The 71,540-nt window shown below is 49.0% G+C and overlaps 1 protein-coding gene across 3 annotated transcripts; it reads right to left on the reverse strand.

Moving 5' to 3' along the window:
• Positions 1-17,451: 17,451 nt before the first annotated feature.
• On the reverse strand, positions 17,452-60,127 carry JDP2 (Jun dimerization protein 2). 3 transcript variants are annotated; one of them, XM_043920846.1, is made up of 4 exons: positions 59,958-60,127; positions 48,714-48,937; positions 25,892-25,996; positions 17,452-18,445 (listed from the first exon to the last, which is right to left on the reverse strand). In XM_043920846.1, the coding sequence occupies exons 2-4, from the start codon at positions 48,912-48,914 to the stop codon at positions 18,260-18,262; spliced, it is 492 nt and encodes a 163-aa protein (XP_043776781.1). In that variant the 5' UTR covers positions 48,915-48,937; positions 59,958-60,127; the 3' UTR covers positions 17,452-18,259. The 3 variants fall into 3 exon arrangements, with proteins under 3 accessions (XP_043776781.1, XP_043776780.1, XP_043776782.1); XM_043920845.1 differs by lacking the exon at positions 59,958-60,127 and adding an exon at positions 58,787-58,920; XM_043920847.1 differs by lacking the exon at positions 59,958-60,127 and adding an exon at positions 58,404-58,427.
• Positions 60,128-71,540: the final 11,413 nt, after the last annotated feature.

The raw sequence follows: 71,540 nt of genomic DNA on the forward strand, positions 1-71,540 counted from the left end.
GTGGCCAAGTGATGTCAACCTTCCGGGCCTTATTTCCTTGCCTATCAAGTGAAAAATAATATTACTTACAAAATCTTAGGTTATTGAGAGACTTAAATGAGATAAGCAAGCACTCAGCACATCTGAGCTAGAATTATTGTTAATGTTAGTCATTCTGTTTTTCTAGCCTCCATTGAACTGGAAGTTCCTTGAAGGCCCAGAATCATATCATATCATACTCAGCTTGTGTGATAAAGCAGCAGTCACTGCAGCTCATGATACTTCTAAGAGCCCCTGAAAGTGTTTTAATGTCTTTTAAGATCAGAAAAGAAAAATGAATATAATGCAGCCTGGGTTATATTTGTTTTTGTATCAAAGGAGCTGTAAACAGAGAATTCTTAATTGTTTTTTTTTTACTGGAGGAAGGGTCCCACAGAGGCAAAGTGCCTTCCACCCAGGAATTTCACAGGGTGGCCCTGAGTGCAAGGGCTTGGAGTAAGACAGGTCAGGTTTGAACCCCAGCTCCACTGCGTAGCTAAGAGAGTGATCTGCAGAAAGGCACTTAACTTTCTTGAGCCCATTTCTTCATGTGAAGAAAGGCTCATCTGATAAATCCTACCTCCTGGGACATCGAATTCTACTCCCCCTTCCTTTTTAGTCACTTGTCACATCTCTAGTTATGTATTCATTGTCTGTCTGTCCCCACTCAGCTGTAAGCCCCACAGAAGCAGGAATCCTGTCTAATTTTATTTACAGTGCTCTTACTGTGTACTGTACATTGTTCTAAAGGCCTTAAATGTATGATATCAGTTATGAAGGGTTTTAGCCCTATTTTACAGATGAAGAAACTGAGGCTCACTGGTTGAGTGGCTTGTCCAAAATCACACAGTAGGAAGCGGCAATGTGTGTGTGAGTGTGTGTGTGTGTGTGTTTAAACCCCTGAACCTATAATCTTATCCATGCCTCTCACTGTGAAATGGAGCTCAGAGCTTGACAGACAAAACAAGGAAAGAAGCAGATACCTAAGGAATGCATGGCCCAGAGGAAGCCACCTCTCAATGCAGTTCGGATAAACTGAAACGAAGATTTGTTCCTGAGTAGGTGGCTGGGAAATTTAGGAGACAGGAAGTCATTAGGAAGAAGTCTTCCTCATAGACAAATGATTTCCATTCATGAAGGGGGGAAAGTTTAGGCAGAGAGAATAATCGGACCACATCAAGCACAAAGTGATTGTCCCCACAGTGATCAGTGGTCAGACACCCTGGGAAGCTGGTCCGCTCAGGTCTCCCTGCAGTAGGGGAACTGACAAGCCCGGAGGCCAAGTGTGGTTTAGGCTCAACCCGAACAGATCAAGTGCTTCTCATCTGTCATTCTACCCCCGCAGCCTGCTCACTTTGTGTGACTCTCACACATACAGAACCCTCTCCAACATTCTTGCCTGGAGAATCCCAAGGACAGAGGAGCCTGGCCCGCTACAGTCCATGGGGTCACAGGACCAAAGTGACTTAGCATGCATACACATGTACAGAGGAACTAGCTTTTTGTAATAATTATTTATATTGTTTTTATCATCTTTATTTTTGTAATTATCTTTTTGATAACAATGATCTTTTCTGATTGCAAAATAACACACATCTTCATCTTAGAAAAATTGAAAAATACAAATACACATACATGCACACAAAATAAGTGAAAGTCAGTGATCATCTCACCATGTGGGAATAACATTGTTTAATGTTTTGTATATTTTCTTCCAATTCTTCTTTATGGCTTATAAATACATATCTATTCTTGCAACACTGAGATCATAAATAATACAGTTGTTTTTATAAACAGCTTGGTAGAATCTTTAAGAAAAACAGTCAACAAAACCATTAGAATTATTGGTCTAAAATTAAACTATATACAATGAAATGTAAATATGAATTTAGAATTCCTTACTTTCTTCTAGATAGCAAAGGCTGTTGTAGTGTGCATAAAACAAGCAACAAGTAGTCAAAAGTGAGACCTTTGGCTCTTATCATGACCCGGCAATTAATGGACTTGACTTTTGCCTCTGCCAATTGGGAGAGGAATCCCAGAAGTAGTTCCATGAAGTAATAGATACATATCAGCTAATCTATTTGTCTTTTCTCCTGGGGATGCACTTAGACTGTATTTCCCAGCCTCTTTTACAGTTATGTGACCATGTGACTGAGCTCTGGCCAAAGCAATGCAGGTGGATATGTGTATTAGTCATCTATTGCTGTATAACAAAGTATCCCCAGACATAGCAATTTTTAAAAACTATTTATTTGCTCTATAAAAAATTATTCCCAAAATTAACAGCTTAAAACAACAAATAATTTTCACCTCAAACAGTTTCTGAGAGTCAGAAACTCAGGAGTGGCTTAACTGGTTGGTTCTGGCTCATGGTCTTTCAAGATTTGACTAGGGCTTCTGCATTCAAGTCACTCACGAGATCACTCATGGGAGTGTTGGCAGGGGGCTTCCGTTCCGCACTAAATACATTTCCACAGAATTGCTTGAGATGGGGCTTCCTCCAGGCTGAGTGAGGGTAGGAAAGAGTGACAGCAGTTGGATTGGAAGCTGCAGTTTTTTTATAACCTAATCTTGAAATTGACCATCACTTCTGAATTCTATCTGTTATAAGTGAGTCACTAATTCCAGCCTGCCCTCAAGGGGAAGAGAATTAAGCTCTACTTCTTGAAGGAAGGAGTATAAAGGAATTTGTGGATATATTTTTCAGTTCGGTCAGTTCAGCCACTCAGTCGTGTCCGACTCTTTGCTACCCCATGGACTGCAGCAGGCCAGGCTTCCCTGTCCACCACCAACTCCTGGATATGTTTTTGAACCACCATAATCTGCTGCACATTCAGGCTTGTGTGGTCCTCCCCTATCTTTCTTTTCTCTATCTGCTAGCTCAGTGGAAAGTGAAAGTCGCTCAGTCGTGTCTGGAGTGGGTAGCCTTTCCTTCTCCAGAGTATCTTCCCAACCCAGGGATGAAACCAGGTCTCCCTCATTGCAGGCGGTAAAGCTGAGCCACAAGGGAAGCCCAAGAATACTGGAGTAAGTAGCTTATCCCTTCTCCAGCAGATCTTCCCGACCCAGGGATCAAACCAGGGTCTCCTGCATTTCAGGCAGATTATTTACCAACTGAGCTATCAGGGAAGCCCTTAGTGGGGAGGGCTTCTCTTCCTAGAGGAAGAGACACAAAAAGAAAGGAAATTGGATCCCTGAGCAGGGTATAGAGAGCTCTGTAGCCATGTGGGCTGAGAAGAAGGGAATTGAGCTCTCCCTTTGTTAAGTCATTGAGATTTAGAGTTTACCTGTTACAGCAGCTAATTAGCACGTAAAATAGATTAGTTTTGTTTTCCTTAGGCTTATGCCTGTGGGTGTATGTTCTATCAGGAAAATCTGCTTTCAAAATAATAAAAAGCCTCAGAGAAATGAGCCCTTTTATTGTGCAGAGAGATTGAGAGAGCCCCGACCCCAGAGAGAAGTAATCACATTCTTTGGAGGAAAAGGGTAAGAGAATTGAAAGGCAGAAAGCCAGAGGACACAGGATCCTGGTGCAGATACAGGGAGCTGAAGCTGAAGCTGGCACTTTAGGGAATCTGTAGTGAGTATAGCAAAACCCTAACAGGAGTGTGAGCACCCGAGCACGCAGTGCCCTACAGTGAGTCCCCATCTTTCTAAAATACAGGGGGAAAAGACAGGAAAGACAGATCCAGAAGAGTGAAGGAGGGGCTTCCCTGGTGGTCCAGGGGCTAAGATGCTGAACTCCCAATGCAGGAGGTCCAGGTTCAATCCCTGGTCATGAAACTAGATCCCACGTGGTGCCTAAGAGCCCACATGCAAACTAAGATTTTGCATCCTACAATGAAGATCTTACATGCTGCCATTAACACCTGGTACAACCAAATAAATAAATAAATATTAAAGAAAAAAGAAGGGCAAAGGAACGTGAATGGCAGCATCCTCATTTGAGAACTATATGCCTCAGAAAGAAACATATGATATGTGTAAACATGTATGTATGAGGATGTTCACTGTGGCCATATTTATAGTAGCAGAGGGAGGAGGCATGGAATGGGGGAGAGGACTAGCCTACATACCCATCAACATGAGAACGGTTGAATAGAGTATGTTCATACATACCATGGTGTGTTGTGAGGGTAAATTTCAGCAGGACTGGAGCTGGCACAGGCTGATTTACTGAAATGAGACGTTCGCGCATGGCACAGACCCCCGGTCAGCTCATTAACTGTACTGATCAATAGTGTTGTTTTGTAACCATGGGTCTGAAGAATTTTGGGGTGGTTTGTACCAACTTGTCAGCAAGGTTTATTTTTATTTTTCTTTGTTTATCACTGTTTGTTGACAGTATTGTGATATTGATGATTTGTACCTGGTTTTGATGAGACCCCTGAAGGTCTCTGCTGTTGGGGCTGGTAAACCAGGAAGAAATATGCCTACGTGACTGGCAGGGTGGAAGAAGCCCTGGGGGGTCCTAGGGGTCTTCCTAGGTCCGAGGTGCTTTGTTATGAACCTGTGACCGAAGAGAGACTTGAAAGCTTTTAATGCTTTTCCTGCAATAAGCTGTAGGTTTGCAAGCACTGTCAATTGGATTCTGTGAATCTTCTTTAATAAACTCTGCCTAATGACCACAGTTAGTGTCCATGAGATGGTAACAACTACAGTTGCCAAGAAAGAGTCAGATCTACATGTACTGCCTGGAAAGAGATCTTAAATGTATGTGAAACAAGCAAGTTGCAAACTAATAGGTAAAACATGATTTGTCTTTATTTTTTGATGTGTGGTGCTAGGTATAAATATCAATATATTTGTAGAAACTTAGGGAAAAAATAAGGAAGTGTGTCATCAATATAAACAATGGTCACCTTATTGGGAATATGTAGAGTAGGGAATGAAATAGGCTTGAATATCTACTTCTAACTTTATGTGATGAAAAAGATGGGATTATAACTTTTTTAAAAAAATTAATAAACTATTTTTTAGAGCAGTTTTAGGATTGAAAAACTGAGCAGAAAGTATAGAGAGTTCATATGTTCCCTTTCCTTTCCCCCAGAGTCCCCTGCCATATGCTTTCCTCCATTATTAATATCCTGTATTCATGTAGTATATTTATTATAATTGGTGAACCAGTATTGATATATTATTCATAGCTAAAGTCCCTAGTTTACATTAGGGCTCACTGTTTGTGTTGTACAGTGCTATGAGGTGTTTTTTTTTTTTGGTCATGTGGTATGGGGTGTGGGATCTTAGTTCCCAGCCAGGGGTCAAACTGGTGTCCCCTGTATTGGAAGTGCAGAATCTTAACCACTGGACTGCCAGGGGAGTCCCAGTTCTTTGAGTTTTGACAAATGTATAATGTCATATATACACCATTAAATATCATACAGAATAATTTCACCACCCTAATCATCCCCTGGGCTCACCTATTCATCTCTCCCCACCCCACCCTCCATGAACCCCTGACAACCACTGACCTTTTTACTGTCTCCTTTGCCTTTTCCAGAATGTCCTATAGCTGAAACTATGTATATGTAGCTTTTTCACACTGGCTTCTTTCAGTTAGTAATATGAACTTAAGGCTCCTCAATGTCTTTTCATGGATTGATTGCTCATTTCTTTTTGTTGCTAAATAATATTCTACTGTCAGGATGTCCCACAGTCTGTTTATTCATTCACCCACTGAAGGACATCTGATTGTGATCAATTTTTGGCAGTTGTGAATAAAGCTGCTTCGACTTTTGGGTGGACATAAGTTTTCAACATATATGGGTAAATATTAAGGAGGGCAATGGCCAGATCATATGGTGAGAGTATGTTTAGCTTTGTAAGAAACCACCCAGACATCTTCTAAGAAGCTGTACGATTTTGCATTCGCACCAGTAGTAAATAAGAGTTCTTTTCGCCACATCCTCACCAGGATTTGGTATGGCCATTGTTTCGGATACTGGTCATTCTAATAGGTGTGTGGTTCTATCTCACTGTTGTCTTAATTTGTGACTCTCTAGTAATATGTGACATGGAACAACTTTTCATATGTTTATCTGCCATCTGTATGTCTTCTTTGATGAGGTGCCAGCTCAGATCTTTTGCCCACTTTTTTGTCCATTTATTTTTATTACTTGGAGGCTAATTACTTTATAATATTGTAGTGGTTTTTGTCATACATTGACATGAATCAGCCATGGATTTACATGTGTTCCCCATCCCGATCCCCCCTCCCACCTCCCTCCCCACCCCATCCCTCTGGGTCTTCCCAGTGCACCAGCCCTGAGCACTTGTCTCATGCATCCAACCTGGGCTGGTGATCTGTTTCATCCTAGATAATATGCATGTTTCGTTGCTGTTCTCTCAAAACATCCCACCCTCGCCTTCTCCCACAGAGTCCAAAAGTCTGTTCTGTACATCTGTGTCTCTTTTTCTGTTTTGCATATAGGGTTATCGTTACCATCTTTCTAAATTCCATATATATGTGTTAGTATACTGTATTGGTCTTTATCTTTCTGGCTTACTTCACTCTGTATAATGGGCTCCAGTTTCATCCATCTCATTAGAACTGATTCAAATGAATTCTTTTTAATGGCTGAGTAATATTCCATGGTGTATATGTACCACAGCTTCCTTATCCATTCGTCTGCTGATGGGCATCTAGGTTGCTTCCATGTCCTGGCTATCATAAACAGTGCTGCGATGAACATTGGGGTGCACGTGTCTCTTTCAGATCTGGTTTCCTCGGTGTGTATGCCCAGAAGTGGGATTGCTGGGTCATTTTGCCCATTTTTTAATTGAGTTGTTTGTTTACTTATTGTTGAGTTTTAGGAATTCTTTGTATATACTGAATACAAGTCCTTTCTCAGATTTGTGTCTTGCAAATATTTTCTCCCAGTCTGTGACTTTTTTATTCTCTTAATTATAGGCTATTTTTCAGGGATAAAGACAATGTGGTATATAGATATAGATGGGATATATGTATATATATACACACCACACGCATATATATAATGGAATACTATTCAGCCATAAAAAGGAATGAAACAGTGCCATTTGCAGCAACATGGACCTAAAGATTATCATACTAAGTGAAGTAAGTCATACTGAGAGAGGCAAATATCATGATATCACTTGCAAGTAGAATGAACTTATACACAAAATAGAAACAGATTCATAGACACAAAAACCAAACTTACGATTACCAAAGGGGAAAGATGGCAGGGAGGGATAAATTGGGAGTTTGGGAGTAATATACACACACGACTATATATAAAATAGATATAAACAACAAGGGCCCAGTGGATAGCATAGGGAACTATATTCAATATTTTGTAATAACCTAGATGGGAAAAGAATCTGAAAAAGAAGATATATGTTTATTCACGGATGTAACTGAATCACTTTGCTGTACCTGAAACTGATACAACACTGTAAATCAACTATACTTTAATAAAAATACATCAATAAAAATTAGAGGCCATTTTTCACTTCTGTGTTTTCCAAGTAAATGTTTAAATAAAGAAGACAACGATGAACAGGAATGACTTAGTTTAGCCTCTCTTGCCTGGTTAGAGGATGAGAACCAAGTCTAGGGAGGAGGAATCCACACCCACATGTTATAATTTTGAACAGTTTTGTATTTCTGTAACTAATTTAAAAAATTCCATTCATTGTTTTTATCTACAGTTTATGAAGAAAGAACCCCTTCCCCATCCCTTTTGCAAGGCCTAGTTAAGGAACTCAGTATGTGGAAGGGGCAGAAACTGGACTGCAGGGCACCTTTGTGGGTCAGCTGCTCCGTGGTGGGGGCGCCCAGTCAGGGATGGAGGGTGAATGAGGGGCTGCCTCTCCTTCCATCTACCGGATGCAGAAAGTGGGGGGTGCACCCAACCAGGTCCCTCCAAGTCAGTTCCCTGAGAAGCTGGATGTTTTACTTGAGTTTATTGCAGGAGACCCACAGCGGTGACCTTGGTGGGACTCATTTCTTCCCTTTGTAATGAGGAAATGGACTCTCTCTAGCTCTGGCTGGAAGCTGCTTAGAAATGCAAAAGTTCAGCTCCTTGAAGGGAAAGCATCTGAGGGAAGTCTCCCCTGTGCCTTCAAATAGGAACAGAGCTTTTTAGAAACCTGGTGTAAAGACGGAGAGTTCAGAGGCTCCGGTCCCTGGGCCCAGAGCAGGTTTCTTCCCAGGCAGTGTTATGCAAATCTCACTTAATAGAAGGGTGAGCTGACTCTTTATTCCCAGAAAAGAAAAACAGGGAAGGAGAATTAATACCCTTCACATTTGGACTATAAATATCACAGTAAATAGGCCTGGAAGGGAAGGAGTTGAGGCCTTTGGGGAGCTTGAATCCGCTGTGAGGCCTACAGCTGGTTAGTCCGCGGTACTTCTCACAGGAAGGACAGGAGGAGCTGGATTGAGGGGCTGGAATGGACACCGATTGGAACGACCTCCCCAAGGACACAGCCACCGCTGCCTGGTAGCCTCTCGGTCACCAAAGAGCAGCAGATGGCTGAGAAGAAAGTGTTCCCTGTCGGCTGACCATCGGGGATCAAAGGCGCCAGGACTGCTGTCAAAGATTTTCTCATTAAAATGAGAACTACCTTTGGGGGAGCAAAATGATGAAACGATCACCAAACCAAGATGCGTGCTCAGCCAAAACGGGTGTTGTTTTCCCTCAGTAGGAAAGAGCGCTGACCCAAGTGTCACCTGACCCAAGGTAGAATCTCCCTACCTATAGCCCTAGACCTGCCCCCGCCACCTTCCCAAAGGACTGAGACCTCCCTAAAGGCAGGAATTCCATCAGGTCCCTATTTGTTTTCCAGCCTGGCTCAATAAAATGTTGCTGGGATTGAATCTGGTGGTGCTAACTGCCTCAGTTTCCTCATCATTAAAATGCAACTTAAAATTATAACAAAAAGCTAGCACGTGGTAAATACTCAATAAACATTAATATCTGTCCTTTGTTCATCGTGGAGTCATACTATCTGCTGCAATTGTGAGGTAATCTCTCTTCTCTCTTTTTTTTTTTCTTGACCACGCTCTGTTGCACACAGGATCTTAATTCCCTGACCAGGGATCAAACCCATGCTGCCTTGCATTGTGAGCCCAGAGTTCTGACCACTGGATCACTAGGGAATTTGGTAATTTCTTTTTCACAGCTACATAATCATACGTCTGTTAAACTTTACAATCATAGTGGTAAAGAACCCACCTGCCAAGGCAGGAGAAATAAGAGACATGGGTTTGATCCCTGGGTCAGGAAGATCCCCTGGAGGAGGGCATGGCAACGCACTCCAGCATTCTTGCCTGGAGAATCCTCATGGACAAAGGAGCCTGGCGGGTTACAGTCCATGGGGTCACAAAGAGTCAGACAAGACTGAAACGACTTAGCGCGCATGCACCCATTGACTCAGAAAACAGTGTATCTAGATACTAAAACTCAAGTTCTGACTGAGACACCAAAGCATAATACTTGGTGATATCTGCACATCACCAAGTGCAGACTTTACACATTTTAAAGAACTGGTTTCAAGGTAGCTGGACCTTTATCCAATTTGTGAATATAAAAGGGGCTTTTAGGCATGGGAAAATGGGGAAAGCATTTGTAGAGCCAGTTCTTGGAGAAAAGAAAATTTGTTGTGCCAAGTCCTCTTCTCCACCAGGTTGCAGGGAGGACTGCTGCCTCCTTTTCCTCAGGCAAACTGAAGAGGGGGCTGCCCTGGAGACCCTTGAGGAAATAGTTGTGTTGGGCCAGGTCTATGTGCCCCAGTGTCTCTGGGCAGGGATGACTGAGATCTTCCTAAGGCCTGGTAGACCGCTTCAGAATTTTGGGGGCAATATATATGTATACTTCACTTAGGAAATGGCAACCTACTCCAGTAATCTTGCCTGGAAAATCCCACGGCCGGAGGAACCTGATAGGCTACAGTCCATGGGGTCGCAAAGAGTCGGACACGACTGGGTGACTTCACTTTCACTTTCACTCACTTGGGAATACTGCTCTAACCTACTGATCAGTGGCTTAGAAAGCTGCTAGTTTTGAGTGCTGCCTGGAGCAAGAAAGTGCTTACAGCAGGGCCAGGCTGCAGCACCAACTACTCTGCCACGGATACCATATCGCCATATATGCTGCCACCATAGCAGCTAAGAGGTACCATGGACCAAAAGGTGCTGGCTGTTGTGAATGCACAACTCAAGCTAAATTAAAATACAGCTTACTGTGTTATCTCCCATGATCTCTTTGAAATGTGTCCAGCAAGGATCATCTTTCCTTGCCCTGGGGTGAAAATTCCAGCAGGCCTGGGGCTTTTCTGCTGATTCTCAGGTAAGAGACAGTCCCGTGCCATTCTAAGTGTCAATTTGTTCTTTAGAAACTCCAAGCTTCATTGGCTCAGGTCTTCTCCCTGCCCACCGGCACAGGCCTGCTTCAGGCTGAGAGCCGGCAGCACCACTGCACCAACCACGGGAGTCCCTTGGAATGGTGTTAATTTTGAAGGTGAAAGTCCCTTCGTCAGGTCCAATTCTTTGTGACCTCATGGACTGTACAGTCCATGGAATTCTCCAGGACAGAATACTGGAGTGAGTAGCCATTCCCTTTTCCAGGGGATCTTCTCAACCCAGGGATCGAACCCAGGTCTCCCACACCGCAGGGGGATTCTTTACCAGCTGAGCCACCAAGGAATCTTGAAGGGGAACTTCCAAATGCCTCAGACCACAAGACCACTAAAAACACCATCCCAAGGGACTCCCATGGTTGGTGCAGTGGTTAAGACTTCACCTTCCAATGCAGGGGGTGTGGGTTCGATCCCTGGTCAGAGAGTTAAGATCCTGCCTGCCTTGTGGCCAAAAAACAAAACATAAAAAGCAGAAGCATTGTTGTAACAAGTTCAATAAAGACTTAAAAATGGTCCACATCCTCAAGAGATGTGAGAATTCCCTTCCCCCCTGTATAGTTACTCTTTAAAGAAGGATTGGGAAAATGTCTGTTGAATATATGTGATGGTAACATAGGGGTTTTCCTCAAGGGGACCCTGCCTATCCTTCAATCAGTGGGCTCTGGGTCTGGGAACTGACTTAGATCTAGAAAGTACATGAGGCTCTTGCGGTCCATGGTACCAGTTAATTGCCCTCATCTGGCCTCTACCACTCTGGAATTCCATAATCCCCACTGACACTAGGGAACTCCAGTTCTATGGCAGCATCTCCTGTTGTCCAGCCTGGCCTGTAGAGGTGGCCAGTTCAGAGCTTCTCCAAGATGCCAGTGGCCCCCTCTCCAGTATGTCATCACTGTCTTGGTGATACTCTGGCCCTCCTGAAAAGCATGGTCAGCTGATGTCTCACATAACAAATCCATCTGACCATGGCAGGTCAATCCATCTGACCATGGCCCCCTCCCAGGACTTTAGGACCTTCTGACGCTTCCTTAATTCTCTGCCAAGGCAAGTTGAGCATCTCTACCTCATTTACTGTAGGTTCATATCATCTATGGGCTCCCCAGGTGGCACTAGTGGTAAAGAACCCACCTGCCAAAGAGGAGACTTAAGAGATGCATGTTCACTCCCTAGGTCGGGAAGATCCCCTGGAGGAGGGCATGGCAACTCACTCCAGTATACTTGCCTGGAGAATCCCCATGGACAGAGGAGCCTGGCGGGCTACAGTCCATAGGGTCGCACACTGTTGGACATGACTGAAGCGACTTAGCACGCATGCACATATCTTGTAAAAGCCTTGAGGAGCCACACCGGTCATGTATTAACAGTACATTCCAACATCAATGCCAGGGCATTGAACCTTGGTCACAGGTGAGTGTTTCCATGTAAAAAAACCATCCCCTTCCCAGATACATTCTGGATCCCTCAAGACCAAATCATTCTTTCTCTCTCTTTTTTAGTGAAACGAGTATTTATTAGGAAGAAAAAAAGAGTACAGTATATGTGGATAGACACGGGCAGCCTCAGAGTGAGAGAGTGGCTGAGTCATGCCCCTGTGGCTGTAAAGACCAGATCATTCTTATATGTCTTCTGCTGATGCCTGGTAATACAGATTAGCCATGCCCTGAAGTTCTTTCAACAGATAAGTGATGTCCTTCTGGAGCAAGGACTGTTTTTCCCCAGCTTGGACTGAACTGAGAGGTGACCCTGATTATCTGCCTGGCAGTAATGAGTGTAGCAGAGGTGGATCTTGAGGGTAAACATCACGCTGCTCTGAGAGCAATCTTTCCATGGTCTCCAAACAAGGGGAGACTGCTTTTAAGGGGCAGGGGACTGCTTTTGCCAGTCCAGAAGGCTCAAGGGATTCTAGAGTTTCAGTCTCATTTATTCAAAGGCCCCATTTCAGGTCTCAAGGTTCTACATTTTTCCCTTTTAGCATCCTGACTTTGAGACTGAAAATTTCTCAAGGATGGACATTGGTTCTTCTTAACGGGTGTGCCACCCTTATGTTAGATTCTGGGCCTGACTCACGGCACAGTATGCCTGAGACAAGTGTCTCCTTAAATACTACCAGAAATGCAGTCTGGTTTTCACAGCGCATGTTGAGTTTATAGTTGCCTAACTCAAACTTTGCATTTTCTTTTTCCAAAGCTTTAAAAATGGTTAACAAAAGGCAACTGACTTGAACTTTCTAACTTATCCCCATACCATCCAGCTGCCCCAGAGATCACTTGCCTTTCTACCTGTATCACATATGACATCTTGACCTACACAAGAGAGTCTGAGGAACTACAATAGGTCAGGGATTCTCCCTACCCCACTGACCGTCACTGCAAATAGACTCGGCTCTGAACATCCCATCCTAAATATCCCTGAGGGTCTGACTTTTAGGACTGCTTCTAGGTGCCAGACGCTGGGGTTGCCTGTGTAGAGACGCCGTCCTTATGGCACTTACACAGAAAACAGCCTCTTTGTGCCACAGAAGGAGGAGGGCTGGCGTTTAGAATCTCCAGCTCTTAGATTCCTATTGTAATAGGCAGAATAATGCCTTCCAAACATGGAACCTTTGAATATGTTATGTCACATGGCAAGGGGAATGTAAGGTTGCAGATGAAATTTAAAGTTGACCTTAAAATAAGAATATCCTGCATTATCCAGGTGGGCCCAATATAGTCACAAGCGTCCTTAAAAGATGGAAGGGAGAGGGACGAAACGTCAGTGTCAGGGTGATTGACAGGAGAAAGACTCAACCAGCCAGTGATGTCTTTTAAGATGGAAGGGGCCACGAGCCCATGGAAGGTGGGCAGCCTCTATCAACTGGAAAAAGCTAGAAAATAGATTTCCCCAGAGCCTGCAAAAAGGATGCATTCTGCTGGCACCTTGCTATTAACCAGGCGAGACCCATTTTGGACTTCTGCCCTTCAGAGCTCTAAGATATCAAAATTTGTGTTAAATCTGTGGCACTTTGTTATAGCAGCAATAGGCATCCAATGCACCTTTAAAAGGTTCCCCCTTTGCTTTAAAGCCACCCTTAAAGGTGGAGTTGCATTTTACTCAGGGATTGGGTTGAAAATTCAGGATGTAACAAGAAAAGTTAGAGTCCAAATTAACCTTGAACATGCCTTCCATGGCTTATTATGTAGAGAACAGGTGGTACCAGGACCCACTGAAGTGGTACAGATCAACAATCCCCAAGGTGCCCTCACCCGGGGGCACCCTCACCACCAGACACACGGCTTATTAACTAGAAGGGCCAGCTAAACAAATCACACGCTTTGTATCAACTTTCTCTCCCTCAAGGCATGCAATTAAAATTTGCATAAATTCAAAGAGCATATGCTGTGACGGCTTTGTAATTTCAGATTTTTTTATTTCCCGAGCTTGCCAAGGAAAGGATGGAAAAACAAAACCTTCTATTGGTGCTGTCTGTGGCTTGTTCTTTTTTTTTTAAACTAGGAAATACACCAAGCATACAGAGAAGTGTGGAAAAGATAACCCACATGTGTGTGCCCATCACCCATCTCTGACAAATGCAAATATTATTCTACATTTGATTCAGATTTTTAAAAGTTAATGAAATTTTACACGTACGGTTGAAACCCAGTGTCCTCTATAGCCTTGCAGACACCATCCCAAACCCCTTCCTCCCCTTACTGATTTTTATATTGATAGCATTCCCATGCATGCTTTTACACCTCTATCACCCAGATCTGTGTGTACCCATAAACAATAAACAGTTACCATATTTGGAAACTTTGCATAAATGGCACACCACATATATTCTTCTGCAACTTGCTTCTCATCCTCCAGTTCAACAGTGTATTTCTGAGGTTTATCCACACTGATGTTTGTAGTTATGATACATCCTTTTTAGTTACCTGCAGAATAATACTCAATTTTATGAAAACACAGTTTATCTGCTCTTCTGTTCATCAGTATTTAGGTTGTTTCCAGCTTCTCTTAAACACAGATGAAGCTTCAGTGAATGTGCTTGTACTTTTCCTTGTGCCTCTATGCTGGAGTTCTTCCAAAAATGTATACTTATAAGGGAAATTGCTAGGTCAAAGGATGGGTTTAGCTTTAGTGCCACCGGTTATTGCCAAATTCCTTTGCACAGTCACACCAATTTCCCACTAGCAGCACAGGTTAGTTCCCTTTGATCTGAATCCTGACCAGCACTACTGGTTACTGCCCATCTGCTAATGGGCCTTATCCTTCTCAGGCTGCCCAGTTGATTCTCACAGCAGCCCTGGGCAGAGGTGGTACACAGCTCATTTATGACCACCGGGCAGGAAGGCACAAGAAAGCCCAGGGAGAGGATGATGAATTCAATATAGCTGGCTGTCAGTGTTCAGGAGCTGAGCAAACTCTCATATCCCAGAGTCCATTGCTATGGGAACTGGATACACGGCCAGAACACTAACCCTGCAGCCACCTTTAGGGAATAAAAGATATTCAAATGATTTGCACCCTGTGGTAATTAACAACTGTTCATGCTAACAGAGAGCAAGAGACTTACCACTTTGTGGAGTTTTGTGTTTCTGAAAACACTTTTACATGCATTCCATATTTGACCATGACAACAACCCTATTAAAAAAAAAAAAGATTATTACTGTTCCCATTTTACAGATAAGAAAATTGAGGCTCGTGGCTAGTCAGTAGAAGACTGGATCGTGAACCTATTAGCCTTTAAAGTGGGTCTTATGTACTTACACTTGGAGATGGGTGTCTGAGAGCTGGGAACCCTCAACCCACGCCATCTCTCCGGCCTCCGCACACAAAACTGAGGTCATAGCACGAACACAGAGTGTCTCCCCAAGGGGGAAGCCCTGTCCAGCTTTTTACACCTGGAGTCAGACTATAGGAACATTCTGGCTCTGCCACTCAAAGGACTGTGACCTTTGGCAAGTGCCTTCTTCTCTGAGCCTCAGTTTTCTCATCTGCAACATGGGGACGATGGCACCTACCTCCTAACAAGGTCATGCAGACTGGCCGCGGTGGCACATCTAACATGCCGGGAGCACAGGAAACACAAGAATGTTAGCTCTTATGAGACAGACGGCTGTGACTTCTGGCTTGCCACTGCAGGAAGCAGGGGTCCTGGTGAGAAGGGTGGGTCTCGGCACAGCGCGTGTCACTGATTCTGGGAAACAGCCCGTCCTCGGAGGCGAAGGATGATACCGGCTGGTAGGTACAGGCTGGCAGCTCCCAGGACAGGACCAGAGGAACCACAGCCAGGGGTGGGCGGTGGTCCTGCCGGAACGGCCACCCAGTCACGTGAGGGGCCTGCAAATCCACGTCTTTGTTTCTCTCGAGGCTTGGCAACTGTCAAAGGATCACAGCCTGGGGACTTACTGTGTGCCACCACAACTGCCAGGGAGCTGACAGGCCCTGCCCGCTTCCCAGGGGAAGCCTGGAGCGGGCTGCCGGGTGGGTAGGGGTGGCACAACAAGTGTGTTGGGTAGAGCGACCTGAGACGAGGAAGTAAGGGACCAAAGGCATTTTAATGACCTGTTCTTGGCTCCTGTCCATCCTGGAAGTCCTCATTCAAGATATGAGAAGCAACCCAAGCTCACTGTTGTCCTTGACATGAAGCCTGACCAGCAGCAACTAGTTATCTAGCCCCGGTGATGGAGGAGAGAGAACACATAAGTAGACAGAAGAGGAGGCTTCAGCTCCTGGTTCTACCTGTTTGCAGCTGCGTAAACATTATTTTTGGGGTTTTTTTTTGGCTACACCATGCAGGATGTGGGACCTCAGTTCCCTGGCCAGGGATCTAACCCACGTCCCCTGCGTTGGAAGCACAGAGTCTTAACCACTGGACCTCCAGGGAAGTCTCAAACATTAATTTTTGTAAGTCTCAGCTTGCACAACTAGTACAATGGAACGGAAACCCCTCTCCCATCTACCTCCTAGAGCTGGAATATCAGACGAGTAACATGCATAAAAGTGCCTTGTGAGCCATCATGTGCCACGTGAATGGCGGCTCTTGCCTACAACATCGAGTCCTTCTTGCTCTTCAGGGCGGGTGTTCAGCTGTGAAGGTGAGGGCGTGGCTGAGACAGCCACACCATTTGCTCACATCACTGGTCCACTCCACGATAGTGGCACAGCCTGGAACTTCATCCAGCCCTCCCAGAAACTAGCCCTGTAATCATGGCCTCCTAGACCTCCTGTTCTAATCAGGTGAGACAGTCCCTCATGGGGGCAATCCCACAATTAGCTGGCTGCAGCGGGAGAGTCACGGGCCTTGGGAAGCAAAGTCCAAGCATCAGCTCTGCTCCTCACTAGCTGGGTGACCTTGGATGAGTCACATACCCACTCTGAGCCTCAGTTATTTATAAAATGAAGGGTAATGATGCCTATTTCATGTTTTGAGAGAAGTGAATGAGGCTATATATGCTAGTCACCCTGTTAAGTCCTCAGCAGGGCAAGTTTTAAACTCCCTGGGCCTCGAATTCCTCATCTGCAAATTGGGACCATTGCTGCTCCTTGTCTAGGCTGTTGAGAAAATGAACAGTGTATGGAGCAGGTACAAGATCTAGCTCATGACCGTCAGCTCCATAAGTGCAGGGCCCAGGGACTACTCAGCGCCTGGTAAGAGTACCTGGCACACTCCCAGCTGGCACTTAGGAAACATTTGCTGAGTGAATAAATGAAGTACTGTGTATATATATAATAACTTCTCTGAGCCTCGACTTCCTCATCTGTAAAATGGGCATATAAAGACTTACCAGGGAAGGATTGTTGTGAAAACCAAGGGCCCACGGTAGATGCTCCAAACATTCTCCGACTCTGCACACCACGGGTGACCAAGTATGCCCTGCACCCCCATTCCCCAGGCAGACACTACAGGAGGTGGCTGGGTAAGTAAGAGTAACGTTTACTGAGTGATACAGGGCTGAGTACTATGAAGGGTTTACCAGGATGGAAACGCACCCCACCCCCTCCCCGGCCACCCCCCGACACCCAGAGACTACAGTACTTAGAAGTTACACACGATGACCATAACTGCTGGATATTTGTTCGTAACAAACAAACTGTAGCATATTTATACTGTATCACATTGAGTGATTATAGAAATCCATATATATATTGCTTGTATAAAATCTTTTTTTTTTTTGTAAAAAATATTAAAAAAAAAAAAAAAAGAAAGTATAAAAAACATGTGCAGTTGAAAGCCCTGCCAGGACAGCCAGTCTGTAAACATTCAATGAGTATGTGCTTTGGAAGGGCGCCCGCGCCTCGTGCCCACAGCAAACTCCAGCAGGGCTGGCCAGGGTGCGCCCAGCTGCTGCTCCCCGGCAGGGCCCCGCCAGGCCCCGCATCGCGACCCTCTCTCTCCGGCCTTGCAGCAGGGTCAGGGGTCAGGGCTGGGGCAGGCAGATGGCAGTGTCGCTCGGTTCGATCCTCAGCCGTGCGTTTGGTTGCAACTCATGGCTTTTCCTGGCTGCTCGGAGGTCCCTGGGGTGGGTACCCGGGCGGAGAGCCCAGACAAGTGCCTGAGGCTGCTTTCTGGCCGGGGTGTCTCTGTCCTGTCTCTGTGGAGCTGGGCCCCAGCGGGACAGCCCTACCCTCGAGTCTACTTTGGTCTCAGCGCTTGGTCCTTCTGGGTTTCATCAGCCGGCTCTTCCCCTTGTGCGGCTGATCTGAGTTTCACAAAAAAAAAAAAAAAAAAAAAGGCCCGGCCAATTACTGGCTGTGCCTCCGGTGTAAAGTTTTTCGCACACCAAGGAAGAGCCCTCTGGTGCCCTCCTCCTCCTCCTCGCCATCTCCTCCTCCTTGTTCCTCCTTTGTCCTCCTCCTCCCAGCCCACGGTCACTTCTTCTCAAGCTGCTCAAGCAGAGGGTTGCCTTCTGACTCGGGTGTCTTGACGCTGTCGGTCCGAACGATGCAGGTGGGACGATGCCGGTTCAGCATCAAGATGAGCTGCTGTCGCTCCTGCTTGAGCTCCTCGATCTGGGTCTTCAGCTCCGCGTTCATGAGTTCTAGCCGCTCAGACTCCTGCATGCAAAAACAGAGATGAGGCTTTAAGCTCTTGGTGGGGACCAGCTCCATGGAGAAGCTCTCCACCTGGGTAGGCACGGGGCACTCCAGGCTGGCCTTTGTCTGTCAGTTTCCCCCTGGAGGAAGCACAGAATCTGCCACAGAGTCCCCCGGAGTAACTGACTTTGTTCAGATCCTGCCCGTCATACCAGACACTGGCCTGTGATATGAGTGGGATGAATCCAGGGTACATCCTGGGGCCAGCCTGGCTCATGTTCCACCTCTCATCCCCTACTCAACCCACTCTGGCCACAGTGGCTTCCTTTCTGTTGTTGTTGTTTGGTTGCTTCAGCCGCATCCGATTCTGCGACCCCAGGGACTGTAGCCTGCCAGGCTCTCTGTCCATAGAATTCTCCAGGCAAGAATACTGGAGTGGGTTGCCATTTCCTTCTCCAAGGGATCTTCCTGACTCAGGGATGGAACCCATGTCTCCTGCATTGGCAGGTGGATTCTTTACCACTGAGCCACCGGGGAAGCCCAGTGGCTTCCTTGTTGTGGCTCAAATATACCAAACACTCTCCTGCCTCAGGGCCTTTGCACAGGAAACAAAGGGTGGGAGAAGAAAGGAGGCCAAGTGGATCCAGGGCAGATGCGTGGAGGGTCCACAGAGGGGTTAGAGGTGGCCCACGACGGCAGTGCCACAGAAAGTGCTTTATGTGTGATAAATGCATGTTGGGGATATATTGGCCTGTGGCATCCACAAGCCCAGTGTGGACATGCAATTCCTCCTAAAACATGTGCTTCCTGGTTATTGGTCTATAATTATTTAAGCAGTCTCTTCCTTATCCCCTGTTAGCTGGAATCTTTGCCCACTGGGAGGCAAACAACAGTCATCCTTCTGGATCCAAAATGTGGTTTTAAACAGACCTCAAGTGAGATTGCCAGAGAACTTCCGGTTCAGTCGGGGAGGCTCCAGGGAGAGGAAGGGGTGTTGACTTGTTTTATGGGGAGTTTACTCATTCGTGGGGCTTCCCTGAGAGATCAGCTGGTAAAGAATCCGCCTGCAGTGTGGAGACCTGGGTTCGATCCCTGGGTTGGGAAGATCCCCTGGAGAAGGGAAAGGCTACCCACTCCAGTGTTCTGGCCTGGAGAATTCCATGGACTGTACAATCCATGGGGTCGCAAAGAGTCGGACACGACTGAGTGACTTTCACTTACTTACTTACTTACTCTTTCATGATGTGGAAAGATGATGGGCACACCAGTTCAAGGCTTGGAAGTTAACAGGCTAAAATATAGGAGTGCCTGAATTGGTATTTCCTGGACTCTATCTAAAAACGTATAACCAGTGTGGAGGTTGGAATTCACCCAAAGGCTGGCAACGGTTGAGACCAGTCATTCTCAACTAGAAGCGATTTTGCCTCCCAGGAGACATTTGGCAGTATCTGGAGACATTTCGGGGTTGTCACAACTGGGGAGGGTGGGTGCCCTTGGAATCCAGAGGGTAGGGATCAGGGATGCTCCCAGACATCCTTTAGCGCACAAGAAGCATCTGGTCCATTGCCGAGCCCGGGCAACCGGCATCTGACAAACAGCGGGCTGTGGTTGTGATGGGCTGAGTGGCCCCTCCCGGCCGGGCCTCAGAGCTCCCTCTGGGGTCTCTGGTCTCAGTGCTGCTGTCTTCCCCACACCAGCCAGGCTGACTGAGCTGTTCCTAGCACTCACATCTGTGGAGGCAGCACAGCGCCTGGGGACTCAGAACTGCTGAGACGTGCAGTCCTCGGGACCAGACGCTCAGGGAGAAAAGCCTCAAAGAAGGAAAAAATGCTCGGGGGGGAAAATACTGAAAGCCAGCTAGGGTGGTTTGGGATTCAATGGGACAAGCAGTGACAGGGAGGCTGGGCTGGTCCACTGCTCTCCTAATACCCCAAGCGGGGAGCCTCTGAGGGCAGGAGACACCCCGCGTGGAACCATGAGTCTGGGGCAGGTAGGGGATAATCTTAGCTGCCTGCTCACTGGGTCTACAAGCTGGTGACCTTGGGAATGTCTCTGACTGTCTGGTTCCCCCCAGACACAATTTGAGCTCCAACTCCAAATCCTCTGAGCTGCCGCCTCCAGGAGTCTCGGTTCAATCCACCCACCCAGGAGCAAGTGCTGAGAACCTGCTTTGTGCAGTGAACCCTCTAAGGGGCCCCGAGGCCCATGAGCCCCTAACATGGATCGTGTGCAGCTTCCACTCAAGGGGGAGAAGGATCCAGACGGTCGGGCAGAGCTTTTCAAGTGTCCATTAGCCCTCCAGGGTCTAGAAGACCTTGTGAGAGTGGGCTGAATGACCGGGTCTGATCTTGCGTTTGGAGAAATGGGTTGACTCTGGTTGAGCAGAGAAAGTTAGTGGGAGAGTGGGAAGATGTTTCAAGAAGCGAGCTCTGAGTGAACCAGGACAGCAGACAAGGCAGAGCATCAGATGCGTTTAAGAGATTAAAAATCCTCCCCGGTGACCACCTGTCACTTTTGGACCTGTTAGGGCACCAAGCTGGGAAGGTGGGTTTAGAGCCAGACCTGGGGTTTGGAAATCAGAGTCAAGAGCAAGTTTCTTAACTTCCCTGAACCCCAGTTATCTCTTCTGTAAAAAAAACGATGATCATGGGGGATTAAATGACTTCACGTGGGAAAAGCACTTTGTAAACCAAAGGGTTAGGGAGGCTTGAGGAATTTTTGCTTTAAGCCACGAGCAAGTGGGGATGAAGAAGCAAAGGAGGAGAGCAGAGGAGGAGGCCATTTCCAAGAAAACTTGGCAGGTCTGGGAGACTGCCTGCGTCTGCAGAGTGGGCGGTGGGTAGACAGCAGCCTGTGAGCATGGGGGAGGGTCCAAGGAAGCGGGGAGGTGGCAGCTGTTCTGGAGAGCGGTGGGCAGGACAAGGAAGGGCCGGGTTGTGCCAGAAATGGAAGTTAGAATGGGACAAGCAAGGGGCAGGGTCCAGCTGGTCTGCACATACATCCTCGCCCTTGAAAAGACATCACACCCACCTCACATCGGTATCACACAAAAAGACCAAGTCGGGGTGCGCAACTGGCTTCCCTGTGCATTTATCATAGCAATGGCATGACATTCTGCTGGTTTGAAAATGTACCGGTACATCATGGAATATCCTGAGCTTTGATAGTCTGTCAGGCTGTAAATAGCTGTTCTGTTGTTTGATTTTCTCCTGTTTTATTAGTCGATGCTATGTACTTATTTACTGGGTAAGTATAAACTGAGTTCTGAAAAATCTTTTTTTTAGCCGTGATTGTACAAGTGGTTTTAGTTTGTGGTTTTAGAACAACAATTACCTAATCTGTTTTCCTAATTAATTCAATCAACATGGGCTAGGATCTTCACACCTTAATGAGGAAGTGAACAACTCTGCTTGCATTTTTGTTTATCGTTTTGCCTCTGGTAGATATTTACTGCCCTAGAGAAAATGAAGCCATTTGTCGTTTCAGAATGGAATTAATGCACGTGCAGGAGGTTCTGTCTCCTCCGTGGCAGTCAGTGAAGGCAGCAGAGAAAACACAGGGTGAGGCGCTGGGGTGTCCAGGTAGTGTGGCCTTGGCCAAGTCATTTCCCTTCTCTGGGCCTCAGTTTCCGCCCCCCTCCCCCAGAAAATATGATTGGCCCAGGGGACTTTCAGCATGAAGATTCTCTGACTGACTTTTCAAAGTTACCCTAATGCACTTAAAATACAGCTCCACTTCCCAACTTTTTTTTTTTTTTTTCTGTAAGAAAAAAATAGCCTGATGCAGACTTCCGAGCCCCAAAGCCCTGTCTGGATTAAAATCTTGACTCTGCCGCTTGCCAGCTAGGCTGCTGTAAACTAGATCCCTCAGGGGAGGGTGAGTAGGGGGCTGCGCAGTGGAGGAAGCTCTGGGTCCCCATCATGACTCAGCCACTGTGTGAATCTCTCCGAGTCTCAGAATCTGAGCCAGTGGATGCGGCTGCCTTGCCTCCTCCCAGAGTCACTGTGGCCATCAAGGAGAGAGTGGCCTTGAAGATCGACGTGCACCAGGGGAGCGTGCGATGGTGTTAACTGCTGCCCACTCCCAGGGAACCGTGTCCGGCCCAGTGGGGTTGCAGAGGCCGGGCCCCCAGCAGCCACTGCTCCTGCCCGTGGACAGCAGAGGTGCTCAGGTGGCCCTGGGCCTGCAGGGCCAGGGATCTGACCCACACAAAGGCCTGCCTCTTGCCTCCTTCAGGGCCTTGCCTGGTCGAGGCAGATGACGTCTGAGATGCCACAGGAATCGCCTAGCCTGGATGTGAGTCCCCAGGGGTCAAGGATGGGAGGGTGACTTTTTTATATTGTACATATACGTGTGTATGCGTGCATGTGTGCTCACTCGCTTGTCACATCCAACTCTGTGCGACGCTATGGACTGCAGCCTGCCAGGCTCCTCTGTCCATGGGATTCTCCAGCAAGAATACTGGAGTGGGTTGCCGTGCCCTCCTCCAGGGGATCTTCCTGACCCAGGGGCCAAACCTGCGTCTCTTACGTCTCCTGCACTGGCAGGTGGGTTCTTTACCACCAGTGCTACCTGAGAAGCCCATATGTGTGTACGCATGTGTGTGTGTGCGTGTGTGTGCACATACACACACATATACCTTTGTACCTCTGAGCCTTGTATGTATTTGGCACATTAAAAAATAAACGACAAGCGAATCCTTCATGTCATTAGGCATGGACTGTCCACACAGCCTCCACCTTTGTGCCCTAACCCTTACACGAGGCCTCAGCCTCCAAGGTCAGAGGAGAGGAGGGGAGCATGGTGGGCGGCTGGTTGTGGGCCCCAGCAGAACTGCCCAGGCCCCCTTCCCAGACCCCAAGGCCATGCAAGTCTCTTGGTCCACAGCTGCCTTCTCCTCCCCTGGGGATAACACAGTGATATAACCGATCTTCCCATTCCAGCCCCAGGGGGAGGGTCCCCCAGTCCACACTCCTCGCTGTAACCACAGCGACAGGGTGTGTCCCTCTCCTCCCAAAACCTCCCATGGCTCTCCGGCACCACACACTTCATCCTAAGGAGGACACAGCATGAGAGTGAAAGAAGGTGCTCTTAATAACCAGGCCAGGACAACAGGCTTAGTTAAAGAGGGATTGCCCCGGACAAGCCAGCACGGGGACCACCCCAACACATGAAGGCTCTGGACCCCTTTCTCTCCGTAGACCCCGCACTCTAGCCACACCAGCATTCTTTTCAATCCCATCACCACAGCCTTAAACAATACCTCGGCCTCTGGCCTGTGCTTTGGCTGTTCGTGGTGACCCCTCTGGCCCTGTCCCTCCCCGTGTGGGCTCCTGCTGCTGGTCTATGGGCCCATCGGGAGTCATTCTGCAGTTTCAACTCTGACAGCCGCCCCGCCCCCCATCTGTGCTCACAGCGCCCCCGGGCTTGCCCAACCTCATGCTCAGCACACATCCCATCCCTGTTTGCCGCCTGCCGCCCCTGCCTGCGGGCCCACTGTGCGGCGGGCGCTCACTCGGCATTGAGGACAGATGGATGGATCAGCAAATGGATGGATGAACCCTGACTCCACCGCACGCTGACAGTGGTAACCTCAGGCAAGGAACTTGACCTCTCCGTGTTACAGGTACGTGTCTAAAAGGGGGATCGGCAGGGTCTAGCTCGGTGGAATGAGACTAAATGGGACCCAGGAAATGCCTGGCACACAGTAGGTGCTCAGCCCGTGTCACTGGAATGCGCAAAGCTGCTTGCCCGCTCATCTGGTACTGACTGTTGGTGGCACTGGTGTGTCACTGGTGTGCATTCACTGGGCACAGCTTGCCTGCTGGCTGGCTGACAGGCCCTGGAAGGCGGGGGGTGGAATATGAGTGTTCCCTCTGTGCCCCGCCCAGCTCCGCAGGCTCTCAGGGCTGGAAATGAGGTGTGTGACACTCCATCCATCCTAAAGGCTTATGTGAGACCCGTGTCTTAGAAATTTCTTGAAAGCTTCCCTCTTGGCGTTGGTCCACCATCCCTTCCGAGGGGCTTCCAGCTCCAGAGTCTAAGTCCCGCCTATACTGACCGTTCCCCTGCTGAGACGCTCACAGCCGGAGGTGCACACACAGCCCCAAGGCGCTGACACCCGTGACCTCTGATTTGTTCTCTGCTTGTTGCCAGAATGAGAAGAGATCCATCGATCTCCAGAGAAGACCCAGGCCAACCTGGCCTCGTCTCTCCAGCTCCCATAGGAGAGACCATGACTCGTCCTTCCTCGGTGGTGTGTCCCCAGCCCACCGAGCACAGGGCCAGACACTCAGGATATGCTTAACACTGCCTGTCCACAAACCAACAAGCAAGCAAAAGAATGAATGAACAAAGGAATGAATGGGTGAGAGCCAGTAGAGCAGAGTGCTGAGGACGGATGCTCTGAAGTTAGCCTCAGGCCGGATCTCAGTTCTCCCAGGTCGTTGCTGAGTGACCTGGACAAGTTACTTAACCCCGGTGCCTTCCTTAGTGTCCCCGTCAGCAGACTGAGAATAACACAGGCCCCTCCCTCATAGAGCTATGATGCCAATAAAACACCCACTGCGCTCTGCACAGGACCACGCTTCACAAACGTTAGCAGCCACTGCTAACTTCCGCTCACTGTGGAAGGTAACCTGACCCACGACGTTACTATTCTGTAGTGTCACTGTTGTTATTTGGAAACCAACAACAGATTGGGAGTGGGGAGGCTGGAGACCACCACCTGGGACCAGTCAGCGTTTTGGTCACGTCCCTTCAAAGTCATCAACCATTTCTGAAAAGCAAAACTAGGAGGGAAATCCTAAGGGACAGAAGAAGGAACAAACGCCTGTTTGACATATTCCAAATGAAGGGGCAGGGGCGTGCTCTGAGGGCCATGAGGCAAGGCAGCCGTCCACTGGCCTCGGCGTGCAGAGCTGACCTCTGTGGTCCTCCTGGAGGCAGCAGTCAAGAGCTGGGGGGTGGGGGGGATGTCACCTTCAGTGGGACTGAGTCCAGGCTGATGGGAGTCAGGGCCGGAAGAGCCTTCTGCACTCGAGGGAGGAGTGTTTTCCTGCCCCATGGCTGCATGCGCTGCCCCCGTGCAGGGAGCTACCACTGACTTCATCTGCACCCACGCCAGACAAGTTTGGGAGCCCTCTGTGCACCACCATGGGGAGTACCTGTCCTGGGCCACCTGGGCCCCTCAGCACCGAGGATCTAAACCTTAGCTGGAGGTGGGGAGCTTGGCTCCTCATATAGACTCTGGCCTTCCTGCGATCAGGCTGCCCCTGGGTCGTCTCAGTTCAGGGAGGGGGCACTGGATAGAAGTGGGGGATAGGAACAGAGGGGTCGTGGCCGCCTGGGCTGATGCCAGTGAGCATGCATTGATTCCACAGGCCCGGGATGCTGTCTCCCGCTCCACCAGCACACAAGCCTCTAAAGGAAAAGGCCGGGGCCCACCCTGGCCGCTGCCCCCCTCACCCGCTGCAGAAATTCCGTCCTCTCCTTCTTCTTGTTCCGGCATCGGGCCGCCGCGACTTTGTTCTTCTCCCGACGCCGTTTCCTCCGCTCCTCTTCCTCGTCTAGCTGTGGGGGCAAAAAGCCACGGATGAGACACCGAGGCAAGCCTGGCGGCCGGCTGCCCTCCCGAGACTCAGACAGATGGACGACCTAACCCACATCCCGCCATGAGTGAGCCGCCCTGCCAGCCCGCTGGCCTCTCGGCAGGTGGGATGCAGGAGTTCCCAGGCCCCAAGGATGCCTGCAGAGCAGGTGGGCATCCTGGGGAGGAGTCAGTGCCCCAGGAGGCAGGGCCACGAGGGTTCTGCCAGAGTTCAGAAGGCCTGGAGCCTGGCGATCGCCTCACTCAGAGGTGACACCCAACAGGCGGTCTGTTCCCTGGCCTGGCGCGAAGCCTCTGGGCACTGTTTTCCAGGCCAGCAGCTCCCAGGCATTTCCTTTCAAAACACCTTGAGCATGAGTGTTGATTTTACCTTCTGCTCTACCCATTTTCACTCCCTGTCCTCCCTCTTGGGTCCTTCCGAACCCTCAGCTCTCTTCTGATAATGGAGCAGTCTTTCCACCCCCTCACCAGGTTCATCCTTCCCTCTGCCTATGCACTGAGGAAGGAAATGGCAACCCACTCCAGTATTCCTGCCTGGAGAATTCCATGGACCGAGGAGCCTGGTGGGCTACAGTCCCTGGGGTGGCAAAGAGTCGGACACCACCTAGCAACTGAGCACACATGCACACTGCCTCTGCACTTTCTTTCTCTAGGATACCCACTTGCACCCCAAGATCCCAGGGGCTCCCCAAAGTGCCCTTCTCAGGACATAGGCAGAGAAGGCTTCCGAGTCTCTAGACTTACTTCCCTGGTGGCTCAGTTGGTAAAGAATCTGCCTGCAATGCAGGAGACCTGGGTTTGATCCCTGGGTCGGGAAGATTCCCTGGAGAAGGGAACAGCTACCCACTCCAGTATTCTAGCCTGGAGAACTCCACAAACAGAGGAGCCTGGGTACAGTCCATGGGGTCTCAAAGAGTCAGACACGACTAAGTGACTTTCACACACACACACTAGGAATCTTACCATGTGTGAAATAGGGCCCACCGAATGGGAAAGAAGAGGCTCACTGCCCGCCAATATGGACTTTCAGAGCCGTGGTTATTACTGGTTAATATTATTAATAATAACAAGAGCTGCCATCTGTTGCCCTCTTTGTTCAATGCTTTCAACACAGGTCCTATAATCCTCACACTCACAGTCTGATGAGGAAGTTCTATGACTGCCCCATTTCACAGACGGTGAGACTAAGGTTCACCTGCTCAGCTTGCCCAAGGCCCTCCAGCGAGGAGATGCTAGAGTCAGGCTTCCCGCTCCGATTTCTCGGACGTCACCCTCCCTGATCTTGACCACAGCCCCAGCCCATCAGGATCACTTGGACGTGAAGCCTCTCATGGTCCACTGCCCGCTAGGGGATTCTGGAGGACACACAGGATCGGCCGGGCTGGACACGGCCCAGAGTCCAAGGCCACTGAAGAAGTCGTCGGGCGGCCCTGGGCCTGCCAACCCTCTCACTTCTGGAGCCAGTGGGGGTGCTTCTGGCAGCCTGAGGCCTGGAACAAGGTCTCGGCCCAAAAGGGCTGCAGGCCAGGAAAATAAACAGCCTTTCTGCCTGCATTCCCGGCATGCTCCGGGAGTTCAGGACCGAGGGGTGAGCTGAAGACTGGCACCCACGGCCCCCGGCACAGGCCCTGGCAGGGGCCACCCTGTCTCCTGGTCCACCACCTTGGAGCTTCTCCCTGACCCACGCCCTCTCGGCCTGGGAGGCTGGCTGGAGAGGTGCCCTGTCAACACAGCCGCACCCAAGCACCTCCCAGCCCCTTGGCCTCCTTTGAAACCAAACCAGAAGTGACAGCTCCTCTGGCTGACCCGCATCTGGGGAAATAGAAACCCGGACAAAGTTGATTCCGCCCAACCTCTACCTCACCCCCAACAAGGCCGAGGTAACCGTGACGACAGGCAGAGGGAAGGAACTGGAGGAAGTGGCTGGCAGTGCAACCTCCCCTCGGCCAAGAGGGTTTGCCCACAAACTGCCAAGGTGATGTGTGCAACCTGGGCCCTGCCAGGCGTGCAGGGCCTCCAGCCCCTCCCCCAGAGCAACCCTGGGGTTCTGGCAGAGCCTGGGAGATACAGCCTCTGTCCCCCAAGAGCCAGTTCCCTCCCCCACCCCTGTGCAGGGCCTCATCCTATATAAAGTTGGAAGCCAACGGAAGCCATGCTAGCAGCAGATGCAAAGAGGCTCAGTGCTGGAAGTTTAAGAGATCAGTTGGGCCAGGATGACACCCAGATGGGGGGCTGCTCCTCCTACCCTCTGCAGCCACATCGGTCCCCTCCTACCTCACCCTAGACTTAAAATGTCTCACCTTCTCCAAGTCTGCCAGGGCCTCCTTTCCTATTGGTTAACTCTTCCAATGCTCAAGAGAAAATGCCACCTCCTCCAGGAAGGCTCCCTTGACTCCCAATTGAATTAACTGCTTTTTCCACCAAGACATGCTGTGTGGTGCTCAGTTGCTTCAGTCACATCCAACTCTTTGCAACCCTATGGATGGTAGCCCACCAGGCTCTGTCCATGGGATTCTCTAGGCAAGAATGCTGGAGTGGGTTGCCATGCCCTCCTCCAGGAAGCCAAGACATGGAAGCAACCTAAATGTCCATCGACAGAAGAATGGATAAAGAAGATGTGGTATATATATACAATGGAATATTACTCAGCCATTAAAAAGAATGGAATAATGCCATTTGCAGCCACATGGATGGACATAGAGAGTGTCATACTAAGTGAGGTAAGTAAGTCAGACAGAAGGATAAATATCATATGCCATCCCTTATACGTGGAACCTAAAAATAAATGATACAAATGAACTTACTTACAAAACAGAAAGACTCACAGACTTAGAAAATGAACTTATGGTACCCGGCGGGTAAAGGACAGTTAGCGACTTTGGAATGGGCATGTGTACCCTGATATTTGTAAAATGGATAACCAATAAGAACCTATTGTGTAGCACATAATACCCTGCTCAATGATATGTGCCACCTGGATGGGAGGGGAGTTTTGGGGAGAATGGATACATGTCTACGTATGGCTGAGTCCCTTTGCTGTTTACTTGAAACTACCACAACATTGTTAATCGGCTATACTCCAGGACAAAATAAAAAGTTTAAAGCTTGGTTTAAAAAAAAAAAGAAAAAGAATTAACTGCTCTTTCAGTGCTACAGCCCTTTGAGTTCCCCGCTAGAAGAACCTCCATCACACCCCACTGTAATTCTCAGCTTCTGTAGGTAGCTGTCTTCCCTGATAGCCTGGAGGACGGGGGACCCGAGTAACCCCAGCACCTGGCACAGAACACGGCACTTAGGAGGGGAGCAGTGAATGTTAGTCAAATGAATGAATGGAATAAAAGATTTGAGAGAAAGATGCCACACGCTTGAATTCTGAGAAAGATGCCACAGGCTTGATTGATACAAAAGTGATTTATTGCCTGTATCTGCATAACCTTTGCTCCAGGGCTTCTAAGGAGCCTTCTCCGCCAGGGATGGCCTCATCTCTCTGTCTGCAGGAGGCCAGCAAAGCTTGGGAATTGGGTGCTGCCTTGCCCAGAAACACACTGGCCTGAAGACGGAGTCAGGATCTGGGGTGCAGGCCGCCTATGGCTGTGAAAGTGAAAGAAAGTGAAAGTCGCTCAGTCATGTCTGACTCTTTGCGACCCCATGGACTATACAGTCCATGGAATTCTCCAGGCCAGAACACTGGAGTGGGTAGCTGTTCCCTTCTACAGAGGATCCTCCCAACCCAGGGATCAAACCCAGGTCTCCGGCATTGCAGGGAGATTCTTTACCAGCTGAGCCACAATGGAAGCCCAAGAATACTGGAGTGGGTAGCCTATCCCTTCTCCAGCAGATCTTCCCAACCCAAGAATCAAACTGGGGTCTCCTGCATTGCAGGCGGCTTCTTTACCAACTGAGCTATCAGGGAAGCTCCCTCTGGCTATGGGGCAAGTGCACGAATCCCAAGCAGGACCTGAAAGCATCAGGCTGTGTGTACTTAAGCCCTAAACCCCCAGCACCCGTAGCACCGCTGGCTTCCAAGCCCATGCCTGGGCCTCTCCCATGCCTGTGTCCTGCCTTGGCTCACACAGACCCAATAAAGCAAGAAATGGCCGCACAGCTCCTTTGCCACACTTTCCCTTTGAAACTGTGCTGCATCTCCCCCCAGTTCTCCTGTGGCTCTTTAAAAGCCCCCCAGAGGGCTTGGAGAAAAGGGACACTGAGTTCCTGCCAGAAGGAAGACAATGGTTGGGCAGTGCCCTCGGCCGCTCCGTCCCCACAGGCTCACTCGGGCTCCTTTCGCTGGGCCTGCAGGGGCTGTGCTCTCTGCCTGGAGCTGTTTGGAGACCGGCTCAGCCCCGCCCCGGGCTTCCTTTCCTCCCCAGGCTTGAGGCCGCTGCCTTCTCCTAGATGCTCGCCGGATTCTCTAGGCATCTGCTCCTGCGTGGGTGAGAGACAGCGCCATGTTTTCAATGCACAGGGCTCCAACATCTAAAACCGGAACCCTGAACGGGAGATGATGACTTTTTCTGCAGACACAGCTGGAGGATCCAGCATGTTTGAGGAGGAGGCAGCTTGAGCTTCAAGACTTGGAAAAACCATAGCCGGGGTGGGGGTGAGGGGGTGCAGGCGGGTGGAGTAAGCAGATCGTTCCCTGTCCTCCAACTGGGTTCTGGCTCTGGGTTTCCTTAATTCCCAGGACGGCCCAAGGACAAAGCTGTCTGCGTTCTGGCAGTGACAGGGGGTCCTTGCACCATTCTCCACCTTGGAGGGCCAGACCTGGGGGTCCGGATCACGGCCAAGGAGGCCCTCACTGTTGAGCAGTCCCTCCTCAGACAGCCTGTTCTCAAGCCCCCCAAGGAAGCCCAGGGCAACCCTGGCCCCTGTTCTAGCTGACTGTACATGGTATGCGTGGCTGACCTGAGCTGGGCTGTATTCGCCAACAGGAAATCTGAAACTAAACTGCTGGGCCAGGGGGCATGCAGGCTGGGCAATCGATTTCAACCCAGAGAAGCAGAAGGATCAGGCTGCTGATGTGTTGAGATGAGCAGAGACCACCCAGCAAGACAGAAACAGACACTCGGCTATAGGAGCGAGTCGGACAAAGAGAGGGAATGGGCGAGAGTATGAGAGAAGCAGAGCCTGGACAGGGTGTGGTGAGCAAGGGGCCCAGGGCACAGATTTAAGGAGGTGCTCAACTCCGGAGCTTGTGCCAGGGCAGGGTCAGCACCTGAGGGTGGGTGTCTCCTTAAATGTCACGCCCGGGGCATCTGGCTTGCTGCATCCTGTCCAAACCCCGAGAGACAGAGGGAGCTCCAGACAGAGAAAGGCAGAGACAGGGAAGAGAGAACACAGAGAGACAAGATGGGTGGAGAGACAGACAGAGGGCATGGGGCAGAGCCACAAAGACAGAAACACAGAGACGTGGCCACAGGCCGATGGTACAGACAGACAGAGGGACAGACAGCGGACAGACAGGAGCACTGACTCCACCCCTGCAGAGGCCTGACTGTGCTTCATCTCCTCAGGGTCCATGATGGATACGTCTGAATCTACCCTGGAAATTCCTCCATTGGTCTGCAGGGAGCTGGGGAAGGTTTCTGCCTCTTGCCACTGAAAGATACCTGGGACACCAGGGTCCCGCTCTTGTGAAGTCAGGTGATGCCAAGTGTGCAGAGGGTGGTCCCCAGGAATCCAGGAGAGACGGCCTACCCAGGAGCAACGCTTCTAGAACAGCTGGGCAAGCGGCAGAGCCTGGATGCAGAAGGCCTTTTGAGCAAACAGAAGTGGGTCACCTCGGCAGGAAGGAAACCCTGGGGATTCGGGGCCCCAGGGGTTAAATGGACCCAGGAAATCAACCAGGACAGGCGTACTATCTTCCTCACTTTCATAGATGCGCAAACTCATGATATCAAGACATCAAGGCTGCCTAGAAGGGCAGTGACAGCTTTGAATCCAGGCCTTTGGGGCCCAGGGCCTGAGCGTCTCCTACTCTTGGAAGGGGTGGTGGTCTGGGTAACAAGACCCCGACTGACCCTTTCAGCTCCACGCCCAGGGGTGGAACTATTAAGCATTTAACTGTGAGGACAATGACCGTTTTATTTTTTCCTGCCTGGGTATTCCTCTCTTTTTTTAATTGGAGGATAATTGCTTTACCATATTGTGTTGGCCTCTGCCATGCAACAGCATGGATCAGCCACAGGTATACATGTGTCTGCTCTCCGCCCCGAACCCCTCTCCCATCTCCTTCCCCATCCCACCCACTCCAGGTTGTCACAGAGCACTGGGCTGAGCTCCCTGGGTCACACAGCTATTTATTTCATGTATCTGCCTGGGTATTTTTAAGCAAAGCATATTTGTTGCGCAACTAACACGCGAGTGTAGCACAAAAGCAGCATAGTTTACTGGAGGGGGACCCACCCCGCTCCAGTCATGACTCTCAGGCCCCGTCTGCCAGCCACGTGGCTCTCACACGGTGGCAAGTCCCCCAGATGTGATTTTGAATCCTGACATTTCATAAGCATTTCCAAATACGTATCCTCCAGACCCGCAAAGAGACAGGATGAGAAAAAGCAATGACACTTGGGAACCCCAGGCCCGGCAAACACAGAAACTCTCACACGGACAAAGCAATAGAGAAAAGGACAATGAAGCAAGTGCCCAGCAGAAACCAAGAGGGAAACATCGAGTCAAACCCCCAGTGCCGAGCAGAGTAGTGAAGGGCTGAAAGACTTATCTCAGACTGAAAACTGTCTCCCAGGCAGACAGAAGTGGGCTTATCTGAGACTTGGGGCATCAAAGTTGTCAGCATGAACTCTGGGGTCTGAGAGGCCTGGGTCCACCCTAGCAGTTCTGTACACCAACTCTTCCTGTATGTTGCCTTTTTTGCTGGAAAATGTTATATGTTGAATAAAGTTTTCTATAAATTTTTTTTTTTAATGCTCCGGGGCAAGTCCCTCAGCCTCTCTGAGCATCACTTGTACAAGGAGGGCACCGAGCTTTGCTGCACAGGGTTGCCATGACGACTTAAGTCTCATCCCAGAGCTGAGGACACAGGAAGGGCTCTGAAAATGCCAGCTTCCCTGTCTTTCTAGGTGAAGTCAGGGCTGCCCCAGGCCCACCTCCCACACAGAGAGAACCTGGCATAAAAGGAGCCCTGGGGAGTGACTGCAGGGTGATGCTTCAGGGCATGTGAGTTGTCAGTGGGCAGGCCTGAGTGACCGCCCTCACGCCTCTGAGTCGAGCTCTGGCCAGGCCCTCTGGGATGCATCCCCCCTCCTTCCGTGGAGGAGCCACATTTCAACACCAGGGACCCACGAGCACCCTGGGAAGTAAACACCCAGATACCAAACATACCAGACATTCTCCCACATAAACACAGCTGCCGGGAGCCAGGGGCTGCGGGCCCTGCCCACCCCCCTGCCCAGGACCCTCTATACGGACTGAGTGATTTCAGCCACCACCGCATCTCGAATGCCAACCGAGTCATTATTTTCAGGGCCAAACATCCACGGTCCGCTGGATGCTCGATCCAGACTGTCCTCAACTGGTGGCTTCATCTCTCTTCTCCACCCTCGCTGGCAACATTGCTCACCCATTTACAGGCCTCACCCCCTCACCTATCCCTCCCCATGTCTCCAGTTTTGACCAGACAGGCCATCCAGTTCTACATCCTACATCATCCTCAGATTCGCTCTCCACTTTCTACCCACCTGCCACTTTCCAGGCTTTCTCTCTGTGTCTCTCCATCTCTCTCTCTTCTGCTCCACCTCCTGGGAGGCCTCCTGACCATGTACAACCATCCTCTACTCCAGCCATTGGAGGGACGTTTCTAAAATGCAAATCTGATCCAGTTGCTGACCTTCAGGGGCTCCTCATTACCCTCAGGATAAAGCCCAAGCTCCTTAATACAGCCAACAAGGCACCAGGTGACTTGGCCCCACCTGCCCTGGTCTCACCTCCCATCTATCCCCATCCTACACACCCTGGTCCTGCAACACCTCACACTTCCCTGACCTCATGCCTCTGCCTCTGCTGTCCCCTTGGTTTACTTTCATTGCTGTACATTCAGTTCAAGCATGACCTCCTACAGAAGTCCTCCCTGATTCTCATCCCCTCCAAGTTGGGGAGGTGTTCCTCTGCTCTGGGCTTCCATAGAACTTTGAGTTTATCCTGGCCTCTACTGTGCTGTATTCTAGCCGCAGTTTCTGCCTCCACTAAAATGGGAGTTCCATGAGGGCAAAGTCCGTATCTTGTTGACTTTCTGTGTGCCCCGCACCTTGTAGAGTTTATAGCCATCAGTAGCACTCAATAAACGTTTGCTTAAGGGAGGCCTGATCCCCGGGGCTGGGGACCTGGACAAGAACCCAGGACTCCTGACTCCCAACCCAGTGCCCCTTCCAACTGCCCCCAGTGTCAGGCTGTAATCCAACGCTTTCACCTATAAGCAAACCCACACATCTGGATGCCATGCTCACTCAAAGCTCCAGCCCAGCCAACCGCCAGGTGAAGGCTCTGAACAGGAGCTGGCAGAGGCAACGGCTGCACCTGCCAATTCGCTGCGCTCGGCTCTCCTGGCTGGGGGCGAGCGCAGGTGGAGAGGTGACTCCTCAGGGCACTGGGCCTCTGCAGGAAAACGCGGGGAGCAGCAAGGGCTGCAAGCTACCCTCCATCCTGAGGTTCTGGAACTAAGACCTAGAGATCGTTGATTCCTGCCGCATCCGAAGGCCTGGGAACTCAAGTACAGGGAAGCAGAGTGAGTCTGCCCAGAGGGTCAAACAGTGGTGAGACCAGCCAGAACCCCACTGCTTTCTGGAAAGAAGCAGGGAATACCTCCCTTAGGGAATGAAAGCCCGCTCCTATTCTTCTTGTTGCATTAGAGCCACGGGGGACCCAATCAAACAGACTTCTCTGAGGTCTTGCATCTCAGTAAGAAGAAGCATCTCGAGACCCCTGCCTCATGGGCCTCAGTCAAAATCTTCTCCAGGGTTAAGAGAACCTCTAAAAAAATAGGCCACCCAAGGCCTGCGGCTGGTTTATATGCACCCAGTAGGAAAGGGCCATTCTCTCAAAAGCAGTGGAGAACAGCCTGTTTCCACCGCTAAGAAAAGGCAGCATTGTGTTTGGAACAAAGCCTGAAATAGCCGGCTGGGCAGGGTGGCACCCATCTGAAGATGGCCCTGCTGAGCGAAGGGCAAACTCTGTTACTGTGAAAGTGAGGGGGAGGCTGGGAGATAGAGGCAAAACTCACCTTGGCTCAGGCAGAGGAAGAGAAAAAGGACAAAGGTTGCCGGGAAATCCTTTTGCGGACAGGAGCTATTTGAAGAATGATGGCTCGTTTTTTGTTGAAATCTGTCTATTCCAGGCCTGTTTCATATTTATGGTTTAGGGAGGTTTGGTTTCCCACTAGGCAATCAATCAGTTTTCTTGCCCAATTGACATTCACTTCAAAAATATGAGAAAAGGAGAGAAATAGTGGCCTCCACATATGAGATTTCCCCACTCCCAAAAGAATGGTCAGAAGCAGAATATCCCTGACAGGGGAAAATCCATTTTCTTCGCAAAAAGAGTTAATCATACAATAGAAACTGGGTCTTAAACAACAGCAACAACAAGCCGTGTGATATACCGTGATTGCACAGGGCAAAAAAAAAAAATAGAGACAAGAGCCCCCACAAGTGACTGAATGACAGTCTATAATTAAATGAAAATGCAGCTGTTGCCAAGAATATTTATGAACTGGTCTGTTCTGAAAGTCCCGAGATGGACAAAGTAGAAGAACATTTCAAGTGCCATCATCCTATTAAAGCGTTGGAAGTCATTTGTCTTTCATCATGAAGGTGAAAAACAAGGTCCTTGGCTTAATTATTCTCCACCAACACAGTTCTGTTTAATCTGTATGCAGGGTGTGCAGCTGAAATACAGATTTCAGCCAATTTCTTTCAGACACGAGGCACAAATAACAAATCACTGAGCGAAACGGAGACCTCTACTTTGAGGGAACAGAAAGCCAGCTAATAAAAATCCCATCCAGATGACAGTGGTCAAAGGAACTCACAGCCAGGGGTGCCTGGCCTGGAGCATGGAAGGGTGATTTCACCATGCATGACTTGTGCAACGAAATGGTTGTAGTTAAAGTTCATAGCTGGCGAAGGCGGAGCTTCGTAGCATCTAGACAAATGACAGGGGCAGAGAGCCTCCCCTCCCCAGTTCCCAGCCCAGAGCTGCTGAGAACTCTGGGCCAGATACAGCAAGTGAAGGCTCCTTTGGCATCAGAACAGTGTATCTGATTCTCTCCCTTCTACAACAATAAAGGAGCTGGCCTATTGACAAGCTCAGCAGCTTAATTAATTGGGAAGTCCCTTTGGGTGTGAATGCTGGCAGCAGGAGCATCTCAGGACCTGGAAATAACTGCTTTGGAAATGCTAAGGTGTTTGCAGACTCAGAGAACAACCCTGCCTTACACAGACTCGCATACCACATGATGGAATGCAGGTTCCTCCAGGAAACTTGAGATAGGTTTGGAGAAAAATGTGGCTGCAAGCCCTTGTAGCCATTCTCCAAGAGAACCATCACCAGTCAGAGCTGGAAGCAATGTTCAGTTCTGAGAACATCAGAACCTACTGGAGGGCTTCTGATATCACAGATTCAAGTGCTCCACCCTCTAGAGAGTCTGCTTGAGTAAGTTTAGAGTGAGACTCAGGAGTCTGTGCTTCTCACACACTCCCAGATGTCACTGGGTCTGCGTACCTGACTTGGAATAGTGCTGACTCATTGGAAAGGACCCTGATGCTGGGAAAGATTGAAGGCAGGAGGAGAAGGGGATGACAGGGGATGAGAAAGCTGTATGGCATCACTGACTCAATGGACATGAGTTTGAGCAAATCCCAGGAGATAGGGAAGGACAGGGAAGCCTGGTGTGCCACAGTCCAAGGGGTCACAAAGAGTTGGGCAAGACTTAGCAACTGAACAACAACAACGATATCGATATACTAAATTGATAAAGGTGGTATTTTATTAAGGGGCTCAAATTGTATCATATACTTATTAGAGTCATTCAATAAGAATATAAAGATGAGTTTTGGTTGATGCAAAATCTTTAACTCAGAGGTCATGCGGGAAAGTTGCAAGTTCCTGATAGCTTCAGGATCCAAATTATTCCTGTCTTGTGTTTCCCCTACACACACAGATCAGTAGTTGCAAACGGGTGTGTATGTGTTATATAGGTACACACACACATACACACGTAAATAATGGTTTTCCAGCTTGCCCTGCAATCTCAAGGCGCAGGAGTAAACAGAAGTAGCAGAAAGAGCTTTGTTCTGAACAAAACAGATCCACCTGGCACCAGATGTCACCTTGGCAGTGCTCTCCAAAGTGTCAGATTTGATCACTAACAGGTATGAGCATGGGTGTAGAACTTGTTTTTAAAAAAAAAAAAAAAAGATTAGATAAAATTATGCCTTAAAAATGAGACTCTGGCAAGTTAATCTCTCTGAGCTACTGGTTCCCTAACAACTAGTAGTACTAAAAAAACATCTACCTCATAAGGTTTTTGAAGAGATCAAAGGAGATAATCTATGTAAAGCAGTTTTCAAACCATAAAGTCCACTGCTCATGTGATCCTTCTGTCCTTACTCCAAAGGCAAATGTCCTTACTCCTTCAAAGACCTGGGCCGGTTTGTAAGGTAACATGGGTTTCAATCAGTGGCTACAGATTAGAAACACCTGCCGGCCCCACCCAGACCAACTGAGCTAGAATCACTGGGATGAATTTCAGTATTTTTTAAAAAAACCCTCTCCAGGGGATGCTAACAAGTAAGCAGGATTATGCCATATTTCCTCCCAAGTTCCATACAAAACCCTGCCAGGCTGCTCCAATTGCTTCTGCAGGGCCACTAGCAACAAAAGAAAGAGAGGAGAAAATATCCCTAACCAGACCCTGGCTTTTTCACCACTACTGGCCTAAAAGGGGCAGTGGGGGGTATTAATCACCATAGCTACTAATTCTGGAGCATCGATACATGCTGTGTGGCATCACGGCTGTGGCATCACTGCATCACACATGCTATACGATTAACATACATTATCCCTTTTAATCTTCCCTGTTTCCAAGTGAGGTAGATATTATGCTTGCCCATTTTTACAATAGCTTTGAGATAAAATTCACACATACCATACAGTTCAGCCCACTTAAAGTGCACAGTTCAATTGCTTTGAGCAGATTAACAAAGTTGTGCAGCCATCACAATTAACTTTACAGCATTCTCATCACCCCCAAAAGAAACTCCACACCTTTGAGCCATCACCCCCACTTCTCCCATCTCCCCCGACCTTAGGCGCCAGGGAACCAGTTCTCCTTATCTCTATAGATTTGCCTCTTCTAGACATCTCATAACAATGAACTCACGCAACATGTGGTCTTTTGTGACAGGCTTCTTTCACATAATGTTTGCAAGGTCCATCCATATCGTGGTATGTACTTTATCCCTGTTTATGGCCAAATAATATTCCATGATATGGATATGGCACATTTTATTTACCCATTCATCAGCTAATGGACATTTGGGTCGTTTCCACTTTTGAGATATTGTAAACACTGCTGTGTAAGTTTCTGTGTTAATTTCTCTCGATCACATATACCTAGGAGTGGGATTGCTGGGTCATAGAGAGAAGAAAAGGGCAACTCACTCCAGTATTCTAGCCTGGAGAATTCCATGGACAGAGGAGAGTGGCAGGCTACCGACCACTGGGTTGCAAAGAGTCGGACACGACTGAGGGACTAACACGCTTTCACTTCATGGTAACACGATGTTTAGCCTTTTGAGGAACTGCCAGATTGTTTTCCAAAACCTCTGTACCATTTTACATTCCCATCAGCAGTGTATGAGGATTACAACTTCTCCACATCCTTACTAATACTTGTCCTTATCTGTCCTTTTTATTACAGTTATCCCAGTGGGTGTGAAGTGGTACCTCATTATGGTTTTGATTTGCATTTCTGTGATGGCTAATGATGTTGAGCATCTTTCCATGTGCTTATTAACTATTCACGTATCTTCTTTGGAGAAATGTGTATTGAGATACTTTGTCCATTTTTTAATTAGGCTATTTGTCTTTTAAATAGAATTTTAATCACTCTTTATATATTCTAGATACAAATCCTTTATCAGGTCTATAATTCACAAAAGTTCTCACTCTGTGGATCATCTTTTCACTTTTTGTCCTTTGAAGCACAACAGTTTTTAATTTTGATGATGTCCAAATTATTTTTCATTGCTTGTGCTTTTGGTGTCATGTCTAATCCAAGGTCACATAGATTTGTGGCTTTTTCTTCCAAGAGTTTTGTGTTTTAGCTCTTACAATAGGTCTTTGATCCAATTTGAGCTAATTTTTGTATCTGTTGTAAGACAGGGAGGAAGCTGAAGCTCAAATGTCTAGTAACCTCTCTAGAGCCAGACTGTTCCAATCAGCAGTCCTGCTTAGCTACATGGCTTCCAAAGAGCCAAGGTTCTGTCCTGGGGTTGGTTCGGGGAAGAGTCAGGGAGAAGGGGCACGGAGGCACGCCATGGGGGCGCTTGTCACCCAGGACAGGCATGTGCACCATGCTTAGTGAAGGGGACGCTGCAGTCAAATGGCAGAGCACCGCCAGTGAGCCCCACAGAGGCCCGCGTGTGCACAGGTTCTCAGCCCATCAGCTTCCCTCCCAGTATCTCTGCAGCCAGCCTGAATCTGCCCCAGTGTCCTTCTAGGTCTCCGAGCTCCAGCTCTACTGAAGTTGTCTTGTATTTTGGGGGCACGGTAGAGGGAAAAGAGATCCGGTTGGCTCAGATTTGGCTCCCCTGGTCGCTCAGGTGGTAAAGAATCTGCCCACAATGCAGAAGAACCAGACTCAATCCCTGGGTCAGGAAGAACCCCTGGAGAAGGGAATGGCAACCCACTTTAGTATTCGTGCTTAGAGAATTCCATGGACAGAGGAGCCTGGCGGGCTACAGTCCATGGGATCACAAAGAGTCAGACACGACTGAGCAACTAACACTTTCACTTTTACACTTTCAGAATTGTTCAACCAGAGGAGGACCCGTTAGGGGACTCAGTTTCCCAACTCTGAGTCCATATTGCCAGCGGGTCTGGGGACACCAACGTAGGATGACCAGCATTGACAGGGCTGCTAAAAATACTGAGGATTCTTGGGAAACTAGCAATGCCCTTAACACCACAGGAAATGAGATAAAAGGTCACTCAGGGCAACTTAGTGGAAACCTGAGGGTTGAAGGGCCTTTTCATTCACAGTGTGTGATGGTAACTAAAACTCTGGCTATATCTAAACAACATAAACAACCAGAAACAGGAAGGTCAGCTTGCCTCTCTGAAACCCTGGTCATGGATACAACACATTGGAAAGACCCCTGCTGTCAGAAACTCTAGTGTGATTCAGTGCAAGTGGACTCAGAGCCTAGTAAAGGTGATGTAAGGGTGTGATGACTATAGTCAGGCTGTCTTTACACACAGTACCTCACTTTATGTTCACCATGAAATTTCAAGAGTTTTAGTTTCCTCCTTTTGCAGACAAGGGAACTACACTTAAAAAGATTAGCTGACTTGTCCAAAGTTGTCCAGGGAGTAGGCGATGGAGCCAATTTTGAAGCCAAAGGCTTGAACCCAAGCCCAAAGCTCTTTCTAGGCCCAAGAAGCAGCCCGTTTGCTTAGGAAGCCAGGTTGCTGCCCCACTCCCCTGACACCTAGACACTTCCAAACACTCAGGCCACTCACCACCTCCAAGGGTAAAATACCACAAGCAAACGAAAGCCCAAGAATCAATTTTTGAATCAATGATAAAAACTAACTTGCTTGATTGACTCATTTGAAAAGTCATTGCAGTCATGTCTTACATTTGTTGTGTATCTTCTTAAGTGCCAGGCATTATGTGAAGCACTTCTTTACCTGCATTAGTTCACTTAATTATACAGCAACACTAGAAGGTAGGAGCTATTATTATCCCCATTTCAAGGCAGAGATCTAAGAAGGCAGCATGGGACTCCTTGAACTTTTCAGAAGTGTCTGATTTCTGCTAAGAACATTCAGATCCAGCCATGTCCCCATCACCACCTCTCCAAGGGGCCTGGTGCTAGGATAACATTCTTTTGACATTAAAAAAGAAGTCTGGAATCAAAACTGCAATGAGATATCACCTCACACCAATCAGAATGGCTATCATCAAAAAATGCACAAACAACAAATGCTGGAGAGGGTGTGAAGAGAAGGGAACACTACTACACTGCTAGTCAGAATGAAATTGGTACAGCCACTATAGAGAACTGGAGAAGGAAATGGCAACCCACTCCAGTATTTTTGCCTGGAAGATCCCATGGACGGAGGAGCCTGGGGGGCTACAGTCCATGGGGTCACTAAGAGTCAGACACAACTGAGTGATTTTCACATACATATATTTGTCTGTAAGCCATTTGAGTTCGTTTTGTGGCTCAGCTGGTAAAGAATCTGTCTGCAATGCAAGAGACCTGGGTTTGATCCCTGGGTTGGGAAGATCCTCTGGAGAAGGGAAAGGCTACCCACTCCAGTATTCTGGCCTGGAGAATTCCATAGACTGTATAGTCCAGGGGTTGCAAAGAGTCGGACACAACTGAGTGACTTTCACTTTCACTATGGAGAACAGTATGGAGGTGCCTTAAAAAACTAAAAACAGAGCTACCACATGACCCTGCAATCCCACTCCCGGGCATATATCCAGAGAAAAACATGATCCAAAAGGATACATGCACCCCAATGTTCATTGCAGCACTGTTTACAATAGCCAAGATATGGAAGCAACCTAAATGTCCATCGACAGATGAATGAATAAAGATGTGGTACATATATACAATGGAATATTACCCAGCCATTGAAAAGAATGAAATAATACCATTTGCAGCAACGTGGATGGACTTTGTGTCATACTGAGTGAAGTAAGTCAGACAGAGAAGGAGAAACATCATATGCCATCCCTTATATGTGGAATCTAAAAAGAAATGATACAAATGTACTTACAAAACAGAAAGAGACTCACAGACTTAGAAAATGAACTTATGGTTGCTGGGGGAAAGGGATAGTTAGGGAGTTTGGGAAGCTATATACAAAATGGATAACCAACCAGCACATGGAACTCTGCTCAAAGGTATGTGCCAGCCTGGAGGGGAAGGGGATTTGCAGGAGAATGGATATATATATACATGGCTGACTCCCTTCACTGTTCATCTGAAACTACCACAACATTATTAATTGGCTATACCCCAATAGCAAATTAAAAGTTTAAAGTTTGAAAAAAAAAAGTTTGGGACCTTGCGAATGCTCAGGTTATGGTATGAAATAAGAGTAAATATCACAGGGGCCAAAGTTAAACACATGCGTGGCTATCTTTAGCTATCACTCATTCGCCCTCAGATTCAATGATTAAAGGTGGGGGGAGGTGGAAGCTAACAGCTTTGGAAAATGTACTAACAAAGAGTGACGGAACTAAAGTGGAAACTTAGGATTTCAAAGATGAGTTGGGAGATTCTATTCCAAGGAGGGACAGATTGGATCTCTCTGCCAAGCAAGTATGAGACAGAAAAAGCATCTGAGTCAGAGGGAAGAAGGCCAACGCTATTCCAAAGAGCCACAAATTAAAAACCAATTATGCAAGGCTTGCGAAAAAATGTCAGTGGGCTGCCTTTATGTTTTAAATCACTAAAAACACAAGCACGCTTAGGCCAACATTTACCCAGCACATCAGCTGGTCTGGGGCAATTTTTTGCTCAGGCTAAACATGGATGAACTTTTTGGTGAGCAAACTCTTAAGAGTGAGCACACCTTCTAAGACCACATGATAGTTCATTGATTCAAAGTCCCACATCTTCCAAAGGGGAAAACCTTCTAAATGTTCTCGAGGGTCCCCTAGAGAAGTTGGGAAGCGACCAATGTGAAATCCACAAACAGGTAAGTATCCTCTCCTGCTTTCAAGATGGTGAGGATAAGGATCTAGTCACCACATGGACTCTGTGCTGGAAAGGCAGACCATGATGGAATGAAGACACTGATTCCTAGGGAATCAGAAGAGTACAAGAAGTACAAACAGAAAGTCAGGTTCCCAAATGTAGCCAAGTACTCCATGGGCCCTCTAAATACACAGATTCCCTAGACCCTCAGAGATTCTGAGTGCCTGGGCCTAAGGTTAGGTCTGGGAATCTGGATTCATAAGAAGTTTTCGAAGTGGTTTTGATGATCAACCAAGTTTGGGAATGGCTGGTTTGATTTTCATTGTGTCCTCTTGCCTGTAGCCTGAAGTCCCTTATGCTCACAAACAGCAAAAAAAAAAAAAAAGGACAAATGCCTAGAGGTTAGAACTGGGAGATATAGAAACTAAGGGATGGAAAGTTTAAGTGAGTTGCCGAGTCAACACAACTAATTAATGTTCAAACCACCAAGCATGTCTTAACATACAATCTATAGATGAGGTGGGGTTCCCTTGTGGCTCAGACGGTAAAGAATCTGCCTGCAATGAGGCAGGAGACCCAAGTGCAATCCCTAGGTCAGGAAGATCCCCTGGAGAAGGGAATGGCTACCCACTCCAGCATTCTTGCCTGGAGAATTCCATGGACAGAGGAGCCTGGCAGGCTACAGTCCATGGGGTCACAACTAGTTGGACATGACTGAGCGACTAACACTTTCATAGGCCAGGCACTGTCCACTGTCTGGTGGAAATAAAAAGGAAGGAATGAAAGATGTAGTCCCCATCCTTGGAACCTAAACACAGGACCTAGCTCAAAAGCAGGCTGGTGACCTGGTGTGAAATGGGCTGGGTAGAAGGCAATAGGGGGCGGTGGGGACTGCGGAGAACTGAGGCCCATGTGCCAACGCACTGAGCGTCTGCTACGCAGTTCCAGCTTCCTGGTGCATATAAGGGTGTGGGCCTGGAAGGGCCACATATTCTGGGTTTTTCAAAGAAGCCAAAAAGTCCACATTTCCTGGCTTTTAAATATAGCAACTCTTTCAATTAAAAAAAAAAAAAAAGAAAGAAAGAAACCCACACGGTGAAGGCCAAACAAGATTCATCTGTAGGCTGACTCCTGCCCGTGGAATGACAGTTTGCAATCTCTTTTTTAAAAGGTCATCCAGGCTAACCTCCCATGAACTTGAGTCCCTACGAGAGCACCCCAGAGTGGCATAGAGGGTAAAGGGTTCTATCCAGCAGGTTGTTAAAGTAGTGCTTGGTGGGGGGGCAGGGGTGCAAGGACAGGGCTTCTAGTCTCCCTCCCCCACTACCGGAAATGCATTCCAGGCCCAGAGGCGGGGCGTGGCCACCACAACCAGAGCAGCCCACTCAGAGATGACCCAGCTGGGACAGGCCGAGACCTCCAGGACAATAGAGTGCTTGGTGGAGGCGTACAGCTTTAAGAGGCTACAGAACAAAAAAATGGAAGAAGGATGGAAAGCTCTGGAGAAAGCCAGGGAGCAAAGCTGCCTTGAAAAGGAGTACTGGAAAGGAAAGAAGAACAAAGAGGCAAGGAAGAAGCACCAGCTCTAAAAATGCCATAAGTCACAATATAACATGCCCACATGCCCTAGCCAACACGCAGTCTGGCCAATGGCCATCCATTTGGTCTACTGAATTTGTCTTCATGACACTGACCACTACCTGGCCTTTGATATTGTGTGTGAATTTGCTTCTTCTCGGATGTCCCCACTCCAAATACATAGTCCAAGAGAAGGTGGATTTTGTCTACTTGGCTTATGGTTCAGTATCCAGTGTCTGGCACAGTGCTTGGCACGCGGTGGGTGCTTAGCAAGGATCCGCTGGACAAACGGACTGCAGGAAAGCAGCTGGCACCAAAATAGTTTCACATGATGCATCAACCATATAATAATAACAACCTCAGCACAAAGCACTTTATCATTACAAAACCTGTCCTTTAACTTAATTCCTCCGATTTTCTCTTACGCAACTGCTCTGTGTATTTGGACATGGCCCAAGAGGCTGCTGGCCTCCACAAGGCGGACAGCCCAAGAGCCGGCTGGGATGGAGCTGCCTGCACGGCGGCTTGGCCCGTCCACTCTCTGGGGGCCTGGGAGATGAGACGGCTGCAGAACCGCCAGGCTCAGCGCTAATCAGGCCACGTCATCAAAATGATGGAACATTCTGGGACCAGGTTCATCCCGCCTCCCCAGCCTGCTAGAGCACTGATTAGAAGCCTGGAAGGCAGGCAGTGAGCACAAAGGGCAGCAGAGCATGAGGTTAAAGCTTTGGCTGAAAAGCCAGACTGCCTGGGCCTGTTTCCCAGCTGCACAACCTTGGATGTCCCCAAGACTTGTTGACGGCATCCGTACTGTGGGCGTAACAATAACAACAGTAATAATAATGACTTCAAGAGGGTTCTCAGGAGTGTTCGGTGAGACGCTTCGCAGAGCGTGCCCAGCATTGTGCCAGGGGCACCCTCCAGTTACAGCAGCAGCGACTTCCCCATGCGGCTCCCAGCTCTGCCATCCTCCAGCTCTGCAACCCCAAGTGATTTGACTTCTTCCTCTCTGGATCTCAACTACCTCTTCTTTTATTTTTTTATTTTTAAATTTAAAAAAAAAAATTTCTTTTGGCCACACCCCTTGAGCTGAGGGATCTTAGTCCCCCAATTAGGGATTGAACCCTGGCCCCCCGCAGCAGAAGCATGGAGTCCTAACCACCGGACTGCCAGGGAAGTTCCAACTTCCTCTTCTTCAAACTAGAGGAGAATCAGGTCACCAGGACCAGGTAAGGAACAAAAGAGACCATATGCGTTACGCCCTTAGCAAAAGGCCTGCTACATAATAAATGCTTCATAGATGTGAATTCATATCTTACGGTTATTCAAGAAACTTTTACGAGTCCAAAGTGCCACTGTGAAAATTCACCAAAGGCAGTGTGCCATATGCAAATGACTCTTCAGGACTTAAGGTTCCCCAGCGGCAAAGTTCTGTCTCAGCTCCCTTTATTTTTCAGTTGCTCTCAGAAGGGACCCCCCTCCCACCTTGGGTCTGACCTAGGGCATCACAGGTCAGTTCCCAGTGCAGGGCTGACCTTACTCCACGCCAGCGCCTCTGTGCGCCTCCATCTGGCCTTGTCGCCCCCGCAACACTGCAGTCTGACAGCGGGGGAGAGGACATGCAAATACACCCTAAAAAAAGGCTTGTTATTTTCACAGCCTGGATGGTGCATATAGTGGGTGCCTGTGAGGACAGCACATCACCGTCAGGTACAGGGCATATGCCACCAAGTGGGGGAGGCTGTGAAATGTAAAAATATGCAATCCAAATAAAGGCATTTTCCAAAAAAGAAAGCAAGAAAGAAAGCTCCTCTGGCGCCTTTTGTGGAGGGAAGAAGTGGTAACTCAGCCCCTGCCCGCCACCCTCCCCACCCCAGGCAGATCCCAGAGACCAAGGCACCTGGCTCTTCATCAGTCCCAACAGCCTCAGTGCCCCCTGCTCAGCTACTGGTTTTAAATACTGTGGAATGACCCAGAAATGGATGCTTTCAAGTTCTGGGCCTGGGGAAGTGAAATAGCAAAAAAAACAAAGACAAGATTCTCCACGAAGAACACAGAGCACCAACTAAGTCAGGAAGTGTGATCCACAGCACACGGACAAAGTCAATTTAAAAGAATATCATTACCATCCACTCTTATCTTGTCATCAACAGTCTCCAGGGAGCCACTACAGGGCACCTAACCCAGGTGTCTCCGGTACGAATGCCTACAGTAGGGGCCACGTAGCCCAGGGTAAATGAGAGCTGCAGGCAGCAGTGAAAGTCAAGCCGACAAGGGGAAGCGAAATCATCGAGAGTTAACAGGGAGGCTCGGGGCCCGTGGGAGACAAGAGAGGAAAGAAGTGAAGAGGGTCCCTTCAGGGAGCTGTGGCCACGCCAGCACAGGGCCCAGTGTGGCCAGATTGCCCCATTTTGTAATCAAAGATTAAAATCCAAGTTTTCAAGTGAAAGGTTGGTTCCAGCTTCTTTTAAAACACGGTGCAGGCCAAACCAAACACACCTGAGAGCCATGGCCAGCCCCGCCAATGGCCAGCATGCCGCCCCCGCTGGCTGAGCTCCCAGCAGATCTTCTGTGTAGTTTTATGGTGCTTTGGGGGGAGACAGAGGGCACAGCAGAAGCACCATGAAATGCCCAACTCTCCCCGCCGGTACCCGGACACCTTTCTCCACTTAGAGTCCCCCTCTCTGGGAGGTCCAGCCCTGTGAGCTCCACCCTACAGGATGAGCCCCCATCCCTCCCCGAGAGTGGCCCAGTATCTGACACTCAGCTCCCCCACCCCACCCCGACTCCCCCGCTATCTCACACCTCTTCAGCTTCCCAGGTGGCGCTAGTGGAAAAGAACCCACCTGTCAAGGCAGGAGACATAAGAGATGTGGATTTGACCCCCCACAGGGGTCGGGAAGATCCCCTGGAGAAGGAAATGGCAACCCACTCCGATATTCTTGCCTGGAGAGTCCCATGGACAGAGGAGCCTGCTGGGCTACAGTCCATGGGGTCGCCAAAGAGTCAGACACAATGGAAGCATCTTGAGCACGTTTAGCACGGCTCCCACCACCAGCTCCTTCTCCCATCCAGGTGGGCAGCTACTCAGTCTGGCTTCTGAAAACATGGCCCTGATGGGGACCTCACGGGGGCAGGCCTCTGGACAAATCTCCAGCCCTGGAGCAGTGACGGGGCGTGCCCAGCACCGATGATGACCCACCCTGGGGACTTCTGCTTCTCACTAGTCCCCAGGGAAACGCTGCTGTTCCACAAGGAAGGCTCATGAGCGCTGCAGCTGCAAGGGACCTGAGGAAGGCAAGCTGCATGGTGGGTCCTCTGCACATACCAGCTAAAGTGGGTGACACTGGGCGACTGAGGCCAGGCCCAGCTCTGACTGCGCTTTGGCAAGGGAGCCCACGCCCTCCTCCAAGTTCCTGCTTTCAGCTCCAGCCTGGAGCCAAGAGCAACAAAGACAATGTGACCAATGATAACAATTTTTTAAAACTAACCCAACACTGGCTTTGCCTTATATTCTTTTCAAAGCATGTGTACATTTCCATTGTCTCCGCTGACCACCCCCCACCAACACTCCAGAGTGATGGTCAAATGTCATTATTCAATACTTCCATGATTAATCACTCTTCTCATGCCCCTTGAAGAACCAGAGACAGGTTTAGCATCCTGACCTAGCCCAGTGCTTCTCAAACATTAATGTGGCCGTGAATACCCTGGTGTGTGTGTGCGGGGGAGTGGGGGGGGGCAGTTTTTTTAAAATACAGGTTCTGATTCAGAAGATCTGGGGTGGGGCCTGAGATTCTGCATTTCTAACAACCCCAGGGTGACATGGATGCTACTGGTCCTCAGACCCCACAGTAAACAGCAAAGCTTAGGTCACATGGCGAATTTAGGGCTAGACCTGGGAAGCTAGTTTAGTTGGTAAAGAATCCGCCTGCAATGCAGGAGATGCCGGTTCAGTTCCTGAGTTGGGAAGATCCCCTGGAGAAGGGAAAGGCTACCCACTCCAGTATCCTGGCCTGGAGAATTCCATGGACTGTAGTCCATGGGGGTCGCAAAGAGACACGACTGAGCAACTTTCACTTTGGGATGCTAACCCAGGCATCCTACACTCCCCAAGATCCTGCCTGGGGAAACAAGGCTTGCTCACCTCACTCTTCACGGGCTGGGGCCTCTTGCCCAGTTTCACCTCCAGGAAGTGCAAAGGGGCGATCATGGCCCCGATGTTGCGGATGTCGGCGTATTTCAGCTCCTCTGCAGTCAGAGCTGAGCTGGGGAGTCCGGTCAGGGGGCCAAGCCCTGGCAGAGAGCCCGCAGTCACGGAAGGGTCTGGGATCTGCCCAGGCATCATAGCAGGAGGAGTGGCAGTCCAGCCTGGAGTGGACAGAAGAGCAGGACAGGCACGGTCAGCCAGGTGAGAGCTTCCATGGGGGGCTTAAGTCCCAAGTCTTGCCGGGACCCCACCCTTTCTTTCACCAGTGTCCCCCTAAGCCCCTTTTCCACCCCAAGTTGCTCTTTCTGCCCTTACATCCATCCATTCTGTTATCGAGAGAAACTTGCTCAATCAACTCACACCAAGGTTATTGGCACCTAGGCAATACTTGACCCAATCACAGGCCACATGGATTCAGCATTTGCTCTGTGCTAAGCACTACAGTCATCCTTCCACCAGCCCCAAAAGACTAGGTCAGAGCCCAGGACATGGAGGAAGAAGGAAAGCTTAGAAAGAGAACTCACTACAGACTGAACACTTTAAAGCTGGTAGAGCTGGATTTAGACTGCAGCTCGCTGCCTCCGAAGGGAATGGATCAGAATGGAGGCACATCAAGCACCTTTGCACATGTTTAAGAGGGAGCTATTTTGAGGCTGGCATGGTGCCTCCCCTCCAATCACACATCCCATTCTGCCTACTTGTTAAGACACCCTGAATACAAGATGAAGCAAATTGAAGTTAACAGTGTGTGTGTGTGTGAGTGCGTGCACCTGGCATCTATGAGGAAGCGACTGAGGCAAAGGAGATGGAATTAATTAGCATGTGCTTTCCCCGTGGAGCCCAGGACAAGAAAAGTCCTCCACGGGCTCTTCACTCTCAAAACAAACACATATTCTAGCTCCTCCAGACTCAGAAGGTGTGCAAAGGAAGACAGATTCAGGCATGAAAGAAAGACATAAATTAGACAGGTCAGCACCCAGGGAATTCTTATTTCTTTCTTCCTTTCACTGGGGGAAGCTCATGGATAAGAAACGATCACTTCAAGGCACAGATGGCAGCGAAGAAACCTTGTCTGCCAGTAACGCCAGACTTTTCGGTCACTTCTGGGGCTCCTACCCATCCATTCAACCATCCATCCATCCATCCATCCAATTGTCAACTACCTACTATGAGCTGAGAGGCACCAAGAATAGCATGGAGATCAGTTGTACACATTCTTGGCTTCTAGGCAGCCTTGTAAGTGGTATTTGAGCACAAAACTGCTTCTGGATTCTAGTCCTGTAAAGAAAATCATTTCTCCTCACCGCCCCCCTTCCTGCCTCTCTGCACAGGGCTATCAAATCAACATTTCATCTGTCTTGGAAATCCCGGGGGGAGAAGCTCTGGCCCATCTCTCTATCTTCCCTCTCTTCCCACAGAGAGGGGTGTATTTAGCAAGACAGGGAAGACGGGACGTCCTTCAGACCTCACGCCTCTGCTGGGCAGTTACTCCTGTGGCCACGCTGTCTGGGTCTCTCTGCCTCCCGTGAGAGTGGCCCGGGAGGGTGACCCACATCAGCCACCTTCATTCAGGCTCTCACGTCTAGATTCAAGGAGAGCAGCGTATTAGTGAGGCCACTCGGGTCATGAGCCCAAGTCACCTTCTCCATCTCCACGTCACTTCTAAAGGTGAAATTTGGTTCCCTATCCAACCCTGTGTTTCTTTCTCAATTGGTTCTGCACTTTGAGGGGAAAAACATGTTGGTGATTTGCACCCTGAGACCACCAAGACTTCCACTGGACATCAACTTTCTTGAAAGAAAGGCACTTGTGAGCAGACAGTGGGCCTGCCATTTCATCCTCAGCACCAGCCGCATCTGCCATGAAGCCTTCTGCACACAGCGCCCCACCTCGCACCCCAGTTTACACTTGGGCCCCAGGCTCTTTCCTCTGTGCTCTCCTGCTCTGCCTCCCACACCTGGCCTCTCAGCACCCCCGCTTCCCCACCCCACATCCTTTCTCCCCTTCCTCAGCACCCAGTGTCCCCTGGGCCATTCTCAGAAAAGGATCTCAGGCTCATCCACATAAAGTTATAGTCCTAGAGCTAGAGGAGGCCCTGTGCTCATCTAAACCACATCCTCATTTTGTACAGAAGGAAACAAGCTCAGAGGGTAAATGACTTGCCCAAGGTCACATGGCTATAGAGCGACAGAGCTGGACTCCTGGTCCCTGGATTTTAGAATCAGAGCTTTCTCACTCCACCCTTTTTGTTCCCCCTCCGGTGGTCCAAGAAATGTTAGTGCAGAAGGAATGACCTTCTAAGGGTGGATTTTCAGACATCAGCCCACAGTGGAGGATCATTCTCTTGCACAGAGGACCCTCCACTCTGCCTTCCATGGAGATCCAGGTTCGAGAAGTTCCCCGAAGAACTACATGGCAGGCTAGGCAGAAGCCCAGACATAGAAGAAACAGACCCCGGGACCTCTTATATGTGATTGGTCAATGTGCTGTGACCCTCCCTAGTCCTGGGCTGGACTGGAACCCAGGTTCGGTGATAAAGTCACTCCCTCCACCCTCTGGGGCTTCCCTGGTGGCTCAGATAGTAGAGAATCTACCTGCAATGTGCGAGACCCAGGTTCCGTCCCTGGGCCAGGAAGATCCCCTGGAGAAGGGAATGGCAGCCCACTTCAGAAATCTCGTCTGGAGAATCCCATGGACAGAGGACCCTGGCAACCTACAGTCCACAGGGTCGCAGAGAGTCAGACAAGACTGAGCAACTAACACTTTCACTTTCCACCCTCTGGAGCCAGGCCTGCAACGCAGAGGGGGCAGCAGGCTGCCAGGCCAGAAGGCTGCTCCAGGGCACAGTGGGTGAGTCACATGTCTTCTGGGGACTCCTCCAGGGAGAATAAGAAAGGGTCAGTATAAGGACTCACTCCTGTCTGGATAAACCATACCTAGGATCTTCCCGACCCAGGGATCGAACCCATGTCTCTGACGTCTCCTGCACTGGCGGACCGGTTCTTTACCATTAGCTCCGCCTGGGAAGCCCAATTTCAGGCTACCTGAGCCAAACCGACAAAGGAAACTCATTTCTTCTTCTCAGAAAAGAAAAAAAACAGCAAAACCCTACAACACCCCACCCACACCCCCCGCGCCCTTTCTAGACCTGAACTGATGCTACGAAGAGTCAGCAATCCCAGGAAGGATGTTTAACTGAGCAGGTCAAAGTGGACAGGAGATGGGAAACTTGACAATGTTCTATACCTGGTGCTTCAGCTGAACACCAACCCCTAACAGGGGAGGGAGGCACCACGCCTCGGTATGGAGCAAAGCAAAATAGACTGCAAGGTCCTCCCCTTGGCCCGAAGCCCCAGAACCTCCCTGGAGTGTAAGGACCCACGCACGTGGCAAAATGTGCCATGTGGCCACTTAGCCAGTGGAGGGTGAGCAACAGACATGCCTGTTGTTGCCCCATGGGACCCCATGCCTGCATCATTTATGGCACAGAAAGGGTATTCCACAAATACTTGTTGAATGAACAAACGAATGAAGGATACGTTCATGGGGGAGCCAAATTCAGTGAGTTGGGTGAGGATTTGTCTCTGGAGGTTTAGACGCTCGTCATCCACCTCCAGACCATGCGCTCCCACAGTAGCCCCCAAGAAAAACCCGCCAGAGGCTTCTGGATGTTTCCTCGCCTAAGCCATCTCAGGAGATGGAAGCCAGACGCCTCTGTGTTCCGGGAACGATAGGCTCGGCTTGCAGCTTCTGTTTATTTTCATACAGATGGTATAAATGAGACACTAACAAATGATCCCAAAGTATAATGAATTCCCTGCTACCGTGAGAACCCCCCCTGCCAGAGGGAGCACCTCCTGGGAGCAGCAGCCACATGAATTCTTGCCATTCCTGCTTCCTTGTAAACCCACCCCAAGGACAAGCCTCACTCAGGGGGATCAGGCACCAGGCTTTCCTTTGCAGAAGTGAAAAAAAAAAAAATCTCCCTCTCCTGTCCTTCCCCTCAAGGGCGCCCCTAAATGCTCAGATATAAACCACAAAGTCCTTAACACATGCCATTCCAAGGAGACAACCACAACAGCTGACTTCCACCAGCGAGAAGCCATCCTACATGGCTCCAGGGGCGGGGTGGGGGGGGCAGAGAGGGAGGAGCTGGAGCAGCTGCCTCTCATAATTGGATCCCCATTAACTGGAAAGAGCTGGCTGACAAGCCCTGGCTGAAAGGCAACTTGGGTGATTTGAAAACTAAAACAATTTGCAATGATTTAGGGATCGACTAGAAGGTGTGTGTGTGGGAGGCGGAGTGGGGTGGCAGGGAACCCACAACAGTCAGGAGGAACTGACCCACTTCAAGGAAGACAGACGGAAGATGACAAGAGGTGAAATCATCTCCCAGACTGGTTGTTCCATAAACAATTTAGTGGGAAAAGGAGAACTACACAGCAGGAGATTTAAGGGAAGAACTCAGAGTGTTGCCCTTTGGGCCCAGGGGTCCATATGTAAGATAAAGATCCTCCATGCCTCCCATGACATGGAGGACATCCTCCATGTCTCATTAGTAACTGGGCTGCATAAAGAGCAGACCCTATATGCTGACAGAAGAGCCATATTGGCAAATAGCGCCTGTGCCTCAAAAGAGAGGCCTAGAATCCACACAGACTTTGGCAATTTGGGACACTGACCAGGAACGACCTGGAAACTAGCCAGTGAAGAAAAACTGGGTACTGCATAGATCCAAGATGAGACAGACAAGTAAGGCATAAATGAGACAGAAAACATTCTGGAGGTCACAATGGATCCTAAGCTGTTGTTGAGCCTAAGATTTGGGATGGTCTGATGCAGCTCCCTAAAAGCCAGCTTGAAAGAAACAGGGGCCAGGTGGATCCAAGGGGGAAAGAACTTAAAGAAAAGATCTGATATGTCTCTATCCTGACTTCCTCAGGGACTTGTAGGCACATGGTTTGGGGGCGCTGCCTTATACAAGTAGAAAAAAAACCACAAAACACTTCAAGTTCCAAAAAGGGGCCCTAATGGGAGACATTAAGACGAAGAGTCATTCTAGCCAAAAGAAGGAAGTGTAGAGATGTTTTTCCCTCTTATTTTCTTCTCTTGTTTACTGTATGTAAACCTGTAAGATATTATTATATTTTTTAATGGGAGAATCTATAAATAAACAACAGTCTTGCTTTAATGGGTCCCAACTTCTGAAAGGCTATTCTTATTAGAAAGTTCCCAATAATTGGCATCTCCATCTAAAGTGGCAAAGACAGATTTTTTTTTTTTTTCAAAAAGACAGGTTAAGAGAAAGTTAGAATCTGCCTCATGAACTTTCTGCCCATAAAAATGAAAGTTTAAGGATGGCTCTAAAATCCCTGGGGGTTAGCTCCCTTCCAAGCAAATAGCTGGCCTGGGCGGGCATCAGGAGCCATAAATAGTGGTGCAAATAAGTGCTGCTGGCCCAAGGCTGCAAGGCTTGGTGCAGAAAGTGGAGGTGAGTGAGAGCAGGTCAACGAGCAATGGAGTTCATAGGATCAGACCCCAGGAGCGCTAGTGGGGTTGGAAGTCGAGAGCAAGCAGCTGGCAACTGAAATCAACAAGAGCGACTTGGAGGTCTTGGGAGCTGGAGCCTCGGAAGATTCCCAGGAGGAAGCTGTGGAAGGCAGAAGTCCATGGCAGGGGGTAGGGGTCAGAGAGTGCAGAAAGGTGCCAGGCCAGACATCATAGCACTAACGATCATGAATCTTGGAGAATTAAACACCAAATCTGTTCCTGGAGCTAAGGAGTTATCTGGGATGACCTCTCTCCTGGAATCTGAAATGATGCAGGCCAACCAGCTTCCAAAAGACAAGGAGATCCAGGAGGCAAGGAGGAAAAGGTAGAGAATGCTCCGAGATGGAGCGCAAGGGCAAGCAGCAGAAGACCACCTCCAACGGCAGGCTCAGCTCTGCAGGCAGGAGAGTGAGGCAGGTTAAAAGTGGAAACTCCAGAGACAGATCATCTGAGTATGAATCCTAGCTCTGCCCCTACTAGCTGTGTGACCTTGGGCAAGTTCCCCAACCTCTCTGTGCCTCCCTTTCCTCTGCTGCACAGTGGGACTAATCACCTTACTTTCCCTGTAAGGCTGAGAAGAAGATTTAATTAGTTAACACTTGGAAAGCACCTTGATCAGCACCTGTGAGCGTGACGTCAGTGTGGCTTCGAGCGCCTTCCTTCCTGGAGCGACACTAGTGCTGAGTGAGCCCTCGAGGTTCCTCCCAGTTCCCATCGAACACCAATCTCCCTATCCTATGGCCAAGAAGAGGATTCACGCCACCATCATCCAGAGGATTCTCTGCTCTTCTACTTCCCAACTCAAAACCTCAAGAGGGCAGGACCACCCTGCATCCAGGCAGTTATTACAGAAGAGAAACAACAGGTGGCAGATCGGGGTTGGGTACAAAGGTGCGGAAATGAGACCCAGCACCTGCCCTCTGCCTCGGTTTCTCCTAAGTGCTTCTCCATCTCACAGGCCAGGACACAGCTACATAGATCACTGGCAACAGGGCGCTCCCATGGCTGGGTTTCCACGCCCACCTCCAGAAGCAGAGGGCCAGCATCTGCTGTGTCCTTCAACTCACTATACCCCTGCATTGCTTAGAAGGGGTCACTCCTCAGATCTTCATAAGAAAAAATGAGGGGTGGCATGTGTCAGAAGAAGCTCCTGACATAGTGTGAGCCCAACCCAGCCATGAAAGAAACTAGAATATCTCCCCAAGAAAGGTTCTTCCCTGGAGACCAGGGAAATGCTTTGGACAAGCCCTGCCTATAAGCACAGTTTTCTCTCCTGCCTAATGTAGGTGCTCAATAAATACACAGTAAGTCATTTCTGCCTGGATCCTTATTCTGAGCAGCAAGAAGCAGCTGAGAAGGAACTGTCTCTGGGCCTCCTAGCCTCTCTTCCCTCCTCACCCTGTCTTGTTCCTCGATGCCAGGAGTTCATACTATGATACACAGCACAGACACACACCCAGCCTGTGACTGATCCTTTGGCCCTTTTATTAAAAAAAATATGCCATCAGCCAGTTAAAGCTTTAGAAATGGAGCTCCACAAATGGAATCCCATGAGTAGAAGCAAGAAAACAGACTAAAAAAAAAGAGAGGGGAAAAAAAAAACCCAGAACGGTGGGCTCTGGCCGGGCCTCCCACAGCCAGCAAAGAGAGTAAAGAAACACAGGCCGAAAATTCCAACCCTGGGTCGCTAAGGCATTTGTCTCTGCTGAGTTTCGAGAGACCAAACCACACACACGCACAAGAGTGAGCACACACACACACACAAACACACACACACGTATGTGTACGCACACACACACAGGCATACAGAGCTTGGCAGCCTGCAAGTTCCAGAGCTGGTAACACAAACCACGGAACCTACTGCCAAGACAAGCAACAGAATGAGCCAGGCCCAGTTTCATTGGCCACCATACGCTGCATATGGCCCGGGACGCAGCCAAAACAGTGTTCTCACCCTCCTCAAAGGCATAGGAGACCCTCTGTTTTCAAACACACCTCCACAGAGCCTTAATTAAAGGAAAATGGAAAAATAATGTGCCCACTGCTCTCCCCCTGCCTATATAGGTATGCACACACACATACCCATACACACTCTAGTTTTCTCTTCCTCCCATTTCGGTTTCCAACATAATTCATTCACATGGAAAAAAAGCAAACTGCATCCTGCAGCAGAAAAGCAGAAAAGAATGTAGCTTGCCCTCAGCCCTGGCTCTGACTGCTCAAGTTGAGCTGGGCCTGAATGAATACAGAGCAGGCCAACCTAGAGTCTGCACTGGCCCCTTCTTTCCAGAGCGGAGCTGGAAACAGAGACACTTGTGTGAGAGACAGCCCCGTTGCAACATGAGCAACCCCATGACAAACAAGGCCTGGAGAGCCTAGCCTGTCTCAGGGTTCTGCCAAGGGTCTGGCAGGTTGGAAAAGAGGCCTACACATCCTGCAAACAGGTGGGAGAGGCAACGACAGATGCTGGTGGCTGCAAAAGCTAGGCAGCAAGTGAATGCAGAGATTCTTGTCCAAGTTCTTCCTTGGGGGACACTGTCACCAGTTATCAACACATCTCCTTGGAGGTGGCTGCAACCAACCCAGGAAAAAAGTCAGAAGCCTCTACATCCATGCCTTCCAAGTGAAAGTGAAAGTGTTAGTTGCTCAGTCGTGTCCGACTCTTTGCAAACCCATGGACTGTAGCCCGCCAGGCTCCTCTGTCCATGGAATTCTCCAGGCAAGAATATTGGAGTGGGTAGCCATTCCCTTCTCCAGGGGGTCTTCCCGACCCAGGGATCAAACCTGGGTCTCCTGCATTGCAGGCAGGTTCTTTACCATCTCAACCAATCCATGCCTTCTAGCTGCCCTTCAAATCTCACAGCACCCAGCTCTTCAAGAAGATTCTGGGGCTACCTACAGCTCTGAACCAAAGCCAGAGTAGAAGGGGAACAGAAGAGTCTTTGAGAAATCCGTTCTTGATGTTTTAAATAAGGAGAAATCTTAATCAGCCTGAGGCACGAGAACAGATTGTGCTTCTCTTCCCTGGTCGTCAGGTTTATATAAAATCAGAGTCATGCTCACACCTAATACCTGGCTAAACTCTCCCCTAGAAACCTGTGAAGGAAGATAAGGCGTCCATCCAAACTGCAGCCAGATTGGCAGGGAAGATGAAAGCAATGGGAGGTGTTTTTAAAAACCCTGGGGGAAGGCAGATGACATGTGAACACAGTTTTCTGCAAGGCCTTAAAGGACAAGTGGGCACCCAAGCATGGTTCCAAGCTCCAGTTTCTCATGTTCCCCAAACCAAGACCCTGAGGACAGTCCACCGAGATTTAAACCTGGGAACACACACTGGTCTGCAAACTCTTTTTTGAGAAGCAGACCTGAACCCAGCTGCTCTGAGCACGTGTGCTCAGGCCACAGCCCAGTGCCCTAGATGCCAGGGGGGGCGGGGGGCAGCACAGTGTGCAAGGGTCAGGCAACCTTGCCCCCCCCAGCTGACTCAAGGGATCAGTCGAGTTCTTCCACCAGCCTCTCCATCTCCAGCCGCAGGGACAGCCCATCCTCCCTGCCGAAGAGCAGAGGGCCTCCCTGTCCCACCCCCGACCCCACCACTGACCTAGGCAAAACTTGGGACTGCAACCCCGGGATCAGGGGTCCAGGCCGTATAAGTCCTAACCGTTCAGGCTCTTTTGAGGGGCGAGGCAGGAGAGAGCCGTCTAAACTGGGCTGGGCCGGAGAGGAGGGGCTGGTTACCTAGCGCAGCCGGCTTGACTCCTTATGTAACCTGGCTTGGCAGCTGGGGGAGCCCAAAGGGGACCCGGCCGCCCCTAGACCCTCCCCCACGTCCCCCTCCGAGAGGGGGAATCCCCGAGCAATGGCCCTGAGAGAAACCCTCTTCATTGTATGGAGAGCCCAGCCCTTGTCGGCGCCCTCCTCCAGGTCCTCAGGGAGCCGCGCTTCCTCCCTGCGAAGGGGAGGGGCGGGCACGACTTGCCCAGCAGGTCCCTGTCACCCCTCCACCACCGGCACCCTTGCACCTCCCGGGCCTTCAACCCTCCATCTCCACCCCGGGGCAGTCTTCTCCCCACTCACCCGCCTTCCCCGCCGCGCGAGAGCACCTCCCTGCAAAATGCACGGGGGAGGAGCGCGCGGAAGGGAGGCAGAGAGACCGCCTCGGCAGTCCCGGGAGCGGACGGAGCCTCCCGTCCCAGGGCGGGAACCAAAGAAAAAGCCACCGGCTCGCGGGCGCTTAGCGGGAGCGGGAGCGGGTCCGGGCTGCAGAGCGCCCCCTCGCCGGGGCCGCGCGGGCTCCCAAGGCTGCCGGAGCCTCCCCGCGGGGCTCGGGTTCCGGGGGCTCCGGCGCGCTCCGCCCGCACTGGCGGTGAGGGGTGTGCGGCCGTCCCAGGTGCCCGCAGCCGGCGCGCCCCACCCCGCCAGCCCAGCGCCCCCCGGCGCGCGCTCGCCCTCGCACCCACCGTGCAGAAGCCGCGGGCGGAGGCGGCGCCCCCGGGGCCAGGGCCCGGCTGCAGGCGCCGTGCCCGCTCAGCGCCGCTGCCGCCCGGCCGCCGAGCTCCGCCCGGTGCCGAGGCCCGTCCCGGCCCGGGAGCCGCCGCGGCGCCAGCCCAGCCGCCGCCGCCGCCGCCGCTGCAGCGCCCCCCCTCCGTCGCGGCCGCCGAGCGTCCCTCCCGCAGGCTGTGGCGGGCGGCGGGACGGGTTGCATCAGCCCCGGCTATATAGCGGCCCCTGGGCGGCGGGGAGGGGTCGGGAATGCGGAACCGGCCGGGCTGCCAGCTCCAGACGTCAGAGAGGGACGGAGAGGAAGGGAAGGAGGGGACAGGGGAGGACCGGGGGCGGGGGGGGGGGGCGGTGTGCATCGGGCGCTTCACACCCACTGACCTTCACCTCCCCCGCCGCCTCTCGCGCCCTCCTCCCGCGGATCCTCACTCTCCTCCCCACCCTCCGGGGGCCGCCCCGGCCCCGCAGCGCCTGCCCCGGCTCCATCGCGGTCCCCCCCCACCCCGGCCCCCCAGGCTCTCCAAGCCCGCGCGGTGCAGGAGCGCGCGCGAGGAAGCAGGACGCGGCCGGGCGATTATGTAAGAGCATCCCCCGCGCACCGCCGCCCGGCTTCCACCGCGAGACACGAGCTCCGGCCGGGAGAACCGAGAAGGCGGCGGCGGGACAAGTCCAGAGCTCTTTGGAGAGCAGATGTAGCCAGTGGTGAACCATCTTCCTCAATTCTTAGCTCATTTTTTTTTTTTCCCAAACCGAGAGAGAGAGACAGAGAATTTCAACACATTTTCATCCTTGGACACTTCAGCACTGAGTGAGGAAATAATCTCGCAAGCCTGTTTGACTTTTCTATAGAAGGATGGGCAGAGGACCAAGGCGTTTGCTGGGTGCTTCTCCCCCGACCCACTGGCCCACTTGGCCACTTCAGCTGTCCTTAAGCCCCAGGGTGGTTCATTTCGAGAGACCTGCCTTCCTTGGGCAGCAACCTGAGCCCCTTTCCCTTTCCCAGTGGCTCACACAGTTTGCCCCCTAGTCTTCTCTTCCACCCAGGGACACTCCTGTGAGCAGCCCAGCCCTCAGCCCACCCCAAATGGCCTTCTTCCCCATGACAACTTCCATTGCCAACTGGACTCCTACCTTCATCCTCCTGGAGCGGCAGATGGTTAAGGGTGACTCCAGAGGAAATGTGTCCTCCCCGCTGCCTTCAGCGTGTAAACACACAGAGATGGGGAGCCCTCCAGCACGCATGTGGCGCCTGAGACCTTGGCATCGTGGTTTCTGTCCCCTTCCTCCAGACCCCTGGGTGCTCACTCAACCCTCCGCCTTTCTGCCTCAGCCAGAGAGGAGTGACAGTGTTTATATTCGGCGACCTTCAGCCTCCTTCTCAGGGTGATGTCAGATCATCACCCGCAGAAGAAAGGAAGTGAAAGAAAAAGTTCATGCCTTCTTGGAGTGCAGATGCTCAGAGCGAAAGAAACAACAAGCCTTAAGACAGATGGGAGCAAGCGAGCAGAGCCCAGCGAGCAGGTCTCTTCAACAGGAGGACAGTGAGGTCCTATTCTCCTTATGACCCCAGTGCAGGAAAGTATGTCTGGATCAGAGGACTGGTCTTATGGTGGGAAAGACAGACCAAGTCCCCATGACACTGACCATTTTCACCTTCACTGACAGCTCTCTCCCTCAAAGCATTGAAGTTAGCAAGTAAAAAGAAAGTAAGGCCCTGAAAGAAGGTACAATGGAAAATGAGTGGTAATTTGATAGTCTTGTGAAAGAACATGACTCTCAGCTCCAGAAAGGTCAACTACACCTTTTTACTACAGCATAAAGATCAAAGCTGGGTACTGTGACACCAGCTTACATCGTTTCCCTGAGACTGAAGTCTGGACAGTTATATGGAAGAAAACAGTGAACAGGGAGAATGTTACTCTATGCATCTTCATCTGAGACTTTGGAAAAACAAACTGATCTATGTATTGTTCAGTCGCTCAGTCGTGTTGCTCTCTGCAGCCCCATGGACTGTAGCATGCCAGGCTTCCCTGTCCTTCACTATCTCCCGGAGTTTGCTCAAACTCATGTCCATTGAGTCGATGATGCTGATCTATGTGTGGGACTAATAATTAGTGTGTGTGGTTAGAGCAGTCCTCTCCAGGGTTGACTGGGCCACTGGCAGGCCAACTGGGCCTTTGCTTCATTCACAAATTAAATACAGTACAGGGGTGGCACAAGGGATAACTTGGAGGTCTTTAGCCCCTTCCATCTCCCTATAATATCCATTAGGTCTCCTCCATTATTTGATATGGATGCTTTTAAATTTTATATAGAATGTTATATAAACACAGCTTCAAGATCTCCAGCCACACGGTCCCCTACTCGGCTCCTCTGCTTAGTCATTGCTTCTGGAAGTCTCCGGAGGGAGAGATGATAAATTGACCCACTTATGTTCATATTGATCTGCTTCTCCTTACCTTGCTGTTGGAACCGTTCTACCACTGGCTGTTTGGGAGGGACAGGTGACCCAGCCTAAAGCAGTTTAAATTTAGGCTTCTATTCCTTGCAACTAAAAAAGTCCTGGTTAAAACATCTAGCCCCAGTCAATGCGTTACCTCAGAGCCTGCCATGTGTCCCAAGTTAGTCTGATGAGACTGGCAATTTTGTGGACCTGCTGGGAAGAGAAACTACCAAATTTGGACCTGAATCTGCCAGAAGCTACCGTGTAAGAGAGTCTACTGAGAGTGAAGCTAATGCAAAGAAGAGGAGAGGAGAATAACCAAGCCATGGAGGTCAAGACAGATCAAGTTCAGATGGCATTGTCTGAGTTCTTCAATCCAGCCATGCCTGACATTATTCCTGCCTCTGGAGTTTTTAGTTATAGAAAGCTGTACCTTATACCTTACCTAAGGCAGTTTGAATTTAGGTTTCCTATTCCTTGCAGCTAGAAAAGTTCTGATTAATACACTCTGTTTTGCTTTTCTGACTTATTTAGGTATTGTGTTTTAAAGCTTAAAGGGCGCTGATGAATCTCAGCCTGCATGTGCTTAGTTGCTCAGTCGTGTCTGACTCTGCGACCCCAAGGACAGTAGCCTGAAGGCTCCTATGTTCATGGAATTCTCCAGGCAAGAATACTGAAGTGGATAGCCACTGCTGTTGCCAGGGGATCTTCCCGACCCAGGGATCGAACCCGGGTATCCTGCATTGCAGGCAGATTCTTTACTGTCTGAGCTACCAGGGAAGCCCTGATGAATCCCAACCTCTTTGCAAACAGGAAAAAGTGCACTGGCAAGGAAAAGTAAGTAACTGCCCACACCTGTTCCTCCACTGTTCCTGAAGGAAGTGGTAATTCAGAGCAAACAACCAATTAACTAGTCTTCATGCTGAGAATTTACTGAAATTATATTTTGTGCCTGTGAGGTACACAAAGTTTAAGACATGATTCCTCACCTGTGCCTACCGCCCATCTAGTTAGGAAGGATGACATGAACACTTATAAACCGCTAGACCGAGAGTAACTAAAAGCTACTGAGTGACACTGACTATAAGCAACGTAGGAGTTCAGACAGGATGGTTGCACAATAGAAAAATCACTCATTCGTTGTTCCATTTTCTACTCAAACTGTACAGACCAAAAATTGCAAACTAGCAGCTGCCACGGTGAATTTGGCTTTGCTGGCTCAACCAGCAAAAAAAAAAACAACTCCCTTTTTTTTAAAAAAACTTATTAAAGATTTCAAAAATCTCAATTTCTGTGCTTTTGAAAAAAGTCAAAGGTAACATATAATAGTCAGTTTAAGAAATATACTTGGGCTTCCTTGGTGGCTCAGTGGTAAAGAATCCACCTGCCAATGCAGGAGACACAGGTTCAATCCCTGGTCCAGGAAGATCCTATGTGCTGCAGAGCAACTGAGCCTGCAGGCCACAACTACTGAGCCTGTGCTCCAAAGCACAAGAATCACATCCTGAGCCCACAGGCTACAGCTACTGCATCCTGCGTGTCCTGGGGTCCGAGATCCACAGCAAGAGAAGTCGCTGCAATGGGAAGCCCACGCACCACGACAAAGAGTAGCCCCGCTCACCTCAACTAGAGAAAAGTGGCACAGCAACAACAAAGACCCAACACAGTCATAAATAAATAAATAAAATTGTATATATATATATATATATATATATAAAGAAATAGACTCACAGACTTAGAGAACAAACATGGTTGGGGGGGCATAGCAGGGAGGGACAGTTAGGGAGCTTGGAATCAATGTGTATACACTGCTATATTTTAAATGAATCACCAGAAGGACCTACTATATATCACAGGGAACTCTGCTCAACATTATGTAACTACCTAAATGGGGAAAGAATTTGGAAAAGAATAGATACACATATAACTGAACCACTTTGCTTTATACCTGCAGCTAACACAACATTGTTAATTAACTGTACTTCAACAGAAAATAAAATGTTATTTCCCAGAAAAAAAAATCCAAAAACAAAAATATAGGTTAGGACAGGTTATGCTGCAGTAGTAAACATCCTCCAAAACTCAGTGGCTTAACACGAGAAGAGTTGATTCTTACCGCATAAGACTGCTGTGGATTGAGGTGGCATTCAGGGCAGCTGGCCTGCAGGTGATGGCTCAGTATGGCATCTCCGTATCAGCAAATGTGTTCCTGGTCAAGATGGCATGGAAAGAGAGAGAGGTGGAGAGGGCCGTGCACCAGCAGGTAAATATTTCCTCTTGGAGTAACATACATCACTTTAGTTTACATCTCATTGGCCAAAACAAGTCACATGGCCATTCTTAATTTCAAAGAGGTGGAGACATTCAGTCCTCCTATGTACCAGGAGAAGAAGAGAACTATGTACTAGTGAACGGTTAATATATATCCCATCATGAACTCTCTAATGGCAACAATGGGCTGCAGCCTACTTGAAGCTGTTCCCTTGGATGGGACTTAAACACCACAGTTTGCCACAGTATCCACCCAGCCTACTGGGGCATTTACATGGCTTGCCTGGCCTCTGGAAGCATTTGATTTTGCAGCTCCTGGTATAAATAAAACCATTCTCAATATCAGTCTTTCAGTGACCCTAGTGATCCATGGGGTTTATCACAAAGTTTTCAAAAATGAGGTTTTAAAAAATTAGCTAAATTTTAAAAATGCCACAGAGAGTTCTTAGGTGAAGGGCAGGATGGTATCATAAAATCAAACAAGAAGTTGAGATTGGCTGTTATATAGTCTACAAAATACAGAGACCTGTTTATGATGGTTTCTTCCTCCTACTTTCCCCTGGCTCAATGAAATATCTACAGGAGAGACCAGAAGTGAGCCTTCCACTCTCTTCCTTAGGGTAGGAGGAGAAGTCTACATGGTAGTGATTTGGGGTGGGGTGTGTCTGGTTTAAAGTTTTTTCAATTTCTCATATGTATGTATGTGTATATATTCATGGCTGAAGTATTTAAGAAGAAAATTTGAGTTGCCACTCAACCATCTGAGACCAAATACTGAACTACACTGAGCAGCTATATTACAGTTCAAAGTTCAGTTAGTCATTTAAATAATTTAGACACCTTTGTTTGAATGTTTGCTATGAGACATACACTATATGCCACTCTATTTGAGGGGGCAAAGCAAAAGGAAGATATCATCCTTGCCCATAAAGACGACAGAATAGAGGACCAAGAAGATGGATGATATTCATTAAAATGGGGAAATGAGGACTTAAGTGATCTAGGGAGGAGCTGATGCATTCTGCTCCCAGAATATTCTGTTTCAGCATATGTCTTGAAAACACCTGGGAGAACCTGAAAGGTCCATGTGGGGATGTCATTGTGTAAGTCATGCATATACAGGTGCTCCCTGAAGTTGACACCAGGATTGTAGGTAGAATCACCAAACTCCTTTAAAGATGATCTTTAGAAATATTGAATTTCAGATAGTAGGTGATTAACAAATTTTGAGTTAATGAATGAGTAAACAGAAGCTGGCCTAGGACTCAGTCTTAGGAGATGATGATAATTAACAAACGGGCTATAAGAGGAGGCAAAGAAGTTAGCAGACAAAGAGTACCCCCAGAAGCACAGAACCTCAAGTTTCCTCAGATCTCGTCTCCCTTGACACTTGAGTGGGTTCCCCACTGCCATGGAAGCCAAAATGCGTTGTCAGTATGGTCACATGTAACATAGAGAAGATCTGAGATGAGTCTTCTGTACTTGTTTAGATCTGAAAAGTACATTATAAATATAGGGATATAGACTCTAGAGGCCTCAAGTCATTTTTAAAAGAAGGAGTTTAATCTGAAAGCGTTGACATTATGCTATGAAAATGTTCCCACTTAGCACCCAAGGAATGCTGCTTCTAGAGAGATGGAGGACCCTTCTTCATGTTTTCCTTTCTTCTTAATCCCTGTCCCTTCATACCTACAAAATGTTACTATGGATTGGTCAAATTCCTCCATAAAATCTTTGGACCTCAGTTTCCCTGTCTGCTAAATGAGGACAATAATAGTGCCTACTTTAGAAGGTTGATGTGAGGATTCAGTGTGATACTTATTATTAATACCTTCCACACGTGGAGTTCAATAAGTTTGCCTGTATTCGTCATTATCCTCTTCACTACCATCCTCATTACGTTTTAGCCAACCCAAGCCCTACTGCTAAGTAACCATCTTAGATTTGTCAAACCTAGAGAGATTTCTCCCTCTTTCAACCTTGAGTAGCATATCCCCACCCATGTATCAGTAATCATATGCTATTTTAAATTATTCTCTCTTTTAAAATTTTTTTGTTTATTTGGCTGTGTTGGGCCTTAGTTGCATCATATCAGATCTTTCATTGAGACACACAGACTCTCTGGTTGTGGCTTGCAGGGTCAGTAGTTGCAGGCTTAGTTGCCCTGCAGCATGTGGGGTCCTAGTTCCCTGACCAGGAATCAAACCCACATCCCCTGTATTGAAAGGTAGATTCTTAATCACTGGGCCACCAGGGAAGTGCCTAAAAGTGTTCTGTTTATTTCATATACACAGTGTCATTCCAGCATGCTTGAGGTTACCTGAGATGCAGGGATATCTTACATTTCTAAAACCCCTATAGCACCTGTCATATACTGACTTTGAGGTTGGCATTTAACAGCCACTTTAAATAAGTAGTGGGCATGAGTCAGAATATAATTTCTTTTGTATCCCCAATAATGTCGAAAGCACCCTGGACTCCCAGCACTTAAGGAATTTTCATCAAACAGATGCTGAGCAGAATATAAAAGATCAGTCACTCCTCATACAGCACACACTTGTGGAATATTTAAGTGAGGAAGGGGCTGTATTTTATAGATGAGGAAATTGAGGCCCACGCTGATGACATAGATCCAGCTGAACAAAAGTTATGATGGGAATAATTCTCGGGCCTCTCTTTATGCTCTGTGTTTTGAAACAACCACCAATAAAAAAGTTATTTCAGCAAATGTTTATCGAAGGGGGAAAAAAACGTCCCCGAGGTTTTCTGCTGGAGGTGGCGTTTCCTCTTACACTCAACAATTTTGGTGGTGTGGCAGAACGAGGTGTGGGAAGGAGCCAAGGGGAGGGGGGCCTATGACTGGGCTGTTGTGTGAGCCCCAGTGCGGGGGGAGGGATGGGATATTTCACTTCTAGGAAAGCTCTTCCAGCTCCAGGCAATCCAGGCCAGGTTTTGCCACCTGCTTTCCTAAGCACACCACCCTGCCTTGGCCCAAGGGTGCCTTCCAGAGAGCTCCATACCTGTTCCCAGGCCAAGCTCACAGAAATTCAACCCAGGAACCAGAAGAGCTCCCCACACTTGGAACCTGGGGAGGTTGGGGGGGGGCGGGTGCTGCTGTCCCTGGGCAAGGAGGAGAAAACATTTGCAGTCATTAAATAGAACTCACTGCTGTTAGAAGGACACATCTAGGGCTGGCCGCAGGATGAGGCTCTGAGGGGGGCCGCTCGCCCTGCAGCCGGAGTCCTCCGGACAAGGCGCCTTTGGTAGCCCCGGCCAGGCTCACAGGCTCCCTTTCAGGTTTTATGCCCACATTTCCCTACCCTTGCCTCCCGCCAGTGTTTCTCTATCTCTTAAATATACCTCCCTAATCCTCTCCTTCCTCCTTTTTAAAGCCTGCCTTTCCTTTCAAATACTTCCTCAAATGCCAACTTGTTATTTTTGTGCCCTCCCCTTCAGGAGCCTTCCCCAGCGCTCTGACTGAAAGTACCCTTCAGACCACAGGGCTGGGTCTTCATTCATTCCTTCCTTCATTCATTCACTCAACAAATATTTGATTCCATGTGCAGGACTGTGGCGATACCATCATGAACAAGGCTGGCCCAGTTCTTTGATGAGTCAGTCATTAGCTAATTAACTAAATAATTACAACTGTGCAAAGGAGAATAAAGGGGTGTTACAAGATAGACAGAGAAACCAGTCTTTTTCTTCCTGGTCAGAGCCTCTTCTCCAAATCAGCTTGGTGCCCCAGGCCTCTTCCTCTCATCACAGGAGCAGGTGTCTTATCAGAAGCTTCCTAGGAGCTTGTTCCCTTCTCCCATAGGTGACAGTCTCAGTGCTCCAGGGGGTCCCCTCAGACTCCTCTGCCCAGCCCTAACTCTCCCAGACCTCTTCATCATCATGAGGTCTCAGGTTGTCACCCGTGGCCATCCACACGCAAGGTTTTCATCTGCTTATCTGATCTTCAAAGGTTAGCGCTTCTTGCAGGGCAGTAGAGCACAGTGGCACAGAGCATAGACTCTGGAACCAGACTGTCCCGTCTCTGATACATACTAACTGTGTGGCCTTGGGCAAGTTACTTAATGACTCTGCTCGATTCCATCATCATTAAAATGGGGGTGTGCGTGTGATAATACCCAACCCATAGGGGTACTGGGGGCTTCACTGTTGGCTCAGATGGTAAAGAATCTGCCTGTAATGTGGGAGACCTGGGTTCAGTCCCTGGGTCAGGAAGATCCCCTGGAGAAGGAACTGGCAACCCACTGCAGTATTCTTGCCTGGAGAATCTCATGGACAGAGGAGCCTGGCAGGCTAGAATCCATGGGTTCGCAAAAAGTCGACACAAATGAGCGACTAACACACACACATAGGGGTATTATAAAGGTTTAAATATATAAATATTCAAAGAGTTACTGCCTGCAAAGCACTTGGGACAGTGGTTAGCACAAGTAAGGGCTCAGCAAGGGAGTTCTTGGATGCTATAGTTTGAAACCCCCTTTGACAAGGTGTCCAGCCTTGGTCTGAACCCAGCTTGGGTCAGAGGCTCAGGGTGCTGCTTGTGTGGGAGAAGAGCTTGGACCTTTTTTAAAAACACAAGACACTGGCAGCAATGAAGACTGCCTGGAAGCAAAATAGACAAGGGTGGTGAAGCCAGCTGGATGTGGGGCATGTGGATCTCAGGGATCTCAACGCCCTAAATCAGGGGCCATTCTGACTGTCTCTTGCTCAAGCAGCAAGAAGGGAGCCCAGAGACCTGGTTTTGAGCAGGGCTCACCTACCTCCAGCTTCTTACGTTCTATATGCTGTGCTTAGTCGCTCAGTCATGTCCAACTCTTTGCAACCCCATTGACTGTAGCCCACCAGGCTCCTCTGTCCATGGAGATTCTCCAGGCAAGAATACTGGAGTTGGTTGCCATGCCATCCTCCAGGGTTCACAGAAGAATGAAGGAAGCAATAGAAGATTCACTCTGAAAACAGAAACACCATATAATCATTCTATGCTGTTAATGTTACATATCCAGTTAAGATTTATTAAACCCATTTCGGAGGCTAGCCAAGGTACTAGGAACTAAGGGGTTCATATTCTTTTTTTTTTTTTTGGCAGAAAGTCCCTTGGACTGCAAGGAGATCCAACCAGTCCATCCTGAATATTCATTGGAAGGACTGACGTTGAAGGTGAAACTCCAACACTTTGGCCACCTGATGCGAAGAACTGACTCATTTGAAAAGACCCTGATGCTGGGAAAGATTGAGGGCAGAAGGAGAAGGGGACGACAAAGGATGAGATGGTTGGATGGCATCACTGACTCAATGGGTGTGAGTTTGAGTAAGCTCTGGGAGTTGGAGATGGACAGGGAGGCATGGCGTGCTGTAGTCCATAGGGTCGCAAAGAGTCGGACATGACTGAGCGACTGAACTCAACTAAACTGATGCTGCCTGTGCGATCTTAGTCTCTCTACCAGGGTTGGAACCCCTGTCCCCTACATTGGGAGCACCGAGTCTTAACCACTGGACTGCCAGGGAAGTCCCAGGGGGTTAATGTCTATGTGTAAAAGCTTAGTTTCTGGTTCTTAGAGGTTTCTCATTTGGGACTTGGCCTCTCAAAGAAGAAAGAGCTTTTCCAAGCCACAGGGCTTAGTAATCATGGTCTCAGAGAGAAAGCTCCCTTAAGGAGGCACCATTGCCCATCACCCCTGCCCCCCACCACTGTTACTGAAGCATCAAAGTAAAGCACAGGTGTGGTCAGGGGGTTGGCTGCCAGCCTCCTCTAAGAGCAGCTGGTGGACCCAAGTCCACACATGCCCCCATTTGGCCAGGCTCATCCAGCCCGGACAGCTGCACCCTCTCCCTGGGGGAAGGCTCCCTGCCTTGGGCTAGTGTGGAACTGTAGCCAGGTGCCATTACATCCCAGGCTCAGTCTCTGTGTTAACAGAGATGAGCAAGGGCCCATAGGCCCACTCAAAGGAAGTTAGTCAGGTGCTCTTTAAAAGACATCATGAGCAGTAAAACAGAAATCAAAATAAAATGGCGGAAAGACAGAGCTCTTCCCACCAATCGAAGAATATGGTTTCTTCCGCACTCAATTTTTAAGGTCAGAAAAACCGCTTCCTTAGACACCCCCTTGCATCTCATTGGCCAGATTTAGTCACACGCCCATCTCTAGACCAATCCCTGGCCAGGGTGCTAGGTTGATTATGATCAGCCTCATTCCTTGGAGGCGGCAGGGATACCGGAGCTAAGTAGAAGCTCTGCCAGCCGAGAAGGCAGAGGTGGGGAGCTAGACATGCAACTTCCAGCAAAGGGAGAAAGTGTTAAAACTTAAAGGATGGAGCATGGCTTTGAAGCCAAAGAACTGGGTCCAAATGGTGCCTCTTACCAACTGAAAAAAGTTGAGTGGGATCCTTTATCTCTGAGAGCCTCAGGTTCCTCTAACAAGGCTGTTGTGAAGGTCAAAGGAAATAATTTAATGTTCATGCAAGCCCCTGGCAAACTTTAACATCCTATGAGACAGATGCCTCTACAATTATCACTACCAGTGAAATGGTGATGCAAGTGGATCTTCATGGAAGGGAAAGTGGCTGGAGTTGCCTGTTAGGGGCACTCATTTGGTTTCTTTACAGGCTGTGGCTAAGTGACCCTTTTTGGATGAAGTTGACTACTGTATATACTACTTGATCTTAATTACCTTAATACCTGGTTCATTCTCTATCCGAAAGCAATATATATCAATTAAAGTTCTTAGGTCCTTTAAAAAGCAATCCTAATTGCAGTGCAAATGCACATGTGTAAATCCCAAATTCAATTATGCTAATAGAGCTATTGGGGAGAATGTCCAATAAACATTAAATGCATTAAAAGTATGTGACAAAATGTCAAAGTTCATCAGCTGTTCTCAACTAATCTCTCAAGGGTGTTTGCGATGGTCAAAGATGATAAAATTACCTCAAGCTTGAACACCAATCTTTGTTACCCTAACACAGAGCTTTCTTCCCCAGAGTGATATCAGAAACAGAAGAGTGTTTGGCTGGTGAAGGAAAGAATGGAGACTGGGGGATCTGCCAGGTCACTCAGGCAAATGAAATGTAGGTAATTGAAATTGAAATTGAAAGTCATTCAGTCAGACTCTGCGACCCCTGGACTGTACAGTCCATGGAATTCTCCAGGCCAGAATACTGGAGGGGATAGCTGTTCCCTTATCCAGGGGATCTTCCCAAAGCAGGGATTGAACCCAGGTCTCCTGCATTGCAGGTGGATTCTTTACCAGCTGAGCCACCAGGGAATCTGAAATGTAGGTACCTTGCTGTTTTTCCCTGCCTGATCCATTGGCTTGGGCCTGTTAAGAAGCATCTTCTCTGGGTCTCAGAGCATGTGTGGGTTTGAAAGCTCTGGCTCTGAAAAAGATCTTCTATACCAACATACCATAAAGAGAAGTTCCATTCTGTCAGACATCTAATTATCTCTCCTGAGTACAAGGGATTGCTATGGTCAGTGGTGGCAACAGCCAAACAAATGAAATCAACTCTTAAAATAGATTCACATTTTTAATAGTAGCTAATATTAATTGAGTACTGTATGCCAACCACTGTGCTAAATGATTTAAAATTCATTAATTCTTTAAATCATCACACACACACACACACAAATATGAAGCAGGCATATTATTATTATCCCCATGTTACAGATGAGGAAACAAAAGCACAGAATCTTCAGCTAATTTGCTATAGATCACAGCTAGTTAGAGGGCAGAGCTAGGACTCAAACACAGACAGTCTGGCTCCAAGGCACATGCCCTTAACCATATACATTATGATGTTTTATTTGTTTCTGCTTTTTAATAAACTTTATTTTCTAGAGCATTTTTAGGTTTACAGCAAAACTGAGAGAAAGTATAGAGATTTCCCATATCCTTCCTGTCCCCTATGTAAGCGCAGCCTTTGCCACTGTCAACATCCTCACGAGAGTGGTACACTGTAATTGATGAACCCTCGTTGACACATCTTTAC

This window comes from Cervus elaphus, chromosome 12 (genome assembly GCF_910594005.1).
Source record: "Cervus elaphus chromosome 12, mCerEla1.1, whole genome shotgun sequence".
Lineage (NCBI taxonomy): Eukaryota > Metazoa > Chordata > Mammalia > Artiodactyla > Cervidae > Cervus > Cervus elaphus.

Excerpts from the sequence above, each read along its gene's own strand:
- JDP2 (XM_043920846.1), bottom strand. The coding sequence starts at position 48,914 with ATGATGCCTGGGCAGATCCCAGACCCTTCCGTGACTGCGGGCTCTCTG. Across the intron at positions 25,997-48,713 it reads CCCAGCCCGTGAAGAGTGAG|CTAGACGAGGAAGAGGAGCG; the intron begins GTGAGCAAGCCT and ends TTGCCCCCACAG. Across the intron at positions 18,446-25,891 it reads GGACGGAATTTCTGCAGCGG|GAGTCTGAGCGGCTAGAACT; the intron begins GTGAGGGGGGCA and ends TTTTGCATGCAG.